The following is a 54,758-nucleotide window of genomic DNA, read 5'->3' as shown; positions in this document are numbered from 1 at the left end:
AAATATGTCTTAACATTTTTAAATGTGTTGCTGGCATTAAATTGTAAATAACATTTACAAAACAATAAAAAATGTCATGCCCAACATTCTAAATGTCTTCTTTGTGCTATTCTCAATTACATAGGGAGTTTCAATTATTTGCAAGGAATTATATATTGCTTTGAATCTCTAATTTTCCAGTTCGCTGCATGGCCCGGATTAGACCCACAACACTGAGAATTGTTGCTTTCCCAATATTAAATCAATTAAATAAAAAACACTTTATTAATCTCAAGGGAAATTGGGGTGTCCAGCAGTACAACTTTAACAGTGGAGTGTAACTGACTGAAGTGAAATGAGTTAGAAGGTAAAGCGCACAGCAAGATACAATAGAGAAAATAATAAAGTGAACATCTTTGACAACTTAGTCAAAATCATGCAAATCAAAGTATGTTGTAGAACAGCTTCAAAATTATGCAATTACTGTAAGTGGACAGTGGGAGACATTTTCAACCTTGTGCAACAGGTAAGCATTGAAAAACACCTTCAGTGTCAGTAATGCAAGAAGCAATAACCACATCATCACCATGAGTACTACCAGTGTAAATCCAAGAATTGATTCTATCATTCAAGAACAGTTCAAGAATCAACACTCGACTGTGGTTGTGTGACGATGATGACGAGGACGTTGAGTCCACAGTTCCCATCGGTACCAGTTGGAGAGCCAAATGGCTCCTGTCTTTCACCCTGCTGCGGTACATTGCCCCACATGCTGTGGTGCCCCAACAACCCTCCAGGGTTATGGGCTAGGCTAGGCTAGGAACTGCATTTCAATGGTAATTGTAAATGAAGAATGAAATTGAGGGTATCTTCTTGCTCCCATTCTGTCCAATCCTTAAATGGTCATCTTTTTTAAATTGACCAGATTTACATCAATAAAGAGAGATAGATTAATATATGGTTTCCATTCATATCAACAGTGAATCAAACAAACCTAAAAAGTGGACTGCTATTACAATGCATTGACTGAAATGGCAAAAAACACAATGCATCGAAAAGAATTAGCATTTAATCTGAGAGGTATGTCAAACATAATACATGATTTCTACATTCAGTGCAAAAAGACTACGTAAATACAAATGACAAATGTGAATGAATTTTCGATTCTTTTAATTACACATCATTAAGATACTCGCATAATTATACACGACGCCTTTAAATTGATAAAGATTCTAATTTCAGGATCCTTTTCTGACCTTTGTAACTCCCAGTATTCTAAAAAAGTTTAAATCAATGTGGAATACAATACTCCAGACCAGGTATGCATCAAAAAGTATAACTCAAATCACACTACCTAATTCAGTATCATTCAGTTATTTCTGAACAGCTGAGGAATAACAACATGAATTGTGGTACTACTAAACTCCAAAGTCATAGTTTCAGTCCGAGAAGCTGCTGAGTCAAAGGCAACACCCAGGGGTTTACTACAGTAAGCTGGTCTGGACACACTGGAGTGAAGTAGTTACACCAGTCTAAGTCTTCACATGACAAAACCAGTTCCAGTATATTCCGGTTAGGTGTGATTCATTTGTGCCATCACTCACATAATTCATTTATAAAGAGATTGTTTGAGTCTGGAGGAGCTTCACAGTTTAGATCTCGGGGTTTGTTCCAACAGCGTCTTCATGTCCAGCAGCGCCCCCTCTATGGCCTGGGACAGACGTGAGGCGTTGGTTTCTTCACAAGAGTTGAAAGACGACACAGCAAAGTTGATGTGATCATCCATTGGATTGTAGCACACGCCGTAGCCGTTGGACACGACCGGCCCAAAGCACATGACACAGTCAGTCTTGGATGGTACCTTGAAAGGAATTGAGACTTTGTCAGGACTTGTTTTTTCTGTAAATGACCTCTTCTTTACTATAATTCTTTTGTAAAAGCAAGAAAATATCTTCCATGTTTAGTGGAGAACCTATTGCCCCTACCTGACTTGTAGATAGCTGGAAGTGCAAGGCTTTAGCATAGGCAGTATCTGTGAAAACCTCAGGTAGGGTCATTTTTTCCTCAACAGCCACCATCTTCAGGCCCAGGAGGTGTCGATCAATAGCCTGACCGCTGATCGCCTGTGAGGACGGACGGAATGTATTTGTTGGTGATCACAGTTGAAATACTTTAAAAAAAAGGGAAAGCTTATCAATATTTTTTTTTTGGTGCACTTAGCAGTAAAGATTAGAGTACAGGTAGTCCTCAAGAAACAAACATTAAACTTACAGACATTCATAGATACGAAAAAACGTGTGCCGTCATATCCGACTACTGTAGTTCCCCCTTTCTGCCACAACCCCGACCGAGCAGCACCACTGCGTTTGTTCACTCCTAACCTAAAGTACATTACGGTGCTAATGTAAAGTCAAGCGAAATGACGTAGACTTGAATTTTATTTTTCCATGTATTTTTAAAAAAAAAAAGATGTATAATCGAGAACGATTGAACTCAAACCGACCTGTACCTGTATTTTATTTTGTCATGTTTTTTTGTCCTGGTATTGTTTCTGGTCGGTCTTGGGGAATGGTACTTTCGTATTTAGAGTAGTAATGACAGTTAATTGACCTCAAATAGTGATTATAGATTGAAATTTAATAAACAGTGACCTAAGAACAATTTTCAACGTCTCTGAATCGATTGTGTTCATACTGTATGTATGTTGAGGACTACCTGTATTTCATTCCATGGTCACTGAAATGTCAGAAACAGAATTACACGATTATGAAAGACTTTTTTCAAAATCGCTGGATTAATCCTCAATCGTTGCTTTGATAATTATTACATACAGCAGAATGATGTATAAGATACTGTATCAAGTAGTCTGTGAATGTTTTACTGGAGCTCTATGGCACAGAAAAAGAGTCCAATCCTGTTGGTGTGAATACTCACCATGTTAGTGTATGACCTGTGTGCCTTTATAGCTTTAACCATCAGATCAACCTTCTCTGTGTTCTAGAAAAAAAACAACAGAAAAGAGTCAAGAATAGTTAGACGCATGCAAAGTTTTTCATGAATTTATATTTTTGGCGAACATGAATATAGCTGAGAATAAAGATGGTAGAGAGACAGCGGTAGAAAAAAGATGCATCCTTTTAAAATATTTATCATGCTACATTTAACAAGATTAAAAAAATGTAATTACAACGTAACATTTGACTTCCACGATTAACATTCCTCTCATTCCCGTGTGATATATTGTGTACCCCTTGTGCTCGGTGAACCTGCTGAGTTGCACTGGACTATCCTGCTTGGGGGAAAATTAATCCTCAATAAAAAAGATTGATTTCTGGGGAAAACCATTCAAATCTATTAAGACTTAAAAGCAAAAATGTAGAACTGACCCAAAAAAATTTAACTGCAATTTATGAAGATACTAAATATTTAAATATATTTCTAGAATACCTGACACCTGAAAGTTTCACAGCATTCTTTCCTTAATATCAATGAAATACATTTCATAGTTTAACCCTGCAACACTGAGGAAACAGTACGGAATAAAAAGACAGGAGTAGGAACAATACTGAAGAAGGGAAAAGGGGAAGTCGTGGAAAAATTAATATCCATTAACTGTATGTAAACCAATCAGAAGGGAGCAACAAACAAAAACCAATTTAAGCTTACCAACTTATGAATGTAATTTCTGAATTGATAGATTTCAGTAGAAATCTGAATTGATGAAAATGACGCAAATCACGAATCACAAAAGCGCAACAACAGCCAATCATCGATGTGAACAGCTAAAGATACGAGTACATTGGACTCTACAAAAGATCTGATCCATCTCATGGTGAATTTGTATTGTTACAAATATGATTATGTATATCTTATATTAAAGAATTTTTAAAAATTTTATTTACTTAATTTTTTTCTGACATGTTAATATAACAGACTTCACACCTTCATCACATTGACAACATCAACAACAACACCCGGAAAAAAAGGGTTAACGGGTAGAAGCCAATAGGCTTGTGAAATTCCCGTCCCCCAGAATCAACAAACATCTCATTACAACATGTCAGCAAACTCAGACATGAAAAGTCTTCAACCAGCTCATCCAGTGAATTCTGACAGACGTTCATACCCTTATCCACTTCCAGACATTAACCCTTTACCCTAGAGTATAACCATGGTTACGTTCTTCCTAGGAACACAAGGTTTGTGTTCTCTTTCAGCAGACAGTGTTCATACAAGAATTAACCAGTTTGTTACACTTTAACAGTTTCATATTCTATTATATTGTCAACAGATATCAACATGCTCTCTAAAGTCTCAAGTTAATGTTATCCCTCCAAATAGAAATCCATGTCTTTGTGTTCATTAATCCATGTTTCTGACATTGATCATGTTGAATGGTTTTTCAATTGTTCTATGGAATCATTCATGTGTCCAACATTGTTGTAGAGCTCCACTAATGAAGTGACTCTGTTGTACTGATCTCTGGTGGAGTAACAACTCTTGTCCGTCTTTATTGATCAAATTTCACGAACTCCTCTGCACTCCTGATCACCATTGTTTTCATCTGGTCTGGAGAAAGCCCCTTTGTCCTGATGAAGATCCTGCAGGTGTTTGTCCAGGTGTTTGTCCAGGTGTTGGTCCAGGTGTTGGTCCAGGTGTTGGTCCAGGTGTTGGTCCAGGTGTTGGTCCAGGTGTTGGTCCAGGTGTTGGTCCAGGTGTTGGTCCAGGTGTTGGTCCAGGTGTTGGTCCAGGTGTTGGTCCAGGTGTTGGTCCAGGTGTTGGTCCAGGTGTTGGTCCAGGTGTTGTCCATCAGCCCGTTCTTCTTCAGTTGTCGAGCTTTTTTAGCGATATCAGCATTCTTTTAGTGAGATTCTCATTAATGTAGACATTTTCTCCTTTCAGTTTGAAGCCTTGTTTCAGAAGAGCTATCTTGTGTTGACGATTGTTGAGTTTTATCAGCACTGCAGGTGGTCTCCTACCTCCAGATGGTGATGGGTAACATGCCTCAAACTGGTCCGGATCCATTTCAGAACTCACTTGTTGCTCCAGAGATTCGGTGTCAGCGCTGTGTTCAGTTCCCTCTCCTCTGGACACAGCCTGTGTGTAATTCCTCATCTTGATGTTGATTCCAGTGATGATCACATCATTTATACGAATGCTTTGTTCCAAATCATCCATTCTTTGTTGTTCCTGTTCTAAGACAACAATTTTTCGGTCTTTTTCCTCCATGTCTTTCTGCATTTTCCTAATTTCGTCCTTCATTTCTTCCAAGGCGTCTAGCACCGGTTTTAGCTTTTACTCCAACGTTTTATCATAGTCACTCCTTAACCTTTAAAGTTGCTCTTTAACTCTTCCATCTGGTCTAGAGTATCTTTCATATTTGTTTTCATACTCCTCTGATTTTCCTCTTCCTCTCATCATTTTGCAGAGAATCAGTGAGTCAACACGAGTGTGAGTGAGAGAGATAGCGACAAGAAGAGACAGAAAGACGTCTTCTCCCGTTCAGAGCCAGAAGTAGGATTAAGAATCGATTGTATATGAACAGTTAGTTGTACAATAATCCCTTGTTTTTCTTCTTCTTCTCCTCCTCCTTTGGGCTTTTCCCTTCAGGGTCTCCACAGCCAATCAGTGTCCTCCATCTAACCCTGTCTTCTGCATCCTCTTCTCTCACACCAACTACCTTCATGTCCTCTTTCACTACATCCATAAACCTCCTCTTTGGTCTTCCTCTAGGCCTCCTGCCTGGCAGTTCAGAACTCAGCATCCTTCTACCAATATATTCACTATCTCTCCTCTGGACATGTCCAAACCATCTCAGTCTGGCCTCTCTGACTTTATCTCCAGAACCTCTAACATGTGCTGTCCCTCTGATGTACTCATTCCTGATCCTATCCATCCTGGTCACTCCCAGAGAGAACCTCAGCATCTTCATCTCTGCTACCTCCAGCTCTGTCTCCTGTCTTTTCTTCAGTGACACTGTCTCTAGACCAAACAACATCGCTGGTCTCACCACAGTTTTGTACACCTTTCCTTTCATTTTAGCTGAAACTCTTCTATCACACATCACACCTGACACTTTCCTCCACCCGTTCCATCCTGCCTGGACACGCTTCTTCACCTCTTTTCCACACTCTCCATTGCTCTGGACTGTTGACACTAAGTACTTAATGCGATGTAGTGAAACCGTGCATCTTGAAGCACAAATGATTGAGGGATTACGAATTAACTATTAACAATTAATTATCGGTTAAAGTGATTCTGATCGTGACAGTTGTGTGTCGATTACTAAACAGAACAAAGACATACAATTAAAATCCATCAAACCTGTCCTCAGACCTGTTTACGGGGGTCATCAAAGGTCTTGACGAAAGCAGCCGAGGCACTGGAGGCTGACCGGATCGTGTCGGTTCGTCCCAGTCTGAACATTCTCAGGGAGGCACTTTCATATGTAGAACAGCAACGACGGTAAACCCTGCAAACAAGAACATCACAATGAGATTCGGTGTTGGAGCGTTTCTGAACAATCACGATCATTATGTATCAAGACGCACTAAAAAGTATCAGACTTTAAATATTTAAGGATTACATTGTTTTCTCTATTGCTTAATGTTAAATAAATACCATATGTAGTGACACACGTGACGTAGACGGATGGTCATTAAGTATGACTTTATATGACTAATGTTGAACAGTTATAACAATTTGAAAGTTGTTGTTTTTTTACACAAATCTTTCAATTTAGCTTCATTGCACAGGTAGAGATAGTCCACCCCCCCCCACAATTTATAGCCTTTACCTGTGATATGCCAGCTGTAGCATCACCTGTATGAAAGCGTCAGGACTCAGGTTGTGGGCCTTCGGAACATTTTTCCCAAAGTGGTCAAATATGGTGACCTTCATGTCTACGTCTTGAGCCAGTCTGTCACAAGAAACACATCACACCAGTCAGTCGTGGGGCTCTGTGTGTGCTCATGATGAATCTGTACATGGATTTAAAATGTATTATTTTATAATATGATCTCACATGTCCAGCTTGTTCTTGGCCTCCTCAATGTCCTTCTGGATCTCAGGTGTGATTCTGAAGTGTAGTTTCTGAGGTTTGGACAAAGACACCCTGGAGGACCGCGGCGCGTCGTCCTTCCTCCTGTCAGAAACGAATGACCACGTGTGAAATAACATGTGAGACAGGTCAAAGGTTTTGGTATCCAGTAGCTCCCACTTCATTTTTCCCAGTCAATCACTCTAAAACACAAAGGTACTGCAAAGTTATAAATCCCATAATCATAATTCTTTTCTTTTCACTGACTTCTAGTAGAATTTGTGATTTTACTCGAAAAACACAATCTTACATAATTACAGGTGGTCCTAAATATACAAACATAATTCCTTCCAAAAGATCATTCGTAGGTTAAATTGTCATAAATCGTTATTTATTAAAGGTAAATCTATAAATCCACATCTATAAAAACACATTGAAAAATAATCAAGTTTGCGTCATTTCACCCAACAACGTCTGTCCACCACAAGTACTGGACCCTTAAAATCACTTGAACACCATAAAGCACATAATAACACGTGACTGTACAATAAATAAATCCTCCTCAGTGTGCACACGTCAACATAACATGCATGTGCGGTATCACATGACTACCTACCAACAATCTGTGATGTAGTGAAGCCGTGCATCTTGAAGCACGAATAAGTGAGGGATTACTATTTTAATTTTGTGATTATTCTCCAGGGAGCCACTAGGGAGGTGCTAAAGAGCCACCTGCGGCTCCGGGTTGAACCCTGCTCCAGACCATAATAATTTACATTCTTTTTCCAACCCCGCTGGTGATAACTGATCATTCTGTGGCGGGTGAAAACATGTCTGCATGCTTAAAAAAATCTTCTTTTTGTTACTGTCATGAATAATTACTGCAGATAGTTTTATCATCATCCTGACTCTTACTGTTACTGTGGGACGGGAGCCGGGGGGAGTCAGCAGGTTCCTGCCTGACTCTCAAAGGGTCACAACAACAACTCAAATCTGCTGGACAATCACTAAAGCTTCAGGCTTCAGGTTCAGACTTTAGGCTGTCATGTGACTGTCATGTGACTGTCGTGTGACTGTCATGTGACTTCCTTAAAGCTCTGGTTTATAGCCCAATAATGTGCAGTGTGTGTTTTTCTGTCCTTGCTGCTCCCCAAAGTAGATCTGGTATTTATTAATGTGTGTTGGGAACATTGTCCTGTGTAGTGAAATTTATCTTGTTCAAGTTTTCACTTATTTATTTTTATTGTATGTTTAAATTTTTTTATGTGTTTACCTTTTAGAGATGTTATAACAAGAAAAAGCTGAGGCAGACAACTTGACCCACAACGTTTGACCTACTTACGTGTATTCTACAATGTGGTCGATTAAGGTCACTATGGGCGGGCCCTCCGCTGGGGCGTGTTCGTAGTTTGCCCCACACGTCCCGTCTTCTCCCACGATAAACTGAAAGAAAAGTTGAGTAGCAGTCAAACGTTATAAAACCCTTTTATATACGTATAAAGTCATGTATTTATGTAGATTTATAGATCCAGAAGATCAGGGCTGAAACGATTCGGGAAGAGAAGATACTTGGATTCACTATACATCAAGTACATCTGGACTATAATCTGAACAGTCAAAAGTTTTTTCAAATGTTCTTTCTGTGTTCAGATATTATATTACTTTACGATATGTTTGATGAGTTGCTGCTGAAGTTTTTGCGCTTGTTTGGAGTTTCAGCTAACAGCTCCTATGAGAATACGTGTTCTACTGTAAATATTTTATTTTGTATACTGTTATGATCCCCGAAGGGAAATTAATAGTACTCTCTAGTAATTCGTAAATCAAACGCATATAAATGTGTGAAACACAAGCACACACACAGGGGGGCCTGTACGCATGCAGGGGGGTAGAGTGGAGGTAGATATTTGTATTTAGTATTACTTTAGTTCAGTTTTACTTTAATACGGTCACATTTTAGTAACCTACAGTATATTTGGTTTTTAAACACTTTGGGGAGCATGTTTGTGGTTTGTACTGCAATAAATACAATTTTGTTTCCAGTTTGAATTTGACTGGGTTTATTTTGGCCCTACAGGTCGATGAAGTAGGTCATAGAGAAACAACAACTATCACTTCATACAGAGGGAGTTGTGCTGAAGAAAAAGATCAGGTCACTCAGTCCAAAAGCAGTCTGGATGCACATCATCTGCTCTGTAAACACATTACAGTACGATGCACGTCTGTTGCATGTATTATTATTATTATTGTATTATTGTATGTATTAATTGTCTGCAGTGATCAGACGTGACTGTGGTTCACCTGCAGAGTCTTGTCAAACCAACGATTGCCACTATTCCACTGGCAGCCCCCTCCATGCAGCATCTGGACGGCAGCGAGGCTGCGGTACATCCCATCAGCCACTGGGGGCACGGCTCCATCCAAACACAACAGGAAGATGCTCCTCTGGATGGCCGACACCGAGTCTTTGTTGGTCTGATCTGGACACACACAGGAAACATGATGTAAACTCATGTAAATGAGCAGATATGTCACACAATGTGTAATTATAATTTGCAAACAGGGATCACTAACGTGTATTTCATTCCATGTCACTAGAGCTCACCCTTGATGAGGTTGAGGTAGGCTCTGGCCCAGGAGTCTCGCTGCTGGGAGGTCAGGACGCCCACAGGCTCGGTGTTTCTCTGTGGGGAGGCGCTGCAGATCCTCTCCAGCTGAGTGTGAAGCTGATCAGCTGTCAGCGCCGTCCCATCCCCGTGGTACACGTCCAACATGAAAAACTGGTGGAAAACAGGAAGAGAGATGAGAGAGGTTTGGTCAAGTTTCTCCCTTTTATTGGACAAGACTGAAATGCTATTAGCTATAGCTTAACAAGGTACATTCTCCAAGTCTCCAAGTGGTGCTGCTAAATGTCGTTTGTATCTGTTACACTTCACCAGGAGTATTTATTCAAACATCACAGAAATATGAAGACCTGTGTCAAAAAGTGTCGTAAGCATTTTTTTATTCAGTTTTCTGGTATAATATAACTGTCTGACTTTTAAGGTAGAGAAATATTATCATTATGGTAATTTGCACTGAGCCTCGATGACTAAGTGCATTCATGAGTTTCCAGATGTACTGTGGAAACCTTCTGAATGCTAATGAATACACTTTCTAAATGGTCTAGGACAGCAACAAGCAGCTGCAGTCCAACAACATTTGACAGTAAAACGTGCTAGTGCATTTTGTGAGATGTTATTTTAACTACACGACATTCCATTCATAAATGTCCACCTCTGAAGTTGAAGAGAAGAAGAAGGAAACACTGATGTACCGCATCAATGTCTGAATAACGAACACCTTGTTCAGCCACAGGGATGTCCATCAGTGCCCATGGCACCAGGACACCCGAGGTCAGAGGTCGATGATCGACTTTGTTGTCGTATCATCAGACCTCCGACCGTGTGTGTTGGACACTCGGGTGAAGAGAGGGGCAGAGCTGTCGACCGATCACCACCTGGTGGTGAGCTGGACCCGCTGGTAGAGCAGGAGGCTGGACAGACTCAGCAGGCCCAGATGTGTTTTGAGAGTCTGTTGGGAACGTCTGGTAGAACCCTCTGTCAGTGAGGTCTTCAACTCCCACCTCAGGGAGAGCTTCTCCCAGATCCTACAGGAGGCTGGGGACATTGAGTCAGAGTGGACCGTGTTCTCCACCTCCATTGTCGAAGCGGCTGCTCGGAGCTGTGGTCGCAAGGTCTCTGGTGCTTGTCACGTAGGTAACCCCTGAACCCGGTGGTGGACACCGGATGTAAGGAATGCCATCAAGCTGAAGGAGTCCTATCAAGTCTTGTTAAGTTGTAGGACTCTGGGAGGAGTTCAGGGAGGCCATGGAGGAGGACTACCAGCCTCAAACCATTCGGTGCCTCAGGAGGGGAAAGCAGTGCACAGGTCTCCTGAATCCCACTGCCATGTCTGACACAGAGGAAGCAGAGGCTGAGGTCTCAGAGGTGGACTCGTCCATCACCAGAGCTGAAGCCACCGAGGTGGTCACCAAACTCCTGGGATGCAAAGCACCGGGGGTGGATGAGATTCACCCTGAGTACCTCAAGTCTCTGGATGTGGAGGGACTGTCATGGTTGACACGTCTCTAACATCACATGGCAGTCAGGGACAGGACCTCTGGATTGGCAGACCGGGGCAGTGGTCCCTCTTTTCAAAAAGGGGGACCAGAGGGTGTGTTCCAACTATAGGGGGGGGTCACACTCCTCAGCCTCCCAGGGAAAGTCTATCCCAGGGTACTGGAGAGGAGGATTAGACTGATAGTCGAACCAGATTCAGGAGGAACAATGTGGTTTTGGTCCCGGTCGTGGATCACTGGACCAGCTCTACACTCTCCATCGAGTGCTGGGGGGTTCATGGGAGTTTGCCCAACCAGTCCACGTGTGTTTTGTGGACCTGGAGAAGACATTCGATCGTGTCCCTCGTGGTATCTTGTGGGGGGTGCTTCAGGAGTCTGGGGTCCGGGGCCCTTTGCTGAGGGCTGTCCGGTCCCTGTATGACCGAAGCCAGAGCTTGGTTCACATCACCGGCAGTAAGTCAGACCTGTTCCAGGTGCATGTTGGACTCCAGCAGGGCTGTCCTCTATCACCGGTTCTGTTCATGATCTTTATGGACAGAATTTTCTAGGTGCAGCCAGGATCCGGAGGGGGGTCCGGTTTGGGGACCAAAGGATTTCATCTCTGCTTTTTCCAGACGATGTTGTCCTGTTGGCCTCATCAAACCTGGACCTTCAGCTGCACTGGGACGGTTTGGAGCTGAGTGTGACGTGAGTGGGATGAGGATCAGCATCTCTAAATCTGAGGCCAGGGTTCTGGACAGGAAAAGGGTGGTGTGCCCTCTTCAGGTCGGTGGAGAGTCTTTGCCCCAAGTGGAGGAGTTTAAGTATCTTGGGGTCTTGTTCACAAGTGAGGGAAGGATGGAACGTGAGACTGACAGACGGATCGGTGCAGCTTCTGCAGTGATGCAGTCGCTGTAGGTCTGTGGTGGTGAAGAAGGAGCTGAGTCACAAGACGAAGCTCTGGATTTACCGGTCAATCTACGTTCCTACTCTCACCTATGGTCAGGAGCTTTGGGTCATGACTGAAAGGACTAGATCCCGGGTACAAGCGGATGAAATGAGTTTCCTCCGTAGAGTGGGGGGGCGCACCCTTAGAGCTAGGGTGAGGAGCTCAGTCACCAGGGAGGAGCTCGGAGTAGAGCCGCTGCTCCTCCACCTCAAGCGGAGCCAGATGAGGTGGCTCGGGAATCTGTTCAGGATGCCTCCTGGACGCCTCCCTGGGGAGGTTTTCCGGGCATGTCCTACCAGGAGGAGACCTGGAGGAAGACCTAGGACACGCTGGAGGGACTATGTCTCTCTGCTGGTCTGGGAACGCCTCGGGATCTCCCCGGAGGAGTTGGAGGAGGTGTCTGGGGAGAGGGAAGTATGGGCATCCCTGCTGAGACTGTTGCCCCCACAACCCGGCCCCGGATAAGCATTTGAAGATGGATGGATGGATGGATGGATGGATGGATGGATGGACACAAAGCTAAACCCATTCCTATTATACTGTCTAATCAAAACTATTGACTTGGTTGACATTGACAGTCATACCTGTGAAAGCCCCTCAAAGTTGATAAGAGTCAGAGGTCAGAGAGTGAGACCCACATAAAAGGTTTTGTGATGCAGCCCTGAGGACCTCAGATGCCCATGTGGGCTCCTCACCTGGTGGTTGTGTACCACAGTGATGTGTTTAGGGGGTCTGGAGCTCTTGGCGTGGTTCACCACGGAGTCGCTTGTCAGGCCAGGGACACGACAGGATGACAGCACTTCATAGAATTGATTCATACAAAGGGGCTTCCCTCCCAGATACTCAACTGGTAAGGCCTCACTGTAAAGACAAAATTAAAATATTAAACCCAAGCATAGCCACATTATCTTTAACATGATGTTGATATGTCATCAAATTTCCTTAAGTTAACATTCCCCAGATGTAGGACTACCTTCACCAAAGACTGTGTGTGCAATTTTTTTTATTCTGGCGTAGAACATGTGTTCCCCAAGTCACATCTGAAGTATTATAGATTCAGAAATACTGCTCTCAGATCAGCCGATTATCTCTTCTAGAGTGGATGATCCATATTTATTGGATTGTATTTGTAAGAGTACCACATCCTAACAGAATGTGTGACAGAGGGTGTTAATTATTACAGACAGAGGTGGTTCACAGAAGCCAGGCAACAACACATTAGATGGGTCGTACGCAATGAGGAGAACATTTCAAGATTGGTACTCACTTGTCAGTCATAATCTTAAAGTCCAAAACAGCTGCAATCAGTTTGGAAGCAAACCTGAAATAACATAAGATCCACACTAATTTCAATGTAAAGTTGTACATTTCCTCATGTTGGTTAAATAAAGCAACAAAAAGCACAGAGTGACAGAACTGAGCTGAAACAAATTAATGACACAACCTTTATTCCACGTTCATCGGCACCATGACAAGTGACACCATCAGCCTGAAGTAATGTGATGTCCCACTGGAGCAGCATCTCCCTGATTGGGATGGCGTTATTTCTTTTCAATCATTTTATAATTTAGTTTTGGCCCCTTGACAAAAGGGGCAACTTGAAACTGATCAAACTTTTGTGAATGGGGAGTCCTGGTGTCACGGGGCAAATATTCTCTTATGATGTGATCAATAACAACTAGATAAAATGTGAAGTCTGAGGCAGATGTGACATATTTTAATGGGACTCTAATATACCCGATGGAATCAACACTTTAATAATAGTGGCAAAAACTGACAGGTGTGAACGTGTGATCACCTTAGTTGCCCTTGCTTATCCCTAAAGTTCATGCGGGGTAAGATCAACCCTGGATTTGAATGAACCACTACGGGCATCCGGTATTGAAGATACGCAACCTGCACCCACCACTCTGACAACTATAGAAACACAAAGACACAATCAATAACAGATCAATATCATGACAGAGAAACTGAATGGCTTAAGGGACACTTCAGATATGTGTAAAGAATTAAAAGACACCCATCCTGTTGTGAAGTCAGGTAAAGTCCATCCTGATCCGCTCACCCAGTTGTCAGTGTGCTGTGCTCTCTTCTCCAGGGCTCTCTGCAGTCTCTCCCCAACTCCTCCTGGTGCCTGAAAGTCACTCAGCAGCTCTTTGGTGTGCTTCAACTCATCCTCCTCGACGATTGGCTCCAGGGCAGCGATGTAACGCTCACAGGTCTGCTTCAGAGGTGGGACAGGAAGTGTGGGCAACCCCCTCTGATGGGTCAGGTATCTGCCAGTGATCCGTATCGTGGAAACAGGTTTCACCAAGTGACAGGGTTTGGCTAAGCCACAGGATTTTGATTTCCCCGCCTTTACCTAAGAGAAAAGAGGGTCAATCAATCAATCAATCAATCAATCAACATTTATTTGTATAGCACTTAATCACATCAACAGACATTTCAAAGCACTTCACAGACAGAGAAACCCAACAGACCCCTCCACAGCATAAGCGACAGTGGTGGGGAAAAACTCCCTCATTGAGGAAGAAACTCCGTGTAGGACCCAGACTCTGGAAGGCGGTCATCCGCCTTGACCGGTTGGGTGGGAAAGAAATACAATGGACATAGGGATGCTTCACAAATGTTCAAACACAAAGAAATCAAATTCACAACACTATTAGAGTAAATTGGTGAAAGACTGTAAAACAACTCCACAAATAACAAAACTAAAAGGAAGTGCATGTTGTTCCATATCATTTTTAATCTGCCAGATTGGGATTTGGCTCTAAATCCACATCCAATTTCACATTATGATGGAACATCACAAACTATTCCAACCTGAGATTTATTAAGTTACTTTGGCTGGCATATTATTTTTCAGTAGCTCGTCAAAATGTAAAAAGATTTATAATCCCTAGCTTGAAATCATAGGAAACTTCAGAAGGGATTGTGAATCTCCATCTGTTCACAAATACAAACTGCTTACGTCTTTGGACCATTGTCGGCCTCCATGAAACATTCATCAACAACTATTGAAAATGTTTTAAAAATCTTGAGCAAAAACCTGCTAAACTACCTTTGGCTGAGGCAACCTATCTAACGCCTCTCGATTTCTCCCCAGGGCCTTTGTGCTCTCTAGGTTATTATGGTCTGTGATTGGATGTACTACTGGACTCACGGTTGTCCCCCACTAAAGGTTATCATTACTATTATACAATCATCGCATCACCATGATTGTATCTATCACCACCATTCACGTGTTGACAGTGTAGTAGTTCTCTGGGGCTCAATGGATGACAAGTCTATGTTTGGAGTCTGTCAGACTACAAAGACTATAAATATAATTCACCAATAATTATTTCCCCTTCTTTCTACTGTCTGCCCCCCCTTCTCTGCTGCAGTCCAGCCACCTTGTGCAACTCAATATATACATAACCTGCAGATTGTATGATGAAGGATTATGAAATGCAGGAACTATAATAATACTCATTTACAGAGAAAACGATATCTGTCCGAGTAAAGCATCTAGACCAGGGGTTCTCAATGCCGATCATTATCGACCGGTCAATCCCAAAGGTGCTTATGGTAGATTCTGACCGCACGAGTGGAATAGATCACAAGACGTTAAAAAGTGCACTACACTGATGATCCATCACTTGACTGACATTCATGGCAGCCAATCAGATCACACTTGTTTCTTGAATTTTGGTCACCGCACATGCAGAGACAATGCTGCTAAACTGTCAACACAAACAAGCTAGCTAGCGATGGTAGCTGGAATGACAATAAAACAGATGTGAGCCTGATTACATCACCGCTTGGAAGAGGGATGTAGTTCAAAGACGTGATGTATGGTTATTGTCAGCGATTAGATAGATAGATAGATAGATAGATAGATAGATAGATAGATAGATAGATAGATAGATAGATAGATAGATAGATAGATAGATAGATAGATAGATAGATAGATGACACAAAAAGCACATTACTCAGGCAGCAAAGGGGATGAAGATGAGATGATGACCTTGAGAAAACTAGGTCAAGGTCAAATATTAACTTGATTTAATATTTAATATTAAATATTAACTCGACCTAGTTTTTCTTATCAGTTTTTTTCTCCTCCCTCATAGAAAGACGAGGGACAAGGCCAGTGTGAGGAAGACCATAACTCAAAGCTAGTGCTTTGATCAATAACACTAGGTCAGAGCACTAGCTCTGATCTTTGACCTATTGTAAGATAAGCTAAAATTTAAATGAAGTATATGTGTGTTTCTAAAGTCTCATAATCTTCCTTAGAAGTGCTGCACCCAATGTACTGACAAACACATCCTGTTCCAGTTAATCACCCACTGCAGACAGCTACAACCTTGATGACGATTAGAATGTTCCAACATAGATAACCACAAGTTAACTCCCAACATGTAGAAAAACATCCTTTTGTTCTTGACCTTGTGTGTGATCTAAACTGTTACGACGCCTGCGTTCGTCTTTATCTAACCCTGCTCTATACATTTTATAATAAAAGAAAGCAGCCGGGTGGGACAGAGTCAGAGTCAAGTGCACCTCTTCTGTGTCTCTCCCTGCTGCAGCTGGTACACCTTTAGAACCTCTCTGGGGGCCTTTGTCTGATGACCTGGTCTAGATCAGAACAGTTTGTGAGTGAGTGTTCCAGATTTAGACCCAACAGCTATGCAAGTAGGTCAGGGTAAAAATTTGAATTCAGGGATGTTTCTTGTTCCATCTTCAGTTGTGAAGATATTTGGTAGACGAACACACGAACATTACATTACATGGAGTTACACTGAGTTACACTGAGTTACAGTGAGTTACACTGAGTTACATTAAGTTACATTAAGTTACATTAAGTTACATTGAGTTACATTGAGTTACATTGAGTTACATGTATGAGTTACATGTCACATGTTACATTGGTCCTTTGAAGACAGCTTCATGCTGCTGGGGCTCTGATTGGATAACAAAGCTCCTCAGGACAATAACACGACCTTAAGCTGAATAAACTTGACAGTTCACAGTAATAATCCACTGCACTGGAGGCTCTGGACCAAGTTATCAAAGTACTTCCGGTGGGTGTCTCCTGGTCAGGTTAATCTGGTAATCTGTGTTCTTACCATAGTTCTGGTGAAAATGCCCCACATTGTGCACCGAGAGCCCGGCGGGCCGCGTCCGTCCTGCTGCGGTGACGTCCGACCAACTGGACCGACTTCTGGTCAACAACCGTTTTCTTCCGTAATTCTTTTGATGCTGTGCAAATAATTAAGTGTGCTCATTACCGCCATCTCCTGGATTGGAGGGGGTATTGACATTGAGACTCATACAGTCAAAGTGTATACAAAGGTTATAGCTCAGCCTACATAACAGTTTTTGTCTACTGGGTCATTGAAACCTACATTCACCTCCATTTTTAAGTAGATTCACCCCCAAAATTGTCTTTCTTCACACATCTCTGGATGTTGTCATTGATGTAATAAATGTGATGAAGGTGTGAAGTCTGTTATATTAACATGTCCGGAAATAAAAATAAACTAAATAAATGAATAAAAAAAGCAAAACACTAATTCTTATTTTCTTTGTTCACTTCATTTTGGGGGTGTCTGTGGCCCTAGCCCCAACTCTAACTTAAATCTGATTCAACAAAATGTCAATAATTTAAAATGATGAACAGAAGGTGCACTTAGTCTGATATCTGCTGAATTATTTTGACATGACATGAAATCTAAATCTTTGGGTTGTCAATGTTATGTTTTACCAACTGCTTTTATTTATTCATTATTTCATTTGTCATACCAGGTGCAATCAAATTTATTGAATCACTGGAACAAGTAGCAAACATAAAAACATATTGAAGCCTGTCATATTGAAGTCCTCTTCTATCGCAGGTTTTAAAGTCACTTTTTATTTCATAAACCTGGACCTGAAGGTGATTAGAGCGTAAACTAAAACAGACAGTCTGAGGTGTTTTGTTTAGCACATTAAACCAAACTATTTGTGCACACAAAATATGAGTTTTCAAATTAACCAGCATCTCCTCTTTCCTCAAGCATCAGTAGGAGTGAATAATTCTGATAGTTGATGAGCTCTACAATTCAGTAAAATGATACATATTGCACAATGTGAAACTAGTCCATTGAAAATGTACATACAATGCTCAATGCGAGAAGAAGTTGGTAACGTCACTTGAAAAGTTCTTACAAAGACCAAGAGCTGTCCTGTAACTTCTCAATTGGTCAGTAAAACATGTGCAGAGGGCTTTTAAATGGGGACACCACAACTGTCAGGGAAAACCCTACAATGAGGTAAGCACTCGTCTGTACAAAATAAAATGTCACCCTCATGGCTAAAATGTAAAATGTGTCACTTAAAAAACGTTAAGAAAAGTGCGTTTGATTTCGTTCCTTTGTAGGGTTTGAACCAAGACATAATATTGACTTGGTGGGGGTTGGGGAGGAGGAATGCTTCATTGGAGTTTTGAGGTGGGCACCTCCTTCCTTAGTGTTTCATTGATTGTCCCATGACACCTCCAGAGGGCTTACAGGGAACGCCTGGCGTCCCAGGTGTGCACCCTCTGCATTTACCCCTGGATGATTATTTTGATGTTCATCATCCATAGCCACCTGCTGCTCCGTTAGACAGCTCAGACAGCTAAGGTTGTAAGGTTTGTCCTTACATTCCCATTCCCTTAAGGAGCTTGGTTGTGGATGTGGCAATGAAGCCTCTACACACGATCACAACCGGAAGCACCTGGGCACGCCAGGCGTGTTCTTCTGCCACGTATGTCAGTCATTTGCATTCATGTGTTTCACCAACTGCGGCTTCCCACGATACAGGTAGTACAGGCAGTACAACACAGACTTCTGGGACGTTGACCATAAGACCAAGTCTGGCCTGAGGCTGGTTTCAATGATCTCAGGTGAAAGATGAGTTTCTGGTCTGTCAGCCTGCATCATCCAGTCCTGGGCAGAGTCCAGAAAGGTTGCCTCAACTTTGGTAGATGGTTTTGCTAGGAGTTGTCCTGCTCTCACAAAAGTGGTGTTTGAGTGTCTAGATATTGGAGGATATTCCTTCTCCAGAATCTAGACTCTAGATATTGGAGGAGGAAGGACATTGATGGTAGTTCTCCTTTGCCAGTTGTCTTGAGACCTGGTTGTGTCTCCAGGTTTAGCTGCCTTGAGACCATCTGATTTTACAGCTAGTGAGGATATGTCTTGGTGTCATAGGGGTTTGACAGAGTGCAGAAGAAGGATCTTTTCCAAGCCATTGGTTTAGGTTCATTGGGTTAGAACATCTTAGGTAGCTCTGATGATGAAGCTAATTTGGCTTCCTTCCATTTCCCAAAGATCCTTCCATGTGAGTTTACGGTGCTCCAGTTTTTCCCAGCTCATCCACTGGCCCTGTTTGGACTGTGGTAGCACTGCATTCACGCATCAATGCTCGCAACTTCACCTCATCGCGGATTTTTGGTAGGCAGTCATATGACGAGCATTCTATTGGCTGACGGCATCCGGACGTGTGCTACGTTCTGTGAGTCTTGGACTTCCGTGAGACACAAAAGTGTTTTAAACAGTCTGTCAGAGTGTTTTAAAGGTGATACAGATAGAAGGTGGTTTAATATCAGTATGGGGGGGGGGGTCATAAACGTTTAAATTATTGTATATAATAAGATAAATAGTTCCGCAATGAAGGAGGGTGCACTGTAATGAGTGCCTGCAGCAGATTGGAGTGTTGGCTAGAGCTGTGTGTCTTGAATGTATACAACATCTGGTTTCAGTTTGAACTGTTGATACAACCTTTCAGTTCTTGTCCACTTGCGGGCTTCAAACGTCTGACTTTGAATTTAATTGAATGGAACTGCTAAAGTTATTGTAGTTTGTGTTTTCTGGTGTCTGCGTGGGTTCTGCTACCTCCAAAACACCCCAAGCAATTTAAACAAGCTGATAAATCTACACTGACTGTAGGTGTGAGTGGTTGTTTGTCCTCCAGGACCTGTCGTCAGCTGAGACAGGCGCCAGCACCTGTCCCTGGACCTGCACCAGGTTAAAAACCATAAAACATACGACAATGCAGATGAACCCGGGGACAGCGCCACCCTGAGGAGGTGTCCACCGTGTTCACCTTCTCTGCCCGCAGGGGGCAGTGCTGAGACGCCGTGTCTTCTGACTTCCGGGACAGCAGAAGAAGACTCCATCCACCATGGCGGAACAGGAGCAGCGCTCAGGTAAAGCCCGGCCGGCTGCTCCTCCTCAGCCCTCCTCCAGGTCCGGGTGGGCTCCTGCTCCCTCCTGCTCTCAGTCCGCCGGACGGAAACGAAAGGGTTAATGAAGCTGCGTCCGGGTCAGAAAGCCCAGCGCGCTGCCTGCAGGAGGGCTGCCCCCCCACCTGGCTCCGGGACCGGGCTGTGGACGGCCCGGGGCGTTGTGGGTTTGACACCGCTCCTCGTTAGCTGTTAGCATCCGGGCGGGTTCGGGGGCCCCTGTCAGCTGTTAGCATCCGGGCGGGTTCGGGGGCCCCTGTCAGCTGTTAGCATCCGGACGGGTTCGGGGGCCCCTGTCAGCTGTTAGCATCCGGGCGGGTTCGGGGGCCCCTGTCAGCTGTTAGCATCCGGGTGGGTTCGGGGGCCCCTGTCAGCTGTTAGCATCCGGGCGGGTTCGGGGGCCCCTGTCAGCTGTTAGCATCCGGGTGGGTTCGGGGGCCCCTGTCAGCTGTTAGCATCCGGACGGGTTCGGGGGCCCCTGTCAGCTGTTAGCATCGGGACGGGTTCGGGGGCCCCTGTCAGCTGTTAGCATCCGGGCGGGTTCGGGGGCCCCTGTCAGCTGTTAGCATCCGGACGGGTTCGGGGGCCCCTGTCAGCTGTTAGCATCCGGACGGGTTCGGGGGCCCCTGTCAGCTGTTCGCATCCGGACGGGTTCGGGGGCCCCTGTCAGCTGTTAGCATCCGGACGGGTTCGGGGGCCCCTGTCGTTGTCTGCTCTGACTCCAGGACCTGGTCTGACCAGCGCCGTGGGAGGACAGCTGGACACTGGGACTCTGTCCCGGACAGCGGCGCAGCGCGGACGACCGACGCCCGTTGTCGGGGGGTGTGGGGGGGTACCCCCCCTGGGGGGCCCGGGGGCCCCCAGGAAATGTTTTAGAAAACGGGGTTGTTTTCCTGCATTCTGAGGACAGAATCTTGTGTTCAGTTTCCCTCCAAAAACCCCCTAAAGCCAGCAGCTGGAGCTGAACTCTCTTTATTTCTGTCCTACTTTATGCAGGAATGAATGTGAGATTCAACCATTGAAAACTTCATTCACTCTGAAGATACAGTCAGACTAAATATTACTCAGTGTTTACTGGTAGTTTACTGAGACTAGAAGACATTTGAACTCTGACCACCACCAACACCATTGGTATGTCAGAGTTTAGTTTATTTAATTCAATAACATGATTTTTCATTTCAATCTAAAAAGACATAAAACATGAAGTGAGGTGAAAACACATTTACATCATCGCTGGTTATTCCTGCTGGTCAGAGGGAACAAAAGTCTAAGACTACTAACAAGTATTGATAATATCTTTCATTGACCTTCTGATCGGTCTGTCTCCACCCCCCCTCAGCATTCACCATTTGTTTATTAATGAGGACTTTAACACAAACTCTACTAGAAACACTGGATTATTTTGATTGATGGTCCTCTCCTTGACTTACACCAACTCACAGGTTCAGCTTGTAAAAATAGAATCTTTGTTTCTCATTGGACGAGAGGTCATGACCCCAGTGCATATTTAATGATCGGGAGCGTTCGGGTCACTTCAGCTATTTCCGTCGGCATGCTTCGGCTAAATTCTGTCGGCATGTGGAAATAGCGGCGCTAGCGCCGCTCGCTAGCGGAAATAGCGAGCACCGCTAGCGAGCGACAAAGTTTTAAGTTTTAGCCTTTTTTCCATAAAAATAAGAACTGTGGCTACACAGTCTAGAAACCTGGTAGCCAATCTGGAATTTACTTCGCCTGTGGCGAAGTGGCGAATGGCTAGCGCAAGCCCAGGTTGGTACGGAGGAGAGTTTTGTTGTTGTTGATCCAAATACTGTACTAGTTTATTAAGAACGTTACCAGCACTAACTGGTCCAATCCCGCTTCAGAGCGGTGACGTAATGTCAGTGTTCGTACGTCCGTTCGTTCGTATGTCCGTCCGTTCGTATGTCCGTCCGTTCATTCGTACGTCCGTTCGTTCGTTCGTACGTCCGTCCGTTCGTCCGTCCGTCCACCAAATGTCTTCACAACCGTTCAGATAGAAGGTGAAACTAAAAACATGTGACTCAGGCAGCAACGGGGATGAAATGAGACGATGACCTTGAGAAAACTAGGTCAAGGTCAAATTTCAACTTTTGTACACTCAGGAACCAGATAGGATAGAAAGACCAGGGAGACGGCCAGTGTGAGTAAGACCATAGATCAAAGCCAGAGTTTTGATCAGTGACAGTAGATCAGAGCACTAGCTTTGATCTTTGACCTATGCAAGTAGGTCAGGGTAACATTTTGAATTCAGGGGTGTCGCGGGATGTTGCAGACTTACTTGTTTGACTGTCACTTGTTGCACAACTTGTGATGAAAACTGACATCTGAAACAGTATTTATCCAGCATTCATTCACTGTTCTTTGGTCGGGGGCCCTTTTCCTCCTTTGAGGGTTCTGGACATGAATATAACAACAGGAAGCCAGGGGCCCAGATCCTCTGTTTCATCCAAAGTAACGTTTCACATGTCTATAGTAGTAAAAACAACTGCATGTACTGCATATCTACACTGACATGATCTGTGGTCAGGTTGGTTTTATTGACTGGCATGTAAAGGTTATGAAATCTCCTTCGTCAGGACATCCTCCTGAAGATGCAGCACCAGACGTCACAACCGAAAATTCCTTCATGGTACCCAAGAAAGAAATAAGCATGGTTCCTGACATGGACAAGTGGAAGCGGTCTCAAGTATGTCGCTGATCAGTTTCAAAGCCTCCTGTTTCACTCTGAAAGCCTGATGTTCCTGAAGGTTCTGGCAAAGTTAAGGATTGTGGGGAAGTGGGACCCGTTTTGTCTGTGGTGTCTTCTCCATACTCTGAAGGGATTTTCTTTGATGCAATTCTCACGGCGGTGCAGTGGGTGGCGCTGTCACTGCACAGCGAGGCGGGTCCGGGTTCGAGTCCCGCTCTGTGTGGAGTTTGCATGTTCTCCCCTTGTCTGGGGGGTTCTCTACGGGTTCTCCGGCTTCCTCCCCCCTCAAGAAACATGAGCTTCAGGGTCATTGACTGGTTCCAAATTACCCGTACTTTGTGTGTGTGTGTGTGTGTGTGTGTGTGTGTGTGTGTGTGTGTGTGTGTGTGTGTGTGTGTGTGTGTGTGTGTGTGTGTGTGTGTGTGTGTGTGTGTGTGTGTGTGTGTGTGTGTGTGTGTGTGTGTGTGTGTGTGTGTGTGTGTGTGTGTGTGTGTGTGTGTGGTTAAAATTTGGACTCATCCCAGGATAATCCCTTCACGGTTAAACATGTAGTTGCTGTCTGACTTTTATGTTGATTTATTCCGTTTTGGTTTTCTGATATTAATGCTTGTGACTGTTTTAACACTGTATTAATACTGTTTTAACACTGTTTTAACACTGTTTTAACTGTTTTAACACTGTTTTAACTCTGTTTTAACACTGTTTTAACACTGTTTTAACTGTTTTAACTCTGTTTTAACACTGTTTTAACACTGTTTTAACACTGTTTTAACTGTTTTAACACTGTTTTAACTCTGTTTTAACACTGTTTTAACACTGTTTTAACACTGTTTTAACTGTTTTAACACTGTTTTAACTCTGTTTTAACACTGTTTTAACACTGTTTTAACACTGTTTTAACTGTTTTAACACTGTATTAATACTGTATTGTTTTGATGTTGTCCAACTTTTGAATATATATCATTATCTTTCATACATAACTGAAGCCAATATCATGTTGTTGTTTTTTTGCTGCTGTTTGCACCTGTAGAGAGAAATTACTGAAGCCAATGTCGACACCTTGGCTTCAGTAATTTATCAATAATAATAGTAATTTATCAATAGTAATAGTCATGTGGGTCTTCATGGATTCTTAAATGATTACTATAACCACAGTGCACAATTCAACAACTCCAATTATTGAATTGAAGTAACTTTTCACAGGAAACAGTAACATCAGCACTTTTCAAAATCAAAATTGTAATCTGACCACAAACCAAAGCTCAATACCACAGAAAACATTTACTATACCATGAAAATATATTTAGATTTATGAAGGTTTAAAGGTTTGGAAATTGAGACTCATTGTCCTCATGGCTGTCCTGACAGGCGTATGCTGACTACATGAGTTTCATTCTGACGCTGAATGAAGGCGTGAAGGGGAAGAAGATCACAAGTGAATACAAAGTGTCAGAGGTATGTGTGTTCACGTCTGGAGCCACTGCTGGAGGCTTGGTGAGTGGCAGTTTTGTTTCCAACCATCTGCTGCTGTATCCATCATACACATGGTAGAAATAACTGTCATTATGTGACTATAGTATTTTTGGTGGTTTGTTTTATACATGCGTTGTTTTATATACATATTGTTTATATAATTCAGGTGGCATTGCATGTGTAATGTAAGTTTTAACATAAATGTTTCATTGTACAGGGAAACCCTGTTTCTGCACTGTGCAAATGATAATAAACACTTTGAATCCTTGAATTTATAGCCAGATATAAATGGAACGGTATTAAGACGTGCTAGATTCCTTTTATCCAAGACTGCTGGAAAACTTTTATTGTTCATGACTTTATTTTTCATTGAAGTTTTAGGGGAATCAACCAGAACTTTAAACATAATACTGAACAAACAAATAAAGAACAAATGAAGTGAGATATAAATTCCTTGGTGAGCCAGTACACAGTTTAAACAAGTATTTACTTCAGTCGTTAGGAAGTCCACGTGGACACAGTGTAGGGATCTGTTCTTTACGGAACAACGTGTGTAAATGTAAGAGGGGTGTTGTAGAAATACTAATGTGTTGTGTTTTCATTAAATAATAAATACGATCAGCTCCTCTGTAAGTTAGTATTTTTCAGATTTATAATTTTTAATTTGTTACCTAAACTACAGATGAACCCATCTCTTTTGACCAGGTGTTTATTAAGCAGTAAAAATTAATTATATTATGCTGTCTAAGAACAGGAACAGTAAATAGTTTCAATGAGACCACTTCTGTTGAAAATGATTTCAAACAGTTACTGTAGTAAATATTTAATCATTTGGTGTGACCCTATGCTACATGTCCTCTAACAGTACATTGTGTGCATTTTGTTGATCTTTTTGCGGTCATTGAACCCCTCATGTGGTGATAACATCAGTCTCTCTCTGTGTGACAGACGGTGGAGAAGTTGGTAGATCTTCTAGGGACTCTGGACCGATGGATAGATGAGACTCCCCCCGTCGACCAGCCGTCACGCTTTGGAAACAAGGCTTACAGGACGTGGTTCAGCAAACTAGACCAAGTTAGTACACAGACAGACACCCACACATGAAGGAGGGGCATTTAAAGCCAAAACACTGACCAGTTTACCCCTCCCTGAGAGCCCTGTAGGCACCCAGGCATACATGTCGGATACTGGGCATGTAGACTGAGGATCCTGGTCTCCGAACACTGATCTTCTGTTCAGTGGACGAGGGTCCTGCTGTCCAAGCTGAAGTCAGTATTCTGGTGGACCAGTGAGAGGGTAGTTTCATCTTTATTTATTGAAAGGACTTCCTCACTGGGTTGCAGACAGCACATCTCTTCTGGGGTCATAGTTCGTAGTCTATTCTTAATATCAGGTGTAAACAGCCTGCTGGTGTATTTTCTACCTTCTGGTGGTAGTACACCACTGTCATCAAAACAAGGGAAAGCATGTAGGAAAAAATTGAATGTGTATACTCATCAGTTTTTTGTAAGGTAACGTCTATTTTACAATTTGAAAAGCAATACGCATCCCTTTCACACATACTAGGTATATACTACACACGTACAATATACTGCAGTAGAGAGAGATTGGTAAAGTAAAGCTATACAGTTGTGTTACAGGCAATGGCAAACCCGTCACTAGAGGGCGCTAGTGTGTCGTCCCACCGAAGAATGTCCCCCGAGAATGAGACCTTTTTAGAATTTACTTCAAGTATAACATTATACAGTTAGTAACTAAAATGATTGATCTACATCAAACGTGTTTGTTGAAAGTGTCCTTTATTGTTTCAAGTCCCCGATAAGAGATTTTATTTTACACTCAAAAATCTTTGGCTTTTTACCGTCTCAGTTTCACAAACACGATTCACTTTTAATTCACGGGTTTTGACCCCTGTGTACAATCTCTGTCTTTGGACCGGTAGTCAGTCAGTCAGTCAGTCAGTCAGTCAGTCAGTCAGTCAGTCAGTCAGTCACATGAGCCCGTGTGCATATTGTTATGTTCTTGCCAAAGGGGTGGTATAAGGGTTCCCCTGTATGGTCTATCGATGTCTCCAAAACACACACAGGAAAAAAAACATGATAAAAGTCAGTGACAGTTCACCCGTGGTGTGTAGGGACTGTGAAGGTGTGTGTTTCATTGTCACTTTCTTCAGTTTGCTTATTTTTACCTTTTTAGACACATTGAAACAAAATATTTGTTTTCTGATCATTAATCTGTGGTAGAGATTATGGTCTATCCACATCAACACTATATTATTTTGTCCAGAATCTGTGCATTGGGGCAAATATTTACTAGTTGATCAGTGTTTTATTATTAGTCTTTACCATAAGAAATGCTTTATCACTATTAAATCAATCACTTTTTGGGTAGCAGTGATGCTTCGGCATATCCGACTGGTCATGCGTCGCTCCAGCACATCAACGGTTTTATCTATTTTCTTGTCTTCCGATCTTAACAAAGTTACATTTTAAATACCTTATCGAGGGTAATCCCGCAAGCAATCTAGTAGAAAACAGTAAATAATTCATTTAATTATGAAGTGATGTGTTTTCACAGAGACTGTTCTTGAAAACATGGACCATGAAACTCTTAGGTAACAAATCTGATAGTTCATTAATTGTAAGTGTTTGTCAAGAGTACTATCAGTGGTAGGTTTATGATCTTTTTTTTATTATCATTTAATTATAATAATAGTGGTAGGTATATGGTAATTATTTATTATCATTTAAGAATAATAGAAATCTTTTCTGACTTTGGATTGGGTCAATCCAAGACTAATACATTACTCTCACTTATAACTTTTCCACACTGTGTGTGCGTGTGCGTGTGTGTGTGTGTGTGTGTGTGTGCGTGTGCGTGTGCGTGTGTGTGTGTGTGTGCACCCATGCATACATAGGAAGCAGAAGCGTTGGTGTCAGCGGTGCTGCCCAATGACAGTTGTGCTGCAGCTCCAGAGATTGCTGTGTACCTGAAGGAGTCTGTGGGGAATTCCACCAGGATCGACTATGGAACAGGTAGCAGCCGTTCAGTCATTGATCTATTCTGTACATTCTCGATTATGGATCAAAAAGTGTTGTTGTATCACAGCCCCATCCCAAAGACACCCACATGTTAAGATTCAGCTTTTGTCCCTGCTCCAGCTGCTGGCAGTGGGACATATAATCGTCTACTTCTGTGTTCTGCTACTAGATAATTACTGGCATTGGTCTTGAATTTGGTTAGATGTGTTAAATTAGATCTTTATTATGCTTAATTTTTAATATCGTGAACAGGTGCGAGACAAGCCTTACCACTCACCGACAGGGCAAGAAAAACAGGATCATACCATAAAACACAATAACAGACGTTTAATGTTATGATTCTGTTTTGATATTAAATACTACAAATAGATTTTTAGATATTTTAAAATGACTTTTTTGCCATAGGTACGTGTCAGTGTCCGGACAATTCCTTGAAAACAGCATATGCAAGAGTATTAAATGTCATGGTGGAGAGCACTTCATCTGATGTGACCACGAATGACCCCACATCTCTGCTCTTTTCACACATTAACACATACACAGGTTGAATTTGCCCAATATTTGAAACACAAAGAACATTTTGATGAATTTAGAGTTAAAAACAATGACGCATGTCAGTCAGATGTTCCTGAAGTCTGTTTTAACAGCTTCTAAAGGTTAGATTGGAATCTACACTGATGGCTGGAGCACACAGGCACATTTTTATGTTTTGCATTTTTGCACAAACTAAAGTACGATGCAGACCCGCATTAAAGGAAGTGTGAGAGAAAGGCAATAACAGACTACAGTGATTTCCATCTCAAAAATAAAGTAATTTCAATCGTGTTTTAATGCAAACAAATCCCTGCTGGATAAACAGTCATCCATATACAAAACTCCATTACTATAAAAAAATTTGATACACATTTATTGATGTAACCTCTTAAGAATGTGAACAAAAATAACTAGATCTTAAGATGATTAAGTTACACCTCAAAACTTTAGAAACATATTTTTTGTGACACATATTTGGGCTTTTTTATTGTGGAAAGTAAATCCAGTTGTCATATCAACAGGCGTCAGATGACATATTAAAGAAAATACTATGAACATTTAACCACCTTTGACAATTATTCTGACTTTCATTAACGATCTTGCTGAGCCCATCTGGGTAGTTAGTTTCATTAATATCTGAATTTTACACTCTTAGCAACTTGTCAACTTTTACACTTTTAAAAGGCATGAGAATTTTGAGAGTTTTTTTCAATTAAACAAAAAGTTAGGATTAGGGGTTCACTATGCAGCTGCCTAGAAATTTCATTATTATATCACATTTCATAATGAAATTTCTAGGCAATAAACATTGAAGCAAAAAATAACAAAAAGAACCCAATGCATTGAAGCCAAAACAACCCCCTCTCTGGTTCAAAACAGAAATATTAATGAATAATGTACTTTTTCCTCAAATCTAAAAAGACGCATCGATGTGTGTGTTTGTCCTCTCAGGTCATGAAGCTGCTTTTGCTGCGTTCCTCTGCTGTCTGTGTAAAGTTGGGGCTCTCAGGGTGGACGACCAGCTGGCTATTGTTTTTAAGGTTTTTAACAGGTGAGTGCTCTTAACTCCTTATACGCGTTATCTTTTATTCTGACCTGTTTGCCACAACGCTGCTCCAAAAATTTTTATTTTTGGAAAACAATTGATGGTGGGCCGAATGATATATGTTTGTACAAATGATGTGTGTATCCTTTATTTATTTCTCAGGATCTGATCATTGTGCATTACGTTTCTGTACACATGGTGACTGATAGATAACATTGTACGTCACTGTCCGATAATGAGTTACGATCTGTTTAGACAGTAAGTTACGAGCTATGTTGCATTTAATTTCCTACCGCACTTTCTATTTTTGTTGACTTGTTTTAGAAAAAATTAAGAACAACGCTTCACGGGGTAACATGCTCAGGAGGGATGCCCTCCTGCAGCTCCTCTGGGGGGATCCCGAGGGATTCCCAGGCCAGCTAAGAGACATAGTCCCTACAGCGTGTCCTAGGTCTTCCTCCAGGTCTTCCTCCAGGTCTCCTCCTGGTAGGACATGCCCGGAACACGTCTCTGCTTCGAACTGTGAACAGTGTTGGCTGTGCACCGCTTTCCCCTCCTGAGGCTCCTCCATGGCCTCCACAAACTCCTCCCAGAGTTTTTGCCCCCGTGACTACTGGAGCTGCAGTACGCCTGGCCTGCCTGTACCTGTCAGCTGCCTCCAGAGTCCCACAATTCAAATAGATTTGATAGGACTCCTTCTTCAGCTTGATGGCATCCCTTACTTCCGGTGTCCACCACCGGGTTCGGGGGTTACCTCCGTGACAGGCACCAGAGACCTTGCGACCACAGCTCCGAGAAGCCGCTTCAACAATGTAGGTGGAGAACATGGTCCACTCTGACTCAATGTCCCCAGCCTCCTGTAGGATCTGGGAGAAGCTCTCCCTGAGGTGGGAGTTGAAGACCTCACTGACAGAGGGTTCTGCCAGACGTTCCCAACAGACTCTCAAAACACATCTGGGCCTGCTGAGTCTGTCCAGTCCCCCCTCAGCCAGCGGATCCAACTCACCACCAGGTGGTGATCAGTCGACAGCTCTGCTCCTCTCTTCACCCAAGTGTCCAACACACGCGGTCGGAGGTCTGATGATACGACAACAAGTTGTATCATCGACCCCCAGCCTAGGGTGTCCTGGTGCCATGTGCACTTATGGACATCCCTGTGGCTGAACAAGGTGTTCGTTATGGACAAACTGACTAGCACAGAAGTCCAATAACAGAACACCACTCGTGTTCAGATCGGGGAAGCTGTTCATCCCAATCACCCCCCTCCAGGTCTCACTGTCATTGCCCACGTGAGCGGTGAAGTCCCCAAGGAGAACAATGGAGTCCCGAGTCGGAGCACTATTAAGTACCCCTCCCAGTGACCCCAAGAATGCCGGGTATTCCGCATTGCCATTTGGCCCGTAGGCTGAAACGACAGTGAGACACCTGTCCCCAACCCAAAGGCGCAGGCGGTGAACCCTCTTGTTCACCGGGGTGAACTCCAACATGTGACGACTGAGCTGTGGGGCCACTAGCAAGCCCACACCAGCCCTCCGCCTCTCACCTTGGACAACACCAGAAAAGTGGAGAGTCCAGCTCCTCTCAAGGGTTTTGGTTCCAGAGCCCAAGCTGTGGGTGGAGGTGAGCCTGACTATATCTAGTCGGTACCTCTCAACCTCCCTCACAAGCTCTGGCTCCTTACCCCCCAGCGAGGTGACATTCCATGTCCCTAGAGCTAGACTCTTTGTCTGGGGATTGGGTCGTCGAGCTCCATGCTGACGACTGCCACCCAGTCCACCCTGCACCCTTCCCCTATGGTTTCCTCAGCGGGTGGTGAGTCCACCGGAGGTTGGGCTCACGTCGTCCTTTCGGGCTGAGCCCAGCAGGGCCCCGTGGGCAGAGGCCCGGCCACCAGGCGCTCACATAAGAGCCCCAACCCCGGGCCTGGCTCCAGGGTGGGTTTCTTCTTGCCATAGGGGTTTTTGTGCTGCTCTTCGTCTGGCCCGTCACCCAGGACCTGTTTGCCAAGGGAGACCCTAGCAGGAGCATAAAGCCCCTGACAACATAGATCCTGGGATCATTCGGGTACTCAAACTCCCCCACCACGATGAGGTGGCAGCTCTCCATTACTGTTAGTAGTAGTCACCATATTTGCAATGACATAAAAGAATTAATATTAAGTACAGAAATGTTTCATCAAACAGCTATCATGAAATATGTTTAATTGTAAGTATCATTAAATAGTCTTAATCCTGAAATTGAAAGGATAAACTATTGCAAAAAAATTTGGGTAGTGAAAGAGGAATAGAATTATTTAAAATGTCATTTGTAGCAGCCACTTTGTCTCCACATTTCTAACAAACTGGGTTTTCAGTCATTTATCCTTGTTGAATTTTCAGTTGTCACAAGTCGACCCATGCTGGTGGTTTTATTTTATTTTGGGTGGATGGAGATTGAGACATATATCCTCACGTCTGATGTTTTCTGTGCTCTCTGGCAGACAAGAACTAGTTGAGATTGTCATTGTTTTTACTCAAACCAGAGCAGAGAAAAGGTTTACAGTCTACATGTTATACCATGTTAAACCATGAAACTAACATATCTGTGTAAAGTGTTAATATTGTTAATGCTCTTTATATTTACAACCTCAGAGCTTCTTCAAGGCTTTAAACTGTATTACCTGTACTCATGTTGAGAATCTTTTTTAGCTCATCATGTATTAATTACCTCCACTCTGAATCTTGAATGAAAGTTGTCTTCTGTATAGTCTTATCAATCCACTGTCATTTTGCAGGTATCTCACAGTTATGCGAAAGCTGCAGCGGACCTACAGAATGGAACCAGCTGGAAGCCAAGGTGTATGGGGTTTGGATGATTTCCAGTTCTTGCCCTTCATCTGGGGAAGCTCCCAGTTTGTCGGTAAGAGTCTGGCTCCAGCATCCCAGTAAAAGCTAGCATGACATTGTTGGGGGTGCAGCTCTGGTAACTGCATACAACTGAGTTGCTACAGGAATATGTTTTGTTTTTTTCCAAATGTATTTGTTTCTCCAAAACAGATAGTTTGTAGCATCTATGACAATGTAAGACAACACATGGCCACCAGAGGGCAGTTATAAACACATTCTGTTATAATATCCACACTGTTTTTATACAAGAGTAACCAAAATGGAATGATTATTGTCTTTATACCTTTCAATAAAAGTGGGCAATAATTAGCTGAAAAAGTTAACAAAAGTTTGGATAATTAAAATCTGCACTGAAATAGATGATTTCACTTCTTCAGTCGAGGTTCAGAAGAAGCTAGAAATAGAAGGTGTGATGTTCAATGTTGTTAGTGGGTATGCTCCACAGGTAGGATGTCAGCTGGAGGAGAAGGAGAAATTCTGGCTGGACTTTGATGAAGTGATGCAGAGCATGCCTAGAAGTGAGAGAGTTGTCATTGGAGCAGACTTCAATGGACATGTTGGTGCAGGAAACAGAGGTGATGAGGAGGTGATGGGCAGGTTTGGTATCCAGGAGAGGAACGCAGACGGACAGATGGTAGTTGACTTTGCAAAAAGGATGGAAATGGCTGTAGTGAATACTTTCTTCCAGAAGAGGCAGGAACATAGAGTGACCTATAAGAGTGGAGGTAGGAGCACACAGGTAGACTACATCTGGTGTAGACGGTGTAACCTGAAGGAGATCAGTGACTGTAAAGTAGTGGTAGGTGAGAGTGTAGCCAAACAGCATAGGATGGTGGTGTGTAGGATGACTCTGGTGGTGAAGAAGATGAAGAGGACAAAGGCAGAGCAGAGGACGAAATGGTGGAAGCTGAAAAAGGAAGAGTGTTGCATGACTTTTAGGAAGGAGTTAAGACAGGCTCTGGGTGGTCAGGAGGTGCTTCCAGATGACTGGACAACTACAGCTAATGTGATCAGGGAGACAGGTAGGAGAGTACTTGGTGTGTCATCTGGAAGGAAGGTAGATAAGGAGACTTGGTGGTGGAATGAGGAGGTACAGGAGTGTATACAGAGAAAGAGGTTAGCTAAGAGGAAGTGGGACACTGAGAGGACTGAGGAGAGTGGACAGGAGTACAGGGAGATGCAGCGTAAGGTGAAGGTAGAGGTAGCAAAGGCCAAACAAGAAGCTTATGATGACTTGTATGCTAGGTTGGACAGTAAGGAGGGAGAGACTGATCTATACCGGTTGGCAAGACAGAGAGATAGAGATGGGAAGGATGTGCAGCAGGTTAGGGTGATTAAGGATAGGGATGGAAGTCTATTGACAGGTGCCAGTAGTGTGATGGGAAGATGGAAAGAGTACTTTGAAGAGTTGATGAACGTGGAAAATGAGAGAGAACAAAGACTAGAAGAGGTGACTGTTGTGGACCAGGAAGTAGAAAAGATCAGTCAGGATGAAGTGAGGAGGGCACTGAAGAGGATGAAGAGTGGAAAGGCAGTCGGTCCTGATGATATACCTGTAGAGGTATGGAAGTTTCTAGGAGAGGTGGCAGTAGAGTTTCTGACTGGGTTGTTCAACAGGATCTTAGATAGTGAGAAGATGCCTGAGGAATGGAGGAGAAGTGTGCTGGTGCCCATTTTTAAGAACAAGGGAGATGTGCAGAGTTGTGGCAACTACAGAGGAATAAAGCTGATGATCCATACAATGAAGTTATGGGAGAGAGTAGTGGAAGCTAGACTAAGGGCAGAAGTGAACATTTGTGAGCAGCAGTATGGTTTCATGCCAAAGAAGAGTACTACAGATGCAGTATTTGCTCTGAGGGTGTTGATAGAGAAGTACAGAGAAGGCCAGAGGGAGCTGCATTGTGTTTTTGTAGATCTGGAGAAAGCTGATGACAGGGTGTCCAGAGAGGAACTGTGGTATTGTATGAGGAAGTCTGGAGTGGCAGAGAAGTATGTTAGAGCGGTGCAGGACATGTATGAGGACTGTAAGACAGTGGTGAGGTGTGTGTAGGTGTGACAGAGGAGTTCAAGGTGGAGGTGGGACTGCATCAGGGATCAGCTCTGAGCCCCTTCTTGTTGCTATGGTGATGGACAGGCTGACAGACGAGGTTAGACAGGAATCTCCATGGACTATGATGTTTGCAGATGACATTGTGATCTGCAGTGAGAGCAGGGAACAGGTGGAGGAGAAGCTAGAGAGGTGGAGGTTTGTCCTGGAAAGGAGAGGAATGAAGGTTAGCCGCAGTAAGACAGCGTACATGTGTGTGAATGAGAGGGACCCAAGTGGAAGAGTGAGGTTAGAGGGAGAAGAGATCAAGAAGGTGGAGGATTTGAAGTACTTAGGGTAAACAGTCCAGAGCAATGGAGAGTGTGGAAAAGAGGTGAAGAAGCGTGTCCAGGCAGGATGGAACGGGTGGAGGAAAGTGTCAGGTGTGATGTGTGATAGAAGAGTTTCAGCTAAAATGAAAGGAAAGGTGTACAAAACTGTGGTGAGACCAGCGATGTTGTTTGGTCTAGAGACAGTGTCACTGAAGAAAAGACAGGAGACAGAGCTGGAGGTAGCAGAGATGAAGATGCTGAGGTTCTCTCTGGGAGTGACCAGGATGGATAGGATCAGGAATACCTTCATTGTATTGTAACCTCTATTTTACATACAGATGACCTCTTGCTTTACACTTGTAATCCAACAGGATGCTGCACTACGGTTTTATGCATTCAAGAGCAGTTTAAGAATCATGGTGGTTGTAAACTTAACCACCAGAAAAAAAACTTAACCCTGTCAGTGCCCTTGCCCAACCAAATTTCTCAGTCTCCGTCAAAGTGAGTAAATTAATTTGGGAAACTTAATCAGGAATATATTCATGAGGCTTTTCACCAAAAACGTCATCCTACTGTTGGATTGGTGTCGGGACAAGTTTTACCTGGATGATCCAGGTAAAAATGGTCTTTTTCTACTGGAATGCGACAGCTTTGATGAGGATGGTTATACTAATAGAAGAAGAAAGAATGATATGCTTATAACATGAGTGTGAACAAGTTTAAAGTCCCATTCTACTCAATACTTTAAAACTGAGTCAGCATCGATAACAGTTTTGTCTGCAGGCGTAATCTGGGCCGGCACTGGTTGGCCATAATCATCTCTTCCTCGCCGTGCTCAGACACGGTTTCTTTTGGTCAATGAGAACATTTAATGACCTCCATGTTGATGGTATTTTGCTCTGTTTGCAAACCTTCCAAACTCTCACCTGTTCCACGTTTTTCACTTCAATGTCAGACGCATCCACCAAATTCCACGATTGACTGCTTTTATTAACCACAACCTCAGGATTAGATTAGATTAGATTGGCTTCTCAGTGGGGGCAGATGTTGGATTTGGTAAATACCTCATCTGTATGTGCAAGTCACAGTTTGCTGAAGTGCAAATCAAATTTGGTAGCAACAAAAAGTAAATTACACATGATGGTGACATTTTTTCTTCACGCTTCAGGTAACACAGTGAAACACGTTTTACCGTCGTAGCGCTCTCAGGAGGGGTCGACACCAGGGGGTGGGTAAACAGCAACACCTGCTGGTTTTCATCAGAACTTATCATTTATTCCCTCTCAGATCATCCCACGGTGGAACCTCAGCACTTCGTTGATGAGAAGGTGGTGAACGAGCATCACCAGGACTACATGTTCCTGGACTGCATCAAGTTCATCAATGAGGTGAGAAAAAGAAGTAAATGTCATCGTTTTTGGTCGTGTGTGTGTGTGTGTGTGTGTGTGTGTGTGTGTGTGTGTGTGTGTGTGTGTGTGTGTGTGTGTGTGTGTGTGTGATTTTTGTGTTGTTGGTTTTTTTTTACATACTGTCTGGAACATAATGAGTGACTATATCTACATCATGTATGTTTAAACCGTATTAATGAAACACTGACCCTGACCCCATTTAGTGATGTCCGCCCCAGAACCCTGGTCTGTTTTTAAGGGTCCAACAATCATGGATATTCAATATTGCGTTTCTGGCCTCGTCCCTTCAATGCTGACATTTAAAAAAAAATTTCTAAATTATTAATGATATTTTGTACAGTTGACAATGAGATTTTTTGCAATTCTACATGGGAAATCATTCCAAATGGTAGCAGTATTTCCCAGTGCAGCCATCCAACAATCATTCACTGATCTTCAGAACGTTCCACCTTATTTCTTGTTGACATTGGACGTTTTTGTGTGATTATCAACTAAACTTTGTCAGTTCCATGTTTGTATTTACAGCATAAACAGCATTACAACCTTTTAGGAAATGTGTTTATACACGGTAAATGATACTATTAGAAACAATGTCCACGTCTAATAATTTGTAGTGATAGAACTTTGGTGGACCACAGATGCATTTTGTAATTCAGAAAGGAAGGAAGGAGGACGGGGTGCTGACATGGATTTTGTTGGTAGGAACTAAAAGCTTTTGTTTTTGTTTTTGTAAGAGAAGGGGGGGGTAGGATATTGGTGGAGCAGCTACATCCTTTTCCTCCTTCCCACTGAACGAGCACCACCCCTTCCATCTTCATCTTCCTCCTGCTGCTCAGCTTCACCTTCTTCCACATGAAACACCCCATCCGTTTTATTTTGATACTACGTTCATTCATTCATTTATTCATTCATTCATTTTCCATGGGGAGCTGGAGTCTATCCCAGCTTGTCATAGGGCGTGAGGCGGGGGAAACTCTGGGCGCAACGCCAGAGCACCGCGGAGCCACACACACACACACACACACACACACACACACACACACACATTCACTCCTATAGTCAATTTGGGACCGGCCAATTCACCTGAAGCGCATGTTTCTGGAGGGGGGAGGAAGCCGGAGAACCCGGAGAGAACCCCCCCAGACACGGGGAGAGCATGTAAACTCCACACAGAAGGGGCGTATCCGGGGAACCCGTGGAAATAAAACAAGAATATCAGACTTGGTTTGTTTTCTGTCTTCGCCGTCACAAGAACACAAACCGCTGTGTCCGACCCACACACACCATTATAGATTGAAATGATAGGAGTTATATAGGATATATAGGATTATAGGAATTTAATCAGTAATGACTTATGAGCAATTCAGGTTATGTACAGCCTCTCGGAATCAATTTTGTTTGTAGGTTGAGGACTACAAACAAAATGTGTGTGTGTGTGTGTGTGTGTGTGTGTGTGTGTGTGTGTGTGTGTGTGTGTGTGTGTGTGTGTGTGTGTGTGTGTGTGTGTGTGTGTGTGTGTGTGTGTGTGTGTGTGTGTCCAGTGTCATTAGAACTTCTCCATTTTGGGATCAATAGAAGCTGATCAGATGTGTTGGTGTGTAATAAATGCAGTGTATTGAGACGTGGTGATACTAGTGATCACTGTGTTACGTTAGTTGTCATTTTTCTACATGGAAATAAGTAACCAAACATTTGACAGGCGTGTAGTCTCATCAATAGACCTAAAAATATTTCTCTGGATACAGATGAGACATGTGAGAAACTGTTACAGTACTACACTACATACTATGATTTATTACACAGACACTCCACGATGACTTTTTCCAGACCAGTTGAGTGAAATCAGATTATTTTCTAAAGCACACCAGCGTTTCAGAAACACTGATGTAAAGATGTACGAAAGTAAACCAGCATCGATTCATCAAGAAGATGTGAGATCAGTCCCATCATCCTCATGTTCAGAGGAATGGTGTATATGTAATGTACATGAAGGTAAAAGCATTGGTACTAGAGCGCAGTAGCTGACCAGTGGGTGTTTTAACCTCATGTTCATGTTTTAATCCACACACAGGGCTCTAGTGTGTGTGTGTGTGTGTGTGTGTGTGTGTGTGTGTGTGTGTGTGTGTGTGTGTGTGTGTGTGTGTGTGTGTGTGTGTGTGTGTGTGTGTGTGTGTGTGTGTGTGTGTGTGTGTGTGTGTGTGTGTGTGTGTGTGTGTGTGTGTGTGTGTGTGTGTGTGTGTGTGTGTGTGTGTGTGTGTGTGTATGGTCTCAGCCATGACTCACTTCCTTCCCCACATGCTGCTGTGACTCACTCCTTCCTCCAGGGAATATGGTCTGTCTCCACCCACCCTGTCTCCGCCTCCTCCCGGCCCATCCCCCCCCTGCATTCTCATGCAAGGCCCTGGAAAGTGCCTGGAGTACTTAGGAAGGGGAGGTGGTGGAAAAAGGGACGGGGTTAGATGGATGCCCCCAGGGTCTGGGCTTTGGTTCACCTCCCCCCTGGGAGAAAAAAAATACACACACACATATATGTATGTGTGTGTGTGTGTGTGTGTGTGTGTGTGTGTGTGTGTGTGTGTGTGTGTGTGTGTGTGTGTGTGTGTGTGTGTGTGTGTGTGTGTGTGTGTGTGTGTGTGTGTTTGATGTAGACATTTGTTTTAAAGTGATGGATCTAGTTGTCTGGATTTTAAGATCCGTAATGTTATTTAGGGAAATGCCGGAACAAAAACCAGCCCTTTGTTCTGCATGTATTTTTATTTCATTCACTACAATGCTGATGTAATCAGATCCCAATATAATCAGAAACCTTTTTCCATATTTTCAGCTGTTGTTTTTAATATTATTTTAGTCAAACACTCTTTTCTGTTTTTTTTTAAGCTTCATTCTTTGCCTATCATCATCAGGACAAACCTCATGTTCAAAGTAAACCACAAAACTAGAGTACAAAGACAAAAATGCACTGCTACTGGAAAAACCCAACTTCAAAATTTAACTTAAGTCTATTAACTCTTACCTCTGGTGAATGTGAGCACGCTGACATTATAATTGCCATATTTCTCATGCCACACACCGTCATAGTGTTGCTACATGAGTGGGCAAATGTGACTCTGAAATCAAGGGCAACACAGTTGCACTTTACAAATATCTATAACTGTTAAGTAACAGCAAAAACACAAAGACAATGTTAGACTGTCCAGTTTTTGTTAGTGCTTCATATTCACACTGAAGTTTAAACTTCCAAAAAACTGTTTCTGCTTCACTGATGTGACTGGAATGATTTATCAAATAGGGAAAGACTGCCTTATGTGTAGGTGGCTCAAATTATAAGCGTTAACAACGGAGCACCTATAATATGTGCTCCATTTTATTGAAATGCTCACCCCAGACATTAAATCAACATTGAAGAAACATCAATTTTTCCTTTTTTTTTTATTTCAGCAGACAAACGGATTAAAAAGGTACCATTCAGTCATTTAAACACTGTGCTGCAATACATTTCACGACAGAGATTAATTGCTATTGATGGAGGATAATTGTATTAATCAGGATTTGTATTTTTTAGAATTTATAGAAACACAATTGGTCGATATATTTTAACGAATTTGAATTATTTCCTTGTCGTCTTCCAAATAAATTAGCAGTGAGTGAAAACAAGTGCCAGTTTTGAATTCTCCTTTGAATCTTTGTCAAGTACTGTATTGTTACTGTGTGACTGAGGACTCTGGAGGCAGCTGACAGGTACAGCAGGCCAGGTGTCCTGTAGCTCCAGTAGTCACGGAGGCAAAAACTCGGGTCTGGGAGGAGTTCATGGAGGCCATGAAGGAAGACTATCTGTCAGCCTCAAAGAAATTCTGGCAAACCATTCAGCGCCTCAGGAGGGGGAAGCGGTGCAGCCAACACTGTTAACAGTAGAGGAGGAGAGCTGCTGACCTCGACTGGGGATGTTGTCGGGAGGTGGAAAGAACACTTTGAAGATCTCCCCAATCCCACTGCCATGTCTGACACAGAGGAAGCAGAGGCTGAGGTCTCAGAGGTGGACTCGTCCATCACCAGTGCTGAAGTCACCGAGGTGGTCACCAAACTCCTGGGATGCAAAGCACCGGGGGTGGATGGGATTCACCCTGAGTACCTCAAGTCTCTGGATGTGGAGGGACTGTCATGGTTGACACGTCTCTAACATCACATGGCAGTCAGGGACAGTACCTCTGGATTGGCAGACCGGGGCAGTGGTCCCTCTTTTCAAAAAGGGGGACCAGAGGGTGTGTTCCAACTATAGGGGGGGTCACACTCCTCAGCCTCCTGAGGAAAGTCTATCCCAGGGTACTGGAGAGGAGGATTAGACCGATAGTCGAACTGGATTCAGGAGGAACGATGTGGTTTTGGTCCCGGTCGTGGAACACTGGACCAGCTCTACACTCTCCATCGAGTCCTCAAGGGTTCATGGGAGTTTACCCAACCAGTCCACATGTGTTTTGTGGATCTGGAGAAGGCATTCGACCGCATCCCTCGTGTTTTCTTGAGGGGAGTGCTTCAGGAGTATGGGGTCCGGGGCCCTTTGCTGAGGGCTGTCCGGTCCCTGTATGACCGAAGCCAGAGCTTGGTTCACATCACCGGCAGTAAGTCAGACCTGTTCCAGGTGCATGTTGGACTCCAGCAGGGCTGCCCTCTATCACCGGTTCTGTTCATAATCTTTATGGACAGGATTTCTAGGTGCAGCCAGGATCCGGAGGGAGGTCCGGTTTAGGGACCAAAGGATTTCATCTCTGCTTTTTGCAGACGATGTTGTCCTGTTGGCGTCATCAAACCTGGACCTTCAGCTGCACTGATGACGGTTTGGAGCTGAGTGACGTGAGTGGGATGAGGATCAGCATCTCTAAATCTGAGGCCAGGGTTCTGGACAGGAAAAGGGTGGTGTGCCCCCTTCAGGTCGGTTGTTGGAGTCTTGTTGACCAGTGAGGGAAGGATGGAACGTGAGACTGACAGACGGATCGGTGCAGCTTCTGCAGTGATGCAGTGGCTGTAGGTCTGTGGTGGTGAAGAAGGAGCTGAGTCACAAGACGAAGCTCTGGATTTACTGGTCAATCTACGTTCCTACTCTCACCTATGGTCAGGAGCGTTGGGTCATGACAGAAAGGACAAGATCCCGGATACAAGCGGCTGAAATGAGTTTCCTCCGCAGAGTGGGGGGGCGCACCCTTAGAGATAGGGTGAGGAGCTCAGTCACCAGGGAGGAGCTCGGAGTAGAGCCGCTGCTTCTCCGCCTCAAGCGGAGCCAGCTGAGGTGGCTCGGGCCTCCTGGACACCTCCCTGAGGTGGTGTTCGGGGCATGTCCTACTGGGAGGAGACCTCAAGGAAGACCTAGGACACGCTGGAGGGACTATGTCTCTCGGCTGGCCTGGGAACGCCTCAGGCTCCCCCCGGAGGAGCTGGAGGAGGTGTCTGGGGAGAGGGAAGTATGGGCATCCCTGCTGAGACTGTTACCCCCGCTACCTGGCCCCAGATAAGCGGGTGAAGATGGATGGATGGACTGTGTGGCTGATTTACCCTTCATCTTTGTCACTTTTTCTCTCCTCCATAGATGAAGACGGGTTCGTTTGCAGAACACTCCAACCAGCTGTGGAACATCACTGCAGTTCCCTCTTGGTCCAAAGTCAACCAGGGCCTGATCAGAATGTACAAGGCTGAGGTATGTGTGCTTCATTTCATCAAGTTGTACTGTTCGGTATAGTTCACCAATGGTTTGTCAGTCTGAGGAACAGCTGGGTATCTGAGTAAACCATGAATGTATAATTTAATGGCTGTACTTGATTCAGAACTGAAACGAGCACAAACATTTAACTGTAGGCCATGAGTGACTATTAAGACATAAAGTAAATATTTCATCCTCATGATGATGGTAGAAAAAAAAATCAGCGGATAAAAGATCAGTAGAGTTGTTAGGATCCACCTTCTTGGTGTCATGCATGTTTGTACTTTATTCTATTTTAATCAGGTCTGTATCATCTGTCTTGAGATGGTAAGGTCTTTTGGGCAATCAGCAAGTTTTGAAGTTGTGTATTATTTGACTGAAATGCCTTGAAAATTAGAGGAGATACCAACTACCCTCCAGTCTGATGATGAATCTCAGCTTTACTACTTCATATTCTGTAGGTACAGTTCAACGGTGAGGCAGATTCTGAAACAAGAATCCATAAAATCACATTGTATGACTTTTAAATAATTATTACATTTGGTCACTCACAGTTGAAGAGTGCTTGTGATAAAAAAATTGACTTCTACATGCTTATAAATGGAAAAACCTGCAAAATTGGCAGTTCTACAGATACAGCGGTACCTCTACTTAGGAAATTAATCGGTTCTGGAAGACATTTCGTAAGTAGAGACACGTTTTCCATGCAAATGCCCTAATCCGTTCCAAGCCCCCCAAAGTTCCGACATAAATGTTTTATAAAGCATAAAAATGCATCAAAACATGTAACAAATACATGTTACGATTAGATTATTACACAATAAATGAGAGTTGTGTATAACGTAAAAAACAAAGAATAGAGTAAAGAATAATAATGACGGTCATTTACCTTTTAACTGCTGTCCTCATTGTTTTTTGCCCTCTTTGGTTCATGCCCTCTTGCCCCCCCATGAACAACAGAGTGAATTCCAGTCCTCCTTCTGAACTTCTCCAACCACCCACGCGACGCCTTAAACTCCTTAAACTTCCTTTAGTTTTAATAACGTGGTGATTGTAGATGCATTACGGCCATATTCTTTGGTGAGATCAACCAAACGCATCCCTTTTTCAAGCTTTTCTATCATCTCTGGCTTTGCTTGTACGGACAAAAAAACTCTTTTCTTCATCTTTTCTTTTCCTCTTTTCTCCGTCACTTTCTTGGGGTCCATAGTGAATACTTTAAAAGTTAATATATTTACGTAAAACTATCAGAACACCTCATGGGTCGAGGGCTGAATGACGAGGACGCTGCATAGACACCTATCTAGCTCCACACAGAGGTCCCTCTTAGCCAATGGGATGCCAGGATGCTAGGTAATAGCCAATGACAGAGCAGCTATAAGAATGTTGCGTTCAGGAACCTGTGGGAGCTGCGAGTATCAGCCCATACTGTATTTTTACCTTTAGTAACTCTAAATTTCTTCCGTCACTAGAGACAATATTTTCCCGTTGAGGCGTTTTGTGAGTAGAACATGTGGTACGTAGAGACATTCGTTAGTAGAGGTACCACTGTACTTGTTCTCCCCACTATACACAATTCCAGTGTGTATAGTGACTTAGGTTTCTGCACTTTCACATCATAGTAATATAAGTACAGAACAGCGATCTCTTTGTGATGCAGCAGCACAGAATGTTCTCCTGTATCTTGCTTTCTGTATCTTGTATATTTTGGTAACAGTTTCTCCATGAAAGCCTGGAACACCTTGTTACAAACCTTTTTGGGTAACAAAGATAAAACTGTGTAAACACAATTTCTCATCAATCCTTTGTGTTTTCTACTCAAACCATGTTTCTGTGAAATCAGATTAGTTGTGGAAGGCGAGTGGGACCGGTCCTGCATGACTAGAACGTCTGAACAGAGCAGTTTGTTGGCTGGTCCCGAGGCAGGAAAGGGTTAAAGTAGAATGGAGAGAATGGAAGTGTGTGTGTGTGTGTGTGTGTGTGTGTGTGTGTGTGTGTGTGTGTGTGTGTGTGTGTGTGTGTGTGTGTGTGTGTGTGTGTGTGTGTGTGTGTGTGTGTGCGCACAGGGGTGTGGGGGTGGTTTTGGAGGGAAGTCTAAACTGGTTCTCCCCGCCTCCATGCCCACATCCTGTGTTTCTAGAGCAGCCTGTGAGTCTTCCCAGAGTGCTGAGGGGCCAAGCTGTCTGCCTCTCCCTCCCCCCTCCTTCACATTCCCTTCATTAAACTCTCCCTCTCTCCCGATCTTCCTCCAAGCCTGGATCCGTCATCATCAGACTTGCATTCCTCTCTCCCTTTCTTGGCCCCACACTGCGTTTGGAGCGAGGGCTTTGGTAGAACTAGAGTCCAATCCACCATTTTCTGTGTGAGAGCAGGGAATTCTGGGTCCACACTGACTCCAGTTTGGAGCGTAAACTGAATGAGTGACGAGACAAATGGCTCAGGGACGCCCCCCATGTGTAAATGGAATACGAGCCACTGGGCAGAATCCTTTGTAGAGTTTGTTGTAGATCCTTAATCGCTCATAAATGTATATTTTTCTTCTTCGGACAGCTCATGGGTTCATTTCATCGTACGGTGAAAAAATGTTGACTTGCACAGACTTGAAATTGACTTGAGAAGGATAATTCATCACGTGTGATTTATCCACGGCAGCACTGAGCTTCTTGTCTCGACACGTTCATTTACATACTTGAGGGAAATAATTAAAATTCAGGTTTCCTGGAAGGACATGAAATGTTATTCAGCTTAATAACTGTTTTGGAGCCACATTGGAGCTCCATAGGGAGAAAAATGTTGATTCAGCCTTATTATCTTCGTAGGCTACTGTTCTTTTTTAATTTAAATATAATGTAGTATAAACACAACTTAAAATATATTGTGATCAATGACCTTTAATGATATGAAGCGTTTTCATGAAATAAATATCGCGGCCGAGATGTTGGAGGCTACGTGAGAGTCTCTGTAGAGACAGACTCCGTTCCACAGCCCTCCTTCCAGCTGGGCCTCCCAGCCCCCACTGCAGACACCCAAAAGCCCCACCCCTGCTCCCCTAAACTGAGTCCTTGTCCTTTCACACAAAGGGCATAATTTGAGCTGCTCCACAGCTATTTTGGACAAAGTGAAATATCAGTTGCTAGAGTCAATAACAACACCTTAAGTCAGTGTTAACTGTGACCTGTTCCACACTGACGGGGGGGGGGGGGTGTCTGATTCTCATTCCTTCTGATTTACAGTTGTAAAATTTAAAGGGTCAGAAGAATGAGGCTTCCTATAGAAATTCACTATTGATTTCTTTTGTTTTGGAGGAAACACTGGGAGTGACTGCTGTTGATGGCTTCAACACTACCAGACTACAGAAGTCTGATTTTACAATTCCTTGAGTTTGGACTCCAACAATTTTCCTCAGATTACCATTGCTGAGATGATGAGGACGGCATTCTGTCAGATCCCAATGCACCCCTTCAATGCGTAGCTGAACACATGGGCGTCATTCACACAACCGGCTTTTCAATGAATCAGTTCCTTAATTGCAAAACAGAAACAAATAACTCGAAGACATCCAACATTCATTTCCCATTATGGTAGTCTTAAGAATATGGGATAAGATGGTATGAAATAATTTCACAAAAATGTTAACATGGACAAAACAAACACTTAGAAAGAAAATCATTGTTGCCATATAGTTATTCCTAAATTGGGTTAGTTTAGGACAGGCTAAGTAATTAAATGGAAATAAACTGTAAAGGTTTATGCTGTCGGAGCATCAGAACTCTTTGTAAGTCTGAAATAAATGAATATAATCACGTTCTCAATATATCTTCCAGAATTAATAATAAAAATGAAAACCTTGTCAGTACTAGTGGTGAACACCACCAAACTACCAAAACTGACACAAAAGACTCAGTAGTGAGTGGTCCCTCCATTCTGAATGATCAGTACCAGGGCTTCCAGGACATCTTCATCGTGAAGATGAAGGAAGAAGTCCATCAGGTGGTCAAAGACTGTCCTATTGAAAGACATTATAAGATAACACCTCAGGTTAGAGCCCAGATAAATACCACTCAGAGTTCTGGTAGAAGACACATCTATACGTCAGCTATTCAGACGAGACACCTTGAAACTCAGGCCTTTTGGTCCCTTCTTCTCCTTTTCGGCTTTTCCCTTCAGGGGTCGCCACAGCCAATCAGTGTCCTCCATCTAACCCTGTCTTCTCATCCTCTTCTCTCACACCAACTACCTTCATGTCTTCCCTCATTACATCCATAAACCTCCTCTTTGGTCTTCCTCTAGGCCTCCTGCCTGGCAGTTCAGAACTCAGCATCCTTCTACCAATATATTCACTATCTCTCCTCTGGACATGTCCAAACCATCTCAGTCTGGCCTCTCTGACTTTATCTCCAGAACCTCTAACATGTGCTGTCCCTCTGATGTACTCATTCCTGATCCTATCCATCCTGGTCACTCCCAGAGAGAACCTCAGCATCTTCATCTCTGCTACCTCCAGCTCTGTCTCCTGTCTTTTTCTCAGGGACACTGTCTCTAGACCAAACAACATCGCTGGTCTCACCACAGTTTTGTACACCTTTATGACCAGGCCTTTATGGTCTGATTAAAAAACCCCAGAAAGGAAGATCAAGAAGGAGAGGAGATTTGTTTGGACCGTGACAAACAAGGAATAGACATTAGTTGTAGTTTAGTTTTTCCACCTTACCCGTGGAAATCTGCTTTGGTCTGATGACATCTGAGATCTTTGAAGCATGGGGGAGGTGTGATGGTGTTGGGGTGCTTTGCTGACGACAATGTTGGGGCTCTGTTGAAAAGTGAAGGCATTTTGAACTTGTATGGTTCTCACACACCATCCTATTAGGTTTGCATTTCGTTGGACCATCATTTATTTTTCAACATGACACCCCAAACACACCCCCAGGCTGTTTGACCAAAAAATTCCATGTGTTCAATCATAGTTTTGATGCCTTCAGAGAATCTAAAATGTTAACAGTCATGAAAAAATGAAGAAAACCATTAAATGAGAGGGTGTGTCCAAACTTTTGACTCCTAGTGCATTTATGAATATTTTCATACATCACACACAAGAATCACGGCGATCACACACTGAAGTATGTAGAGAAACATTTACACAACCCAACAAAAGCATACAGAAACAAGTGGAAACTTAACCCTCTGGCTGAATTCACTCACAGAGGATGTATATTTTGTGTAGAAAGACTGAAACATGTTTTGATGCAGCGTAGTGAGTCGATCGCTCAGGAGGGGGTGTCATATCTTCACAACATTTTGTGTGAATCCATGACTCTGATATTTAAAATAAAACAGTGTAAATTAGTTGTGATGTTGGCAGCAGTGATGTTCAAACAAAGGCAGAGGGACGAGCGTTTATTTGCCCTGTAGAGTGATTTCTGTGTAAAAAGCATCTTTTAGAGGATCTTTCAAGCTTCTAATTTGAAGCACACTGAGATATTTGTTGTCCTGACTGTTTGATGCCGTTCTTATCGTGTCAGTAAAACAGACTTGTACCTTTTCCCTTTCCATTTTCCACAGTGTTTGGAGAAGTTTCCTGTCATCCAACACTTCAAATTTGGCAGCTTATTGTCCATCCAGCCCACAAAGCCTTGAAGGTCCTGCTCTGCCCAGAAGACAACCCCCCAACACTTCTTCTCTTCTGACGACCTCATAGAAAAGACCTATTCGACACATTTCCTCCTGTACATGCATGTAATGAAAGTTTCTCCATCCATAATGTTGATATAGAACCTGTTGTGGAGGAACTGTCTTTGTATTTATACATTTGACTCCATCTGATGGACGGAGACACTTGATGCTCATTGAAGGATGATGCTTGCATTCATTCTGTGAGCCGTCTGCCCAGGTGGTTTATCTCATAAGGTCAAATATTCTGTTCCAGATGGACAAAGGATTAAATATTCCACTTCATGCCAAAATGTAAATACTTTAAAAACAGCCTAGTACACAGAAATACACATAAGATCTTTGGAGCTTCGTTACGGTTCATTCAAAATGGAAATTAAACTTATTTTTCCTGGTAAATTTCTCACGTGACTTCAGGTTCTTTCTTGTCTTCTGTCCATCACCATCAATAGTCTACACGAACATTCATCACTGTCCCACAGCTCAGCCAGAATGTTGTTATCTACTTGTCCCTGCTCAGTGGGACAGTGAGTCTGTGTCACAGCGTTCTTCTAAACAAGTGGAGCTCATTTATTGATTCCAAAAGATCTTCTTTGTGCCCTGAAGCTAAAACACAGCAGCATCTGGACAAAAAGTGTTTCCATGCAGTCCTCTAGGAGGAAGATGGACATCAGCGCCAACTCATCATCTTCACACACTTTGGGTAGTTTACCTACTAGTCTACCTGCTACTTTACCTACTAGTCTACCTACTAGTCTACCTACTACTTTACCTACTAGTCTACCTACTACTTTACCTACTAGTCTACCTACTAGTTTACCTACTAGTCTACCTGCTACTTTACCTACTAGTCTACCTACTACTTTACCTACTAGTCTACCTACTAGTCTACCTGCTACTTTACCTACTAGTCTACCTACTAGTCTACCTACTACTTTACCTACTAGTCTACCTACTACTTTACCTACTAGTCTACCTACTAGTTTACCTACTAGTCTACCTGCTACTTTACCTACTAGTCTACCTACTACTTTACCTACTAGTCTACCTACTAGTCTACCTACTACTTTACCTACTAGTCTACCTACTACTTTACCTACTAGTCTACCTACTACTTTACCTACTAGTCTACCTACTAGTTCACCTACTAGTCTAGGTACTAGTTTACCTACTAGTCTACCTACTAGTTCACCTACTAGTCTACCTACTAGTTCACCTACTAGTCTACCTACTACTATACCCTCCAGTCTACCTACTAGTTCACCTACTAGTTTACCTACTATTCTACCTACTACTTTACCTACTGGTCTACCTACTAGTCTACCTACTAGTTCACCTACTAGTGTATCTACTAGTCTACCTACTAGTTTACCTACTAGTCTACCTACTACTTTACCTACTAGTCTACCTACTAGTCTACCTACTAGTTTTCCTACTACCCACCAGTGGTGTCAAACACAACACAGTGCTGTCATCTCGTGCCCAATTCGTCCAGTTGTTTTGCACCTCCCTAACTGGGGCACATGAATGGTTTCAGCTTGGAGGCTAGAGAACACTGTAAGCTCTGGTGACACATTGTACTATATAATCTGTATGGAGTGATGTTAATGCATTCAGTTGTTTTGGAGAATGTTTTGCATCAGCAATGTTGGTAAGAAGATGACTGATTTTTGGATGAACTTATTGTTTCCCTTTGGTCTTGTCATCAGTTTAGTTATGGCAAACATTGACCATTGATCATCACTGAATAAATCCACATGACAATGTCGTGCAACATTTATGAAGCAGGATAAAAATGGAATTTATTTACACCAGTTTGACTTCATATTTACATTTGTTAAACTTTTTTTGCTTCTATAAATAAATATAAAAATATGAAGCACATTGATGTGTTTTCCAGTCTAATAAAAAAGCTATTTTGTGTTAATAAACTAATCTCTCAAACCTGATTCGATTAATTTCTGTCTGTCCTTTTTTTAACTTTTAGATATTAGAGATTTCATCTGGTTAACCAGCTATGTATTTCTTTTTTTTTTCTAATGCATTAAACGTGTGCAGGTTGGATCCATCTGGGGAAACCAGTACCAATATTCAAAAATCACACAACAGGAAAAAAAATCCCAACTTAGCTTTTTCATATAACCAATCAATCTTTTATTTTTTTCTAGTCTTTTGTTGAAGTCAAATCACTGGGTTCAACACATCCTCTCAAAAAGGGCTGAAAACGCTCGAGTGTTTCTGCTGCTCCACCTCTTCCATCTCTTTGAAGATGGTCTTTGTCTCAGCGGTGGAGCGGGTCGTCCACTGGTCCAAGATCGGAGGTTCGATTCCCACTCCCGCCCAAAAACACCCGGAGTGTGAGCTGACAGTGGGAGGTGTCTGCTCACCCCCGGAGCACTGCTGAGACGCCCTTGAGCAAGGCGCCGTCCCCCTTATAGGTTGCTCATTTGGGTGCTCTACGAAGGAGCTGCCCGCCACTCCACCTCCCCCCGCATGGGTACAGGTCCTGTACACACTAATACATGCATGTGTGAATTACTAACACTAGAGTGTAGCACTAATATAAAAAAATAAATATTTAAATTCAAAATCAAAAAGAATATTCCATGTTCACACATGCAAACCAGTGGATTTGTGTGGAATGTACTGCTAGAGTTCTAGTCTTTTCCCTGTTATTAGAGGGACACGTGTTGCAATACATATATGTATGGTGACACACGTGTTGCGATACATGTTTGAGAAGCTTCATAACCATTTAACAAACATCACAAAGGTTGTGCACCGGTGGTATTTACTGCTAAAGGTTTAAGAAATGTACACATGTAAACTTAAATTGAGTGTATGATAAATTTTGACCGTATATTCGTGGGGAAAAGCTGAATGGGCTTCATTTGAAGGAATGTTTGGAATGGGACAGCTGTGTCAGCGGATCAGGACGGGGCTGTGCTCGAATGCTGCGTGGAGGAAACCAGTAAACTGGGTTCAGATGCAGGCGTGTGGACGTGTTGGCAGTAAAACCACCTGAGCACTAGTTCAGGTGCTGCTAAAGGGGTCAGTTTACAACACCCCCAGTTTGTCCTTTCATCTCAGATCTCAAACCCCCGGGTGTCAATAATGTGGCTGTATTCAGTCCTGATTCAGGTGATTAAATATGATGCATCGAGCCAATTGGGGCAGATAAATTACTGTTATCTTTGATTGTAACAGTATCTGGACGTTTAATTAAAATAGGATTACTAAGGAAAAGAAAAATGAAAAGTACTTAGAATAAAAATTTGATTTTTTTTTTAACTTTCAGAAACAGTGCACTCAACAATCAAACAATTTAAAAATCTTTCGTCCATGACATTTATACATTTATAAAATGTATAAATGTCATTATATATATATATATATACACACACACACACACACACACACACACACACACACATTTTATAAATGTATAAATTGCCTCCAAAACGGGCAATAGTTCTGATTCAACAGAAACAAAAGAAATGAAAACAAGGCAGTCAGAGACTACAACATCCTGCGACACCCCTGAATCCAACATTTGACCCTGACCCACACATGTTTGTGCCTCTGGCTTTCTGAAAATGTTGCTTTTTGTTTAGTGAATGTATCTCATCAGGTTTCAGAGATGTGAACCTAAAACGGTATAAAAGTGATCCCTCGTTCCTCGTGGTCAATGCGTTCAGGAAACACACGATTAACAAATTCCACGATAGAGCGACAAACTGTTTATGTTGTTATTTACAGTAATTGAAACCTTTCTGAACCCTTCTTTACATTCAGGAAGAATGTTGAACAGTGTCTCCACAAGTGGATGCTGACAGTGTAATAGAACCAGTTCTGAGGTGTATGTGAAGGGTTAAAGGTGGGTGTGGCCTGTGGCAACAGGAAGTCTGTTACTCCAAAAAACAAGAGCAGATCAGGCTGGAGGACGTTCTGACGGTGGAGCGGAGTGAATCCTGAGGTTTGATGGCTGCTGTCAGGGAGGGGCTGCTGTGATGCTCCGCCCTCTGAACCTGGGGGGTGGAGTCTATGGGCCTGTGTTCACGCTGTTGAGTCCTAAGGTAGCTTCTTACACTGCATGATGCCAGCAGACATGTGAACACACACACACACACACACACACACACACACACACACACACACACACACACACACACACACAAACTGTTGTGGTGTGAAGCCTGGGGGGCCAGTCTGAAACAGAATGGAGGTCACAGCAGACACTGTGGTTTGGGGGCTGTAGCACGACGCCTGTATGGAAGTGGTTCATGTGTCCTCACCCCCCTCCCCCACAGACCTGCCCAACCTGTCTGACCTGTATAATGTGTGCTGCCAGTCTCCTCCCCCTGCCTGTACACCTATTCCCTACAGTCCCCCCCCCCCACCGCTCCTTCTTTCTGCTGTCAACCCCTCTCCTGATGGCGCTCGCCTGCCCCCACCCCTGCTGCTCCTTCTGTCGTCTGCCCCTCCTCCATTTGTGAGCACCCCCACACAACAACAAGTCATCACTTTTCCCTGCCCCCCTCACGTCCCCCCACCACCTGGTATTGTCTCTTAAAACGAAGAACATGGTCTGTCCAAAGAACATTCTAGACCTAAAATGACTTCTAGGAAACTTTAGTTTAACATTCGTTACTCAGTTTTCTGCGTTTGGATATTAAATAGTCCAACTGACGTGTTCTGAGTGTATTTAGTTCATTTGACACAATAAATGACAGGAATGATGCTGGTGTCCAGCAGAAGACCAGTGTTTAGATCAGGGACCAGGTTCTGGGTCTACAGACGTCTCCATGGTAACCTGATGTCCTCCCACCACCAAAATAAAATGCAGTTTTCATCAAGTTGTGACTTTAAATTGACCATAAATATGAATGTATGTAAAATTGGTATTCTTTCTGTCTGTGGGGCCCTGTGAGGAACCTTTAACGTGTGTGTGTGTGTGTGTGTGTGTGTGTGTGTGTGTGTGTGTGTGTGTGTGTGTGTGTGTGTGTGTGTGTGTGTGTGTGTGTGTGTTGTTCATGGGTGTGAGTCTCCCCCGGTCCAGGTGGAGGAGCTGTGTCTGCACACTGGACAGGAACACGTTCCACACTGTTTGCCTTCTGATCTTATTATTCGGAGTCTTTAACGTTTATGACATGATTTTGCTTCACGTTGCTCTGAAGCGTCCTCTTGTGATCCACTTCTTCATGATCACACAGGTCAGAGTTCACGTGGCCCCATCCCTCTAGTTCCTCTGACCAGCACCTAGACTCGTCTCCACTGAGTCTGGACGGAGCAGCGACCGCTGGGATCTGCTGAGGTTCAGCCACAGGAAGAGGAGGAGCTATAGGATGGAGGAGAAGAGAAGAACCCAGTGGGGGCTGCTGAGTGGAGGGTTTGAGGGGGGGGTCACTCTCAGATGGCTTTCCTCTCCTCACACGGGCAAGCTGATGACTGCTTCCATTGATTTTCAAGATCACCACCAAGTGGCTCAAAACAGATAACACGACTGAAGGTTCAGCTGGGAGGGAGGGCGGGTGGGGGAACGGGGGTGAAGAAGAAGAAGAAGAAACCTTTATTAATCCCCTGGAGGGATTATTTTAATCTACTTGTAATTAAACACGTATATATGCTGTGTATCTGTACATGGTGGTGCAGTGGGTAGTGCTGTCGCCGTACAACAAGGTGGTTCTGGGTTAGGAAGTAGTGGGGCGGGCAGCCCCTCTGTGGCGCACCCCATTAACACTTTGTGAGGGGACAGGACACCTCTCCATTGCCAGTTCAGACTCCAAACTTTTTGCTCCACATGGGTTTGGAACCTGCCACCCTCCGGTGCCCAGCCCAGGACCCAGTGGACCCAGTCACCCAGTCATCTTTAGCACAGTTAGTGGAGTTAAAGTACATTCAGTGTACATCACCTCAGAGTCGTCAGGTCTTCAGAGCACTTTCTTGCACATAAGTAGCCTTTTTTAATTTGATGATTTCTAGGAAACTGTGTTCTTTCTGAGCCTAAATGATGAAGACCACACCCACTGCAGTGTGTTTACTGCATGGTCACAACCAGAGGATCCTGGTATTTCTTACAGAAATGAAGCACAGCACTGGTAGCGTTAGTAACCTTTCTAGCTCAGCTGGATCACTGCACAGTAACTAAGTCAAGGTTAAAGCCATGTAATACAACACTACAGCAAAAATATACATCCACCATGGGAAAAATGAAAGATGCTAAAAAAACTCCCCATACTACTGCGATTTGCTTTTGGTCAGTTTGACAAGTTCCAAAATGTTGCTGAGACAATAGAGACTGGTTGAACTGGTTCATTGGGTTCATGGGTGACCAGGACGAACAAAAGTTGACGTGTGTGGTCCGGCCCAACGGACAGGTTAGTCTAGTTCCAATTGCTGATGAAGTTAATACTGGTTCTGGTATAAAGGTGTCAGAGTACACAATGCATTGAGGCTATACGACCTTTGGGGCTGCATAGCCTCAGACCAGCCAGGTGTCCCATGTTGACCCCTGTCCGCCACAGGAAGGGCCAACAGTTCACACAGGAGCATAAGAACTGGATGGAGCAGAGGAAGATGGTGGCCTCCTTTTACATCATGTGGTTGGTCAGATGTGTGTGTGTCACTTACCTGAGGAATACATGGCATCAGGACGCACTATGATAAGGCTACCCAATGGGAACAGTGTGTTGCTTTTGACAGTGTTCTGCTGAGAAACCCTGTCCTGCACTGTGACCTAGGCATTGTGCACCCTGTCATAGAAACAGTGTCTCCTGATGGCAGTAGCATGTTTCAGCAGGATAATACCACAAAACCATTTACCCAGGTCATAGTTACCCAAAGCTGTGTAGATCTTCAGTTCAGAACTGAAGAAGCCTCTTGGATTAGAGGTGAAACGTCTTGAAGAAACCATCTTAAAGTCCAGCGGGTTGATTTAAACGGCTTTGGATGCCTCAGAAATGGTTTGATGAATGCAATGATTCAGTGTTGACTTGTCCTCAAGACTTCCTAGATCTCAATCCAATCCAGCATCTATAATTTGTGTTAGATAGATAGATAGATAGATAGATAGATAGATAGATAGATAGATAGATAGATAGATAGATAGATAGATAGATAGATAGATAGATAGATAGATAGATAGATAGATAGATAGATAGATAGATAGATAGATAGATAGATAGATAGATAGATAGATAGACAGACAGATAGATAGATACTTTATTAATCCCGGAGGAAATTGTATAATATGTGTTGGATTAATAAATCCAACAGTGGATCTGCTGCTGGGTCTGGTGGTGTTTTGGGGGCAGAAGACTGACCTTCATGATGTCCGGTGAGTGGTCATAACGTTCTGGCTGATTGGTGTCGCTGACTTATATATCTGTGAAATCTGTAACTCTAACTTCTAATATTAACAAATTAACATTTATAGATAAAGGTCTAGAAAATATGACGGATACACACCAGCTAAAGCTGAGAACTGTCCTTCTAATGGCTGACACACAACTGGTAACTCTTACTGCTAATGATGGAACTTAAAAAATCCTTTGTAGAATGTATTTTGTAAGCTTCATTAAAAAAATACTGGTTGTGTTTTAAGGGCAGCGCGGTGGTGGTGCAGTGGGTG

At 43.2% G+C, this 54,758-nt stretch overlaps 2 protein-coding genes across 4 annotated transcripts; one reads left to right on the top strand and one right to left on the bottom strand.

The window, feature by feature from the left end:
* Nucleotides 1-241: 241 nt before the first annotated feature.
* On the bottom strand, nucleotides 242-17,303 carry crata (carnitine O-acetyltransferase a). Of its 2 annotated transcripts, XM_068335300.1 has the most exons (14): nucleotides 17,181-17,303; nucleotides 14,132-14,428; nucleotides 13,865-13,983; nucleotides 13,334-13,387; nucleotides 12,762-12,927; nucleotides 9,624-9,798; nucleotides 9,320-9,498; nucleotides 8,361-8,461; nucleotides 7,004-7,123; nucleotides 6,776-6,898; nucleotides 6,316-6,451; nucleotides 2,914-2,976; nucleotides 1,965-2,102; nucleotides 242-1,840 (listed from the first exon to the last, which is right to left on the bottom strand). In XM_068335300.1, exons 1-14 carry the CDS (start codon nucleotides 17,205-17,207, stop codon nucleotides 1,625-1,627), a joined length of 1,914 nt encoding a protein of 637 aa, XP_068191401.1. In that variant the 5' UTR covers nucleotides 17,208-17,303; the 3' UTR covers nucleotides 242-1,624. The 2 variants fall into 2 exon arrangements, 1 of the variants encoding a protein (XP_068191401.1); XR_011038226.1 differs by lacking the exon at nucleotides 242-1,840 and having other exon boundaries at nucleotides 2,031-2,102; nucleotides 6,304-6,451.
* Nucleotides 17,304-20,236: 2,933 nt separating this feature from the next.
* On the top strand, nucleotides 20,237-47,531 carry ptpa (protein phosphatase 2 phosphatase activator). Of its 2 annotated transcripts, XM_068335385.1 has the most exons (10): nucleotides 20,237-20,284; nucleotides 22,915-23,024; nucleotides 24,396-24,482; nucleotides 25,449-25,574; nucleotides 27,418-27,535; nucleotides 29,027-29,126; nucleotides 31,894-32,018; nucleotides 35,651-35,751; nucleotides 41,351-41,458; nucleotides 47,021-47,531. In XM_068335385.1, exons 1-10 carry the CDS (start codon nucleotides 20,260-20,262, stop codon nucleotides 47,093-47,095), a joined length of 975 nt encoding a protein of 324 aa, XP_068191486.1. In that variant the 5' UTR covers nucleotides 20,237-20,259; the 3' UTR covers nucleotides 47,096-47,531. The 2 variants fall into 2 exon arrangements, with proteins under 2 accessions (XP_068191486.1, XP_068191485.1); XM_068335384.1 differs by lacking the exon at nucleotides 20,237-20,284 and having other exon boundaries at nucleotides 22,325-23,024.
* The last annotated feature ends 7,227 nt before the right edge of the window (nucleotides 47,532-54,758 follow it).

Source organism: Antennarius striatus, chromosome 15 (assembly GCF_040054535.1).
Source record: "Antennarius striatus isolate MH-2024 chromosome 15, ASM4005453v1, whole genome shotgun sequence".
Taxonomy (NCBI): Eukaryota; Metazoa; Chordata; class Actinopteri; order Lophiiformes; family Antennariidae; genus Antennarius; species Antennarius striatus.
This window is presented reverse-complemented; position numbering and strand designations above follow the sequence as displayed.

Bases quoted from the DNA above. Each gene is read 5' to 3' on its own strand.
- ptpa (XM_068335384.1), top strand. From the start codon at position 22,851: ATGATCTGTGGTCAGGTTGGTTTTATTGACTGGCATGTAAAGGTTATG. The intron at 23,025-24,395 runs GTATGTCGCTGA...CTGTCCTGACAG, and splicing joins ACAAGTGGAAGCGGTCTCAA to GCGTATGCTGACTACATGAG. The intron at 29,127-31,893 runs GTGAGTGCTCTT...GTCATTTTGCAG, and splicing joins GTTTTTAAGGTTTTTAACAG to GTATCTCACAGTTATGCGAA.
- crata (XM_068335300.1), bottom strand. From the start codon at position 17,207: ATGTGGGGCATTTTCACCAGAACTATG. The intron at 12,928-13,333 runs GTGAGTACCAAT...TTGTCTTTACAG, and splicing joins TTTAAGATTATGACTGACAA to TGAGGCCTTACCAGTTGAGT. The intron at 6,899-7,003 runs GTGAGATCATAT...TTCTTGTGACAG, and splicing joins GCCAAGAACAAGCTGGACAT to ACTGGCTCAAGACGTAGACA.